This window comes from Hippoglossus hippoglossus, chromosome 11 (genome assembly GCF_009819705.1).
Source record: "Hippoglossus hippoglossus isolate fHipHip1 chromosome 11, fHipHip1.pri, whole genome shotgun sequence".
Classification (NCBI taxonomy): domain Eukaryota; kingdom Metazoa; phylum Chordata; class Actinopteri; order Pleuronectiformes; family Pleuronectidae; genus Hippoglossus; species Hippoglossus hippoglossus.
Window position 1 is genome coordinate 16,472,113 of NC_047161.1, and position 70,753 is coordinate 16,542,865.

General features: G+C 41.7%; 5 protein-coding genes across 8 annotated transcripts; 2 read left to right on the forward strand and 3 right to left on the reverse strand.

Annotated features, from left to right (window-relative positions):
• Nucleotides 1–9,661: 9,661 nt before the first annotated feature.
• marcksl1b (MARCKS-like 1b) lies at nucleotides 9,662–12,327 on the forward strand. Its single transcript, XM_034600169.1, has 2 exons — nucleotides 9,662–9,979; nucleotides 10,907–12,327. Exons 1-2 carry the CDS (start codon nucleotides 9,890–9,892, stop codon nucleotides 11,450–11,452), a joined length of 636 nt encoding a protein of 211 aa, XP_034456060.1. The 5' UTR covers nucleotides 9,662–9,889; the 3' UTR covers nucleotides 11,453–12,327.
• A 4,222-nt stretch (nucleotides 12,328–16,549) lies between these two features.
• hdac1 (histone deacetylase 1) lies at nucleotides 16,550–22,256 on the forward strand. The gene is made up of 12 exons (XM_034599869.1): nucleotides 16,550–16,688; nucleotides 17,530–17,642; nucleotides 18,459–18,576; nucleotides 18,776–18,850; nucleotides 18,961–19,099; nucleotides 19,398–19,539; nucleotides 19,622–19,714; nucleotides 19,943–20,051; nucleotides 20,137–20,517; nucleotides 20,610–20,765; nucleotides 20,852–20,897; nucleotides 21,341–22,256. Exons 1-12 carry the CDS (start codon nucleotides 16,640–16,642, stop codon nucleotides 21,366–21,368), a joined length of 1,449 nt encoding a protein of 482 aa, XP_034455760.1. The 5' UTR covers nucleotides 16,550–16,639; the 3' UTR covers nucleotides 21,369–22,256.
• A 1,065-nt stretch (nucleotides 22,257–23,321) lies between these two features.
• eif3i (eukaryotic translation initiation factor 3, subunit I) lies at nucleotides 23,322–29,049 on the reverse strand. Its single transcript, XM_034599871.1, has 11 exons — nucleotides 28,890–29,049; nucleotides 28,413–28,505; nucleotides 27,711–27,798; nucleotides 27,502–27,567; nucleotides 27,219–27,368; nucleotides 26,460–26,587; nucleotides 26,089–26,199; nucleotides 25,016–25,105; nucleotides 24,841–24,914; nucleotides 23,858–23,950; nucleotides 23,322–23,762 (listed from the first exon to the last, which is right to left on the reverse strand). The coding sequence occupies exons 1-11, from the start codon at nucleotides 28,890–28,892 to the stop codon at nucleotides 23,681–23,683; spliced, it is 978 nt and encodes a 325-aa protein (XP_034455762.1). The 5' UTR covers nucleotides 28,893–29,049; the 3' UTR covers nucleotides 23,322–23,680.
• Nucleotides 29,050–31,923: 2,874 nt separating this feature from the next.
• On the reverse strand, nucleotides 31,924–37,980 carry txlna (taxilin alpha). Of its 4 annotated transcripts, none has more exons than XM_034600278.1 (11): nucleotides 37,882–37,980; nucleotides 36,700–36,885; nucleotides 36,111–36,359; nucleotides 35,891–35,982; nucleotides 34,708–34,878; nucleotides 34,003–34,197; nucleotides 33,772–33,891; nucleotides 33,589–33,663; nucleotides 33,395–33,487; nucleotides 33,203–33,298; nucleotides 31,924–32,748 (listed from the first exon to the last, which is right to left on the reverse strand). In XM_034600278.1, exons 2-11 carry the CDS (start codon nucleotides 36,881–36,883, stop codon nucleotides 32,419–32,421), a joined length of 1,605 nt encoding a protein of 534 aa, XP_034456169.1. In that variant the 5' UTR covers nucleotides 36,884–36,885; nucleotides 37,882–37,980; the 3' UTR covers nucleotides 31,924–32,418. The 4 variants fall into 4 exon arrangements, with proteins under 4 accessions (XP_034456169.1, XP_034456171.1, XP_034456172.1 ...); XM_034600280.1 differs by having other exon boundaries at nucleotides 36,700–36,893; nucleotides 37,882–37,966; XM_034600281.1 differs by having other exon boundaries at nucleotides 37,832–37,964.
• Nucleotides 37,981–38,991: 1,011 nt separating this feature from the next.
• kpna6 (karyopherin alpha 6 (importin alpha 7)) lies at nucleotides 38,992–52,504 on the reverse strand. Its single transcript, XM_034599817.1, has 14 exons — nucleotides 52,357–52,504; nucleotides 49,809–49,942; nucleotides 49,614–49,706; nucleotides 49,341–49,440; nucleotides 48,821–48,915; nucleotides 47,894–48,025; nucleotides 47,725–47,813; nucleotides 47,518–47,617; nucleotides 46,203–46,366; nucleotides 46,034–46,112; nucleotides 45,795–45,920; nucleotides 45,247–45,374; nucleotides 44,568–44,752; nucleotides 38,992–43,974 (listed from the first exon to the last, which is right to left on the reverse strand). The coding sequence occupies exons 1-14, from the start codon at nucleotides 52,358–52,360 to the stop codon at nucleotides 43,787–43,789; spliced, it is 1,617 nt and encodes a 538-aa protein (XP_034455708.1). The 5' UTR covers nucleotides 52,361–52,504; the 3' UTR covers nucleotides 38,992–43,786.
• Between the last annotated feature and the right edge of the window lie 18,249 nt (nucleotides 52,505–70,753).

Here is a 70,753-nt window from a genome sequence, read left to right on the forward strand (position 1 = left end):
TCCACGCAGCACAGCAATGGAAATGCCCATGTTACACGAAGTACAGCTTTTTTTAAATGTTTGTCCAGAAATGCCCTTAGTGTGATGTAAGTGAGTAAAGGGGCTTATTGATTTTGACGTGCATGTATCCGTGTGTGTGTGTGTGTGTGTGTGATTGTGTGTGTGTGTGTGTGTGTGCGCGCGCGTGCTTCACCCAGCCAGGCGGAGCCACTGGCAATGCAGCTGCAACATTAGTGGGTCAGTGTGCCATCAACCCATTCATCAGCACTTCTCCCTCTCCTCACTCTGCCTCCATCTCCCCTCTGACTCACCACCCACCCATCCATCCACCCCCCACTACCTACCTCTCACTCCCTCTTCTGCTCATTTAAGTGTCCACATGCAGAGTATTTTCAATTTGTTAGTGATGTAAAGAATCCAGAAGAGATGCGTGAAGTCGGCCAATTAAGTGCAAATGCACGGAAATAAGTGTATATACACGGACATATAGCAAAATGTGTGGGTGGTGGCAAAGCGCAGCTCGAGATTTGTTTAAATTTGAGATTCTTGAAATCACTGCCAATAGAGGAGCTGTTAACCTGTAATGTAACATGAAGACATCTGGGCTCTGACTCCTGAGAAAGATACAAGGAGCAGCTGAAGAAAACAGCGGACGTCAACTCATCTTTCATTTTGATGTTACACCGATTTGAATATACAGCATTCAACATCGTCCAATATTTGATTTAGGGTTTCCTTAAATATGACAACGGTCAGCTGATCAAGGTGGCAATGCGCCCTCTTCAAGGGATAGTCCAATGATTTTACACATCAAAGCCTGTTTATAGATGTTACAACATGTGTGTGTGTGTGTGTGTGTGTGTGTGTGTGTGTGTGTGTGTGTGTGTGTGTGTGTAATCTGATTTCAGTCCATGTGGGTTGGGTCTCATGTAAAAATTAGGTGATCTGAGGCTCCAACAGGTGGATTCTTAGGCCAATCCAGGATTCATTGCGGTTCTGTGAATCACTGTTTTTCGAGACGTCCGATGGTTAAGTATCAGGCGTCAACTCAACCGATCGCTACACGATAAAAAACCAAGGAGCAATAAACTGATCACACTGATCAAGCCTCTGTCGACTTCGATTTTCGATTTGGCCTTTGTGCTCATGTGTTAAGTGTTTGGAGTGCCCCTATGATATAAATTGTATAGAGATAGGTGAATGCATCCACAAGTGCAGTCTTTCTCCTTTTATTCTCTGGTTCCATGAAGCCGCCTGCTCTCCATGCATTCATTACACAAACGCAAAAAAGATGAATTGAGCCAAACACGCTATTTTCGGTTAAAATACTGTGCAAAACCCAGATTTTCTCTCTTTCCTGGTCTTCCTATTCCCCTCGTTTCCTCTGATATTCCCTCTCCCTCTCTCTACCACCCAGGATGGACGGAGGAGAATGAAGGAGAGAGAAGAAGGCAGAAGAGGAAAGGGGAGGGGGTGGATGTGTTGTTCAGTTCTGCTGAATGTGCTCACATGTATGAAAGAAGAAGATTTATTTTAGGACTCTCGCGTGGGTGTACACAGATTTGAAACACACACACACACACACACACACACACAGAGGAAGTGAGAGCTCACAAGCCCAGAGATAGGCCTGACCTACCTTTACATCAATCTTGTTTTGAAAGCTACTGGAAGGATGATTTTCTCTTTAGCTTCAAGACTTTCCCATATACTGGAATTCTCCAAATGCATTGCACATTATCCAACACAGTCACAAACAAACAGACATACACACACACACACACACACACACACACACACACACACACACACACAGCAAGAGTAAGAGCGAGAGCGAGAGAGAAAAATAGAAATCAGGGCAAATAAGGAATAGAAACGGGAAGGAAGCAAAAAATCAAAAATGAGTCGATTGAGTCTCAGCTAGACATTGAACAATAAGTGTCTGTGTTGTTGTGTCATATTGTGTCAGCATTGCCACAGCATGATTATCCTGTAGAAACTGTTGTCATGGTAATAAGGTCACTGGCATGTTCATATGTCAAAAGGGATTTATACTGGGCTGACACCATTTCCAGTACTGCATGTGCCAGGCGTGTGTGTGTGTGTGTGTGTGTGTGTGTGTGTGTGTGTGTGTGTGCATGTGTGTGTGCATGCATGTGCGTGTGTGTGTGTGTGTGTGTGTGTGTGTGTGTGTGTACAGTAGACAAAGACAGACTGGGAGGCTGAGGAACAGCGAGTAATAGCGAGGCTGAAATTCCACATTTAGGACAAGCTCTACAAATGATTATTTCAGAATCAAGGCTTTTAACAATGACCCATAGAAAATACTGAACATTTCCACATTGCTTAATAATACCTATTATAGCATTAAAAAAAATGCTGCCAGCTTGTTTCTCTATACCGCAGTATTTACATGGATTTCCCCCTCTATGAACTTAAATCAGTGAGAGGCGGAGAAAGAAGAAGTGCACACAAAGTGAAAGTAAAGAGAAGGAGTGTGCTTGTCACTTTCTGTAAATGAGTCATAGCAGTATTTGGATTGTAAATGGGAAATCCCAGACACTTCTCTGAAACTGCCTTTTGACCGTCTGCTCAATGCTGAAACATCAGTTACCTCCAGTAAAATATGGGGAAATTAACCTTAGGTCATGTAGTGTAAAAGTTAAACCGTCTCTTTGTCACTGCAAACTACACAGTGACCTACTTTCATATTTAATAGGACTGTTGTACCACAACACTCCACCTCCCCATTTCCTTGCCCCATTGTTCTTTACCCCCCAACTCTGAACTCCCTTGACCCCCAGGCTGTACCGAAGCAGCTCAAAGCTAAAGTCATGATTATTTTTTTTCTCTGCTCCCTATTTGTCCAGCGTGGACATCTGTCAGCTCAAACACTAAGCCATATGCTATGTATTGTCCCTCTGTGAGGTCCGGGAATCAGTGCTTATACGACTGAGCGAGCACTTAAGAGATATTGACTGCAGCTAGGCTGGTTTTGATTAAAATGACTGATTATAATCCACAGCTATGCTCAATCGGAAAAATCACTCAATCATCAAAAATGGCATTTTCAAGATGAAAAAAAATCTAAAAAAAATAGTAAAAGGAAGGAGTCATTCATAAACTTTCAATACACTCCTGTCAGTGATCAGCTCAGTTTCTGGTTATTTAATACCCATAATCCTTTATCCCTCAGTCTCTTTCCTTTACTCTCTTTATCCACCCAGCACTAGCTCTTCTCTTCCCCTCAAGCCGGACTTGTGATGTTCATCCATAGGGTGATGAGGCACAGAACAATGGCGCCTTTGGGAGACAGAGCTCACCCGCAGCCCAACATCCAGGAACACATACACAAAGCTTCATTGACTACAACCAGACAATAAGAAAAGTGTGTGGGGGGTTAGTGAGGTTTGGGATCTGACGTTTCTTCAAAGATGCAGCTTGACAAGCAAATAAATTATGACTGCAAGGGGATAAAAGACACAGGGCAGGTAACAGTAACCCAAAGATAAAGTCAGCATTCCTACGAGAGCAAAGCATTCTGGTTGAGTGCAAAGCTGTATGATGAGCCTCAGGCGACGACCTCCAGTCATGCGATCAAAGGGCGGTAGTAGGCCGGGTCAAAGGGCAGGGACCACTCGAAGTAGCCCCTGAGGCTGAGCAGTTCAGCTCGACGTGACAGTGAGCTAAGGGGGGAATTAAAGGGTATGATTGGCTCAATTAGACTTCCAATGAGGTAACAAGTTCCTAATGGTTATTGTGGGCTGGTTCAGGGTGAAAAAAGAATCCAACCTCTGCCCTTTGAGGCTTCGATGGAGTTTGGGGTTGGATGATTTGTCCATGAAGTATAAATCATGCTGTGTTGTGATAATAATTACAGCTAGGGTCTTCAGAAGGGCTGTTATGACAACTGACTTGATATTGATTCAACTTTGTGAATGTGATATCATACTTTCAGTATCACCCTCTGAGGCTACTGCCTGATGGGAAAGCACCGTCCTCATACTGACACACCCTGAAGAGTTAGGGGACTTCCTATGAAAAAGGTAATATAGAGTTAACTGTTTACTTATATTTCAGGTCCTCTGACTCTATAATGCTTTTGACGGGACATATTGGGGAATTTTTTGTATTAATGCTGTTTTGCTTTCTGCTTCTAAGAAATTCCCAACACGAGTTTCTGCTTCTGTGGAACATGTCCAAGTGAGCCCATGTGAGAATACAGCAGGCAAATGGGTGGAGAATTCCCAGCAAGCAAGTGGCCGTGTTGGTGACATTTGACACGTGAAGGACGCAAAACGTGAAGGATACAAATGTCTTCGGATGTCAAGTACCATACACGTAGAAGACGCAAAGACGTTAGCTTCGAAAGACAGGGAGATTTGATAGCTTTTAGTGATAAGGGCCTAGATCAGTGTCTTCTGCTTAGTTTTCATATTTGAAAGGCAAATTCCGGAGAATGTCCTTACCCAATTTTCTGGACATTTAATATTTAAACAAACTGTTGAAGCTGATGTTAGCTTGCTAATATTTTACCTGTTTGGAGTCAAAAGTGAAAGAGGTAAAAGGATAGGTTCGACATATCTTGCAAAATATAATGTCTGATGATGATTTTAATTCAGAATATATTAAACAGAAATAATACATCATAGGCTATCTTCATTTATAAAATATTATTAAAGGGATAGTTCACCCAAAAATGTTAACTGACTCATTATCTATTCACCACTATGCCGATGGGGTGGGTGAAATGTGAGAGTCTGCAAAACACTTTCGGAGTTTCAGGGGTAAACAGCGTTGCAGCAGAATCCAATACAATTGAAGTAAATGGTGACCAATTCTTCAAATTTAAAAAACAAACACGTAAATTGCCTCCATACTGCTCCTGTGGTATCATCCAAGTGCCTGTAAGCTCTTGAACATAAAGTGGCTTCTTGTTAACAATGGTGCTGAGTAGGTAAATTGCGAGTTGGTTCAATATGATCCTGAAGCTGCTCTACAAAGAATCCTTCAACCAAGCCAATGTCATTTTTGACAATCGCATGATCCATTAAAAAAAAAAAAATCAATGAAAGCACAATAACTGATAATAATAGTAAGAGCTGTCCAAAGGTGAGAGAATTCACAGCATAGAGAAGAAGTAGGCAAACTCCTCATGAAGAAATAGCTCAAGGCCACAGAAGCATAGTGTCTTAGGAAGCATACTGTCTGGAAAAGGTTTAAAGGTCGCAGCAGAGTCAGTTGACATGACGCTTTGTTCCAGAGCCAAGAAGACAGTAATGAAAGGCTCCATCACCTTTTGTATACATTTTGTACAAAATATATCATTATATACTTACAAGTCCTTGAAACTTTATAGCTGATTTCCTCCATTACCTTACTCCATCTTACATCTTCTCCCCCTCCTGTCAGTCACAGAGTGCATCCCCTATGGAGGTTTGTATATGTGCTGGGGGGGTGTTAATAGTTTTGAATGACCTCTTAACTCACCACACCTAACGCTATCACTTGTGTTATCAACACGTCTTTCCTCTCCAGGTCACATCCAAACAACAAGGTGACCACCATCCCATACTTTCCATCTAAGGCCTCAGCTCGAACACACAGATCAGAAAGCCCCCTCCTCTTCCTCCTCCTCACTGAATTTCAACCTTCGGCACATCTAAATGAACTCTGTCACAGCTGATGTCCTCCTTGCTGTGTGTGTGTGTGTGTGTGCTTGTGTGCATGTTGTGTGTCTATGTGTGAATGATTGCGGCCTCTGTGCCTTTCACCCCCTGACGCTCCCTGGTCCCATGACAATGCTTCCCTTATATGCACATAACGCACAGACGCACATGTGCAAACACACACGGACGCACATTACGCAGAGCAAAGTGTCAAGTGCTGTGATGAGGAGACGATGAGCCGGCGCTTCATCACTGCCCTCAGCGCTGTCGTCATCACTGTCACACCGGGACCGGGGGGTTTTCATGGAAGAAAAAGAAAGGAGCACTTGATGTGGTTCCATCTGCAAAAGTTAAGCATGATGGCGTCTCTCTCTCTCTCGCCGCCTCTCCCCACAGAGTTACCTCAGGCAGGCTGAAGAAGCCCATTGACAGGAGAAGATGGCTTAAGGAGCCGGGAGGGCCTGCGTGCCAGGCATTCCACAGCACACAGTGGACACATTATTATGACATTTACAAGGCCAGCCAGATACTATATAGATACAGCGTGATACGTGTGTGAGAAAAGCTTATCCAGTCAGTGTGACTGCAATGAAATGAGCACAGCGAACGCAAAACCACAGAAGAAGAGCCTCAGATGCATATGAACAAATTCAAGACTGAACAACTGCAGAGTTTATGGGCAATATGCTCAGTTCTGCTTGTAAAATAACAGATGTGTAAATACAGCGATAAAACCACAACACTTCCCTTAATAACCCTGTTAAGATTAGTGAAACTCAGTTTTATGTCCTGTCACTTAAAAATAAGGATCATAAAATAATAATCATCATCATAACATCATACCAAGGCCATATCTTCCAAACTCAGCTCACTTCAGTCTCCACATGAGAAATGTGGACAAAATTAAAGAAACCTGTGGCTGAAGAATGGGCCCGAATACTTCTATCTACTTTTTGGGATGTTTTCTTTGGTTTGTCTTTTTCATGGAATTGTTATTCCCTCAGTGTGCTATGATATTTTAGACAACAGTGTTCTTCCAACTTTGTGTCAACACTTTGGGATAGGCCCTGTCCTGTTCCAAAATGACAGTGTCCCTGTGCGCAACTTGTGGTCCACTGAGAAATTGTTATCTACATTTTCTGTGGAAAGGCTTCTGGGAGGAAATGAAGCAGTTATGGAAGCATATTGAAAAAGTTAAATGATATTTTTTAGAAATAAAAGGTATTTGCCTGTTTTTTTTAATCAGAGAAGATTGATACTATTCACATGTCTGTCTGGTAAATCTGAAGCGTAAGCCAGAACACAGTTAGCTTAGCTTAGCCTAGCATGAAGCACAAAATCAAACAAGATCTTTTGATGGACAAATGCTCTCAACCAATTCCCTGCTTGCTACTTCGCAAGATGGTGGCGTTTGTATCCGGGGTATTTTAGCATCATTTCTGGATTGTGGGAGGAAGTGGAGACATATCGTCCATCTTTATATACAGTCTATGCCAAACCTCATAAACCATAACTTGTCATTAACAAATGAGATATGATGTATGATATTTGTGAGTTTTACAGCTGTTAACAGGCTCAATGCCAAGCTAAGCTAATCAGCTGCTGGCTATAGCTTCGAATTTAGCAAATGCATGTCAGTGGTTTAATTTAACTCTCAGTGAAGGATTCATTTAGTAGGCAAACCTTTTTTTTTCGTATGAGATGTTCAATAATCAACTGTGGGTATACTATTCAATTGTTCCCATTTGTTTTTCTTATGTCCACATACTTCTAGCCACATGCCTACACTGATGTACTGACTGAGATCACAAGACAGTAATCTGCATGTAACAGTATACGTCAGCTGATGGTGTATGACATGAACACAGTCACAGGAATATAAGGTCTGTAGTTTTATGTAATATGTTTTTTACCATATTAAAAAGGTGCTTGCAGGGGTCCTGAAATGCACACATAGTTGTCTTAACGGCGTTAGAGATGCGTTTTAAATATTACTTAATGTTGCAGCTATGAGAGTGTAACTTCTGTTTGCTTTACGTGAGAACCAGAGAGCTGAGGACTCCAGCATCAAGACGGGCGGCTGACACGCATTCCAATGTTCCCGAGTCTCGCAAAATCAATTAGGCTGATTGGCTGCAGTGAAGATCAATTTGTGACATTGAACACTGAAGTCCTTTCCTCGTGTAGCTGAGATTTGTAGCTTTAACAGCTGATGTGAAGAATGTGTGTGGGAGAAAACGATCAGGTGGAATGTGCATGATCATCACACCGACATATTTTGCTCCTGGTATGTTGTTGACAAGCGGAAGTGAACAACAAACCCAGTCATGGAGCCATTAGGAGACAGCATGACCGTCCAACGCTGATCCTGTGCTCCAGTCTGATCACCAAAAGAAAGTGTAAGCACAACATTGAACAATAGATTAAACCCTCATTCACCATTCACCAAGGCAAAAGTGGGTCCATTTTACTATTCAGCTGCATAGACAGGAAGGAATTGCCTGGAGAAAAAAGGAAAAGCAGACGCAAGAAACTCATGAATTTTAAAATCCACATCTTCTATCTCTTCCTTCTGAACTTTTCACCTGTGCCTTTTGTGACAATCTTTGCCCCGTGTCATGTCATCTGTCGCATTCTAATTTCTGGGAGACTGTGACCGTGATCTCATGACCATTTTAATTCACTTATTTTGAATAATTGCCGTGCAAAGCAGGTTAGCTACAGCTGATCAAAAAACACTAAGGTGTTCTGTTTCCAGGGAGTCCAGTGTTGCTCAAACTGAAATGAAATCGGCATGTTGGAATTTTCCGTATCTCCTAAATGAAATGGAAACCGAAATGTTACTTGGTGCTCGTATCAGTCACTACAAACTGTCTTAACCTTTCATAACATGACTCTGAATCGAGGCTGTTTTGACATCTGACACAAATCCTGGCAACGACATGTTATATTATATTTTTCAGAAACTTTGACTAAATGCTGAATCAGACATTAATTTATAGAAGTAAGTGTCTTTACTGAAACCAAAAGAGACACACTCAGAAATGTCCTTGGTTGCTTAACTAATCCTCAAAAGTGAAACTATTGCAACGGAGTGCATTACTTCATACCGCAACCGTAAGTTAGTGAAAAAATTAAACTTAAAGCACTAATTATTATTTTTAACCAACAAGAAATTCATGTGCAACGAGCAATTTGTCGTTTTCAAGAGAATACAAGTTGAAAACTCTCTGATTCCAGCATCTAAGGTGTAAATGTTTGCTGATGCTCTTTGTTTTCTGTGATACTGAACATGTTTGGTTCAGGGCTGTTGATCGGACTAAAGAAGTAGTGTGAACACGTTAGACCAAATGGGTTAATATGTCAACTAACCCATCAGTTGAAATATATAATGAAAACTACTCTGAAGGTAAAGTAGGTCAACAAGTGTGTGTAAGTGTAAACAGATTACTACAAAGAATACAGTTACGAGTGTTAAAACTGTAGTTTTAAAACAAAGGTATTCTTATTACAGCTTTATCATACTTACATTAACTTCTATTCGTATTAATACTCAGGTTGTTGGGTGATGGAGGGATAGATAGATAGATAGATAGATAGATAGATAGATAGATAGATAGATAGATAGATAGATAGATAGATAGATAGATAGATGCAGGGATTTAGTTTTATTCTATCTATCTATTCTATCTATATATTTGTTCTAACTTTTATTCTATTTGTTCTATTTATTCTAACTTTGATTCCTCATGTTCATCTGAACATTCCTTAGAGTAGAACTAAATAAACACAAATACAGTAACTATAAACACTGAATTCTGTTGAGCTGAATTGATTTCCTCGCAGGGGGTCTTCTAGATGGGCGGAGACAATTAGGGTGTCGGGGATGATTGGCCGGCGCTGGGCAGACGTGCCCTTGGGCTCGACGCTGATTGGCCAGAGCCGGGCCGGGTCCCTCCTGGGGGCGGGGCCTCGGACCTGCTGTATGTTGAAGCGTCGCGTTGAACCAGTGTAGAGTTTAGAGGGTCTCCGTCTGCCAGGGTGACGAGTCGGGACGTGTGAACACTGATCAAGCTAAACTCTTCCCACCGCTTGGATACTTAACTCTGCCCGGAGGTTTGGATTAACTTCGACAGAAAGAAAACACACACACACACTTTTTTACATTTTTCTTTTTTTTTTGCTTTGAATTTGCTTTGGAAGAAACGCAGTCGAAGACAATGGGATCCCAGGCATCCAAGGGAGAGGTGGTCGCTGAGGGGGCCGCCGCCGCCGCTGCTGATGCTGCGGCTGTCAAGACCAACGGACAGGTAACTCCTCCAGCCCCTCTCCTCCCAACTCCAGATCCTCCATTAGCTGCATCCGTCTGCACCATCAAGTGACTCCACTTGAGCGTGGGGACGCGCGGGGCTCGTCAGGTGGGAGCATCTCCGGCTCCTGCTCGTGCACGGGTCACCCCCCTGCCCTACCCCCACCCCCACCCAAATTGAATAAATTGTAGTATTCCATATTTATTTATTTTTTGAGTTGAATCCAAGTTCAAAGTGTGTGTGTGTGTGTGTGTGTGTTTTATTTGAGGTCTCAACCCAAAACTGCACAACGTGTGTGATAGTGTGAGGCGGAGAGGGGGGAGGAAGGATGGGGAGGAGGGGGAGGCAGCGCCAGCACGTAGGCAGTCTACTACTCCTCCCTTGTTAAATACGAGCCTGTCGTCTGATACTTTATTTTTATATGAGCTGCCACTTCACGGAATTACATCCTGCCATGTTTTGTGTGTTTTTCACGTAGATGAGTCACAATTAAGTCGTTGATTTCACATTTCACATGATTATTGGATCATTATGAATGGAAATGACCCCCCCACTCTTATTTAGTGACACAAACCCTGACTTCATTTGAGAAGCATATTAAATGAGATAATAAAAAGAAAAAATCGCATGAGTTGACTTCTTATAATTCTTCCATCGATGAGCTCCAGTCTGCTCTTTGTTGAGCCGCTGTCTGTCTGGTGCCTTAAGCCGTCTGTGAGGCGCTACCGCCGCCTATCGCCTGATTAGAGTACTGCAAGGCGTCGCCTCTGAGCCGGGCGACACGGTGGTTAATTGATGAGCACGACGATGCGCTGGAAATAAATGAGAAATCCACATAAGAAACAGATCCTCTTTGTGTTTCATGCATGTGCAGGGGGTTAAGTGTCAGAAACAGATGGCTTATTGTATTTTCCATTCCTCTTCCAGGAGAATGGACATGTGAAAACCAATGGCGACGTCTCCACAAAGCCTGATGGGGATGCTGCTGCCACCAATGGCTCAGCTGAGGCAGCCAAGGAGCCTGAAGCCGGCGCAGGAGGCGACGCCATCGAGCCAGCGCCTGCTGCAGATGGAGATGCTGCCAAACCGGAGGGCGAGGCTGCAGCCAAGGAAACCCCCAAGAAGAAGAAGAAGAAGTTCTCCCTGAAGAAATCTTTCAACTTCAAGCTGAACCTGAAGAAGACCAAGAAAACCGAGGCTGTCAAAGAGGAGGCGGCCGCCGCCGCTGCCACCCCCTCTGAGGAGAAGCCTGCAGAGAACGGAGCCGCTGCTCCGGCTGAGGAGGAGAAGAAGGAGGAGGTGAAGGAGGAGGCTGCTGCTGCTGCAGCTGAGGCCCCCAAGGTGGAGGAGACCCCGGCAAAGGAGGAGGCCCCCAAGGAGGAGGCCAAGGAGGCAGCTGCTCCAGCCCCTGAGGCCACAAAACCCACAGAGGAGAGCAGCTCGACCCCCGCTCCTTCTGAAAAGAAAGAGTGATTGTACCTTGAGCTCACAATGAACTGGGTGAACTGTTTTGCAAGAGAGAGCGAGAGAGAGAAAATTTAGAGTATATATATATATTTATATATATATGTGTATATGTATACATATGTATATGGATATATGTATATGTAAATATATACACATGTATGTGAGAGACTCCTTCGACGTGCCACTTTTCGTCATGATAACAAGATGACAGACTAGATTCACTAGATCACTTCCCTGGTTTCTGCTTGACATCTGGACCCGGACTGAGTTTTAGGCTGTGGGTTGGTCACGATGTGGAAAATGGATTTTAGTGGCTAGAACGCGAGCTGTCGACACCATGAAGTAAAGACGGATGACGAATGGCTGGAGGAGGATGGAGCGGAAGCATCTTTTACCCTAAAATCTGCAGAAGAAGATGCCTCCCTGCTGAAGGATGAAGCTAGATGATATACTAGGACACCACCACCACTTGAAATGACTGTTAATAGAAAAAAAAAAAATGAAATCAGAAAATTAAAGAGACTTGCCAACTTTTTACATTCCTATATTTTAACCCAAATTTGAAGTATTTTGTGGTGTATTATAGAGAACCATCTTAAAGATTCAGAGAAGCTATGTCTTGTTTGTTTAAAGAAAAAAAAAAAATAGACGATTTTGATTTTTACCTTACTATGAAAAAAAGAACACTTAAGCTTGCTATGTTCACTGTTGCGGTTTGATATGAAGCAGAGTTGTTTTATCTGTCGTGTGTGAGCCTGAATCTGCTTTGTCTCTGTAAATACATTGGATTGATTTCTGTTCTTTATTTTGCTAATGTTGACAGATGTTACTGGTTTTATTGTAAAGTTGATAATGGTAAATAAATGTTGGTTACCTTACCTGCATGTGTCTTGACAGTTATTTGCATCATGCCTTAGCTTAAGGAGCATGTTTAGCATGTTTCAGATTTTTTTGTAGCCACAGAAAAGCCACATATATGGAGACCAACAGCAGCACGGTGAGGAGGAGGGATCCAGAAATGAAATTCCTCTAATTTTGACATTTTAAATTGTTTTGGTATCTTCATATTAAACAAATTGAAGCACATAGAAAATTGGAGCAGCTGCACCCTTCCATGTTTATTTAACCCGAGAAACTGATTAAAAGCTACATATTGCCATTTTGAAAGGTGAAATTACACCACCAATATTTTTTTTCACAGCTGAATTCATAAAACAGAAAATATAAACCTAATATGGTCAGTTTTCACCTTGTGCTCCTGTTCCACTACATTTTAGGATAAGGATCATCCTTTATTAGTCCCACTATGAGGACGTTTGCCATGTTACAGCAGCAAAGGAGATGGTAAAAATAGACACACATTAAAGAAAGAAATAAGTAAACATACAATATAAACCCAAGGAAAATTGAAAATTACCTATACAGTGTTTGATTTTACATTGAGCATGGCTATAATGGCTGTAATTCCAATGGCAGTAGAGTAAAGTAAAAGGTCAGTACAGTGGTTTTTCAAGAATTGTTACATTAGCAAACTCTGTTCATGGTAACAAACTGTTTAATTACAGTCAGGCCAGTGATATGGTTGATTAGCACCATATTTCTATCAGTTACAACCCAGAAAAATCTGGATTAGGCCCCAAAATTTGACATCAATTACATTTTTTGGACTCATTCATGTAATTATTCGCCATTATTGGATTAGCAGCCCGGCGTTAAACCGACAACACCACCGACTGTGAAACCAAAAGCACATTGTTTTTAATTCATATGGGATTAGGTATCAAATGACTGCACACGTCACTTCGTCAACATGTCACATCGGTCACGATCTGTGATCATCAATGAGACAGTGAACGCCCACATGCTTTGAGCTGATTGGAGCTAATTGAACACACCAACACACACAGGGTTGGCTGTAGTTACCCCTCGCCCTCTATTAGTCTTGTGGCTCTGAGGTAATCACCATTACCTTCCCTTTCTACTACTTCTTCTTCTTCTTCTGCACGTGTACAGTATTCTGCCCATTCAGAGGCGAACATGAACATGGCTAACTGAGCACAGCAGCCCTGTTCTGGGGGAACTGACCTAGTTCACATGCTGATATGATGAGCTGAGATCTGAGCTTCATTTGGACCCAAGCTCCAAACAATTCTGAATTATTTAAACGGGCCAACAGCTCCCGGTCGATGCGACCCTTCGTCTCTTGTTGCAGAGGAACTTGTTAACCATTTGTACTATTATTTCCATTAAAATGTTTCATAAAAACATGAAAAATCATCAGAAGTCCAACCTCTATTGTGTAAATCCGTCTTAAAACCTGACAGTGTACATTAGAAAGTAGGTACAGGCAACTATAATTGTTTCCCTGCTGCTCCACAAGTGTTTTTTTCATCTATTCTATTCACTGATTTGTTTGTTCTGCACACTATACGTGAGGTTGTGTGACTGATCACTTCAGAGACACTGCATTTCTCATTTAGCAGTGACATGGTCTGCAGAGATGTGGACGATGCATTCAAAACACAAGTGAGCTCACGCTGACACCTGGTGGCTGTTACAGGCAGTGCCACAAAGATGATCACCTATTGTTTCCTCTGATCTTTTGTGCTACTTTTTAAGAATCTGTGATGGTTGCAAAACCAGTACACTGCAGTATGAAATTGAATATGAGCAAATAACGGGAAAACGTGTAACGCATTTGATGAGTATAGCAACTGTTAAGGAAAACATTTGAATGAATAAACTTAGACAAAATACAGAAACCAATGCATGTCACTGTCCAAATAAAACTTCAAACAAATAAATAATGTACAGAGTTTGGTAGGTTTAAAAAAACACAGATGCCTAGTTAAAGGTTTACAGCAGCCATGTCAACTTAAATGAATCTGTGGCAATAGACGATGCCACCGGGGTCTCCCACACACAGCCAGAGACAAAGGTGTTGCTTTTCAGTATACATTTTATTAACGCCGAAATAAACTCAACAGTCAACTGAAATACTCCAGCATTTCCTGCTGGAGGTTAGCTGAGCAGCTCAGCAGCGTCTCTTCCCATGTGTCTGTCCCTCTGGCAGCTCCACGGCTGCCTTTTGAATCCAGGGAGAGGTGATTGGCCAACTAGTCTCAGCTGTATACCAATCCCCTCTCCCTGGTTCACCTGGAGCTGCTCACTGAGCCACCTCCACAGAATCTAAATCACTGAACCATCAATAAATGACAAATAGCAACTTCTTAAAAAGCTCACACACACACACACACACACTGATATTTGCACGTCAAAATCAATAATCCTTTCACTCACTAACATCACACCAAAGACCTTTCTGATATGTGTTTGTGTGTGTGCGTGTGTGTGTGTGTGTGGGCATGTCTTTCTATAAGGGACAATTTTGGTTCAATACCATCATTGTGAGGACATTTTGGCTGGTCCTCACAAATTTAATGGACTGTTTGAGGGTTAAGACTTGGTTTTATGGTTAGGGTAAGGTTTAGGTTAGGGTTAGGGTTAGGCATTTATTTATGATGGTTAGGGTATGGGACATTAAATCATGGATGAACTTATACTTCATCAAACTAAATGAAACAAGACTGAGTTCATTGTGTTTGGACACCCTGAACGGCTGGATGTGGCCACCTTCTAGCCCCTGATATTCACTCGTCTGTGAAGAGTCTTGATGTTATTTTGACAGTGTTTTTAAATTTGAAAAGCAGATTTCCTCGGTTGTATAACTTCTTTCAGTTGACACTTATAGCTGATATAGGGGATCTATATCCTGCAGCTCGTCCAAAATGCTGCTGCTCGCCTCCTGTCAGGGAAGAAAAAGAGGGAACATATAACACCTGTGTCCCTCCACTGGCTTCCTGTTTGTTGCAGGATCGAATCTAAAATGTTGTTTTTAACTTTTAAAACTCTTAATGGACTGGCACCGCCTTACCTAGTTGAGCTCCTTCATATTCACACTCCAGTTAGAGAGCTGAGGTCAGCCACTCAGCTGCTCCTGGATTTGCCTAAAACGAGGCTCATAACCAGAGGGGATTGAGCCTTTGCAGTAGCCGCCCCAAACTTGTGGAACAGCTTACCACTCCACATTAGATCTGCCCGCTCTCTCGCACGCTTCAAATCATTGTTTAAAACAAATCTCTTTTCTTTAGCCTTCTTTTCCAGTTGAAAGTTTTTATGCCTGCAGGTTTTTTTTTATAACAACCAAGTTGTTTTAAATGTGCAATAAAAATAAAGATGACATTCACATTAAATACCTTGATTGTGTCCTTAAATACTTCTATATCATGTCCTTAACAAGGTATTTAATATCTCAATCATATCCATAAATACCTCGATCATACCCTTAAATACGTCTATATTATGTCCTTAAATTCCTTTATATCATACCTCAATCATATCATTAAATACCTCAATCATATCCTTAGATACCTCTATCATATCCCTAATTACCTCTATATCATATCCTTAATACCACTATATCATATCCTTAATACCTCGATCATGTCCTTAAATACCCCTTCATCATATTCTTAAATAACCTGTATCATATCCTTGAATACCATTATCATATCCTTAAATACCTCAATTATGTCCTTAAATACCCCTTCATCATATCCTTAAATAACCTTTATCATATCCTTGAATACCATTATCATATCCTTACATACGTCTATATCGAATCCTTAAAAACCTCAATCATGTCCTTAAATACCCCTACATCATATCCTTAAATACTTTTCTCATATCCTTAAATAACCTTTATCATATCCTTAAATACCTTGATCATATCCTTAAATACCTCGATCATATTCATTAAAAACCTCTATCATATCCTTAAATACCACTATATCATAATACTTATATACCTGTATCATGTCCTTAAATACCTCGATCATATCCTTAAATACCTCTATATCATATACTTAAATACTTATATATCATATCCTTAAAAACGTCGATCATATACTTAAAAACCTCTACATCAATATACCTGTATATAGGTCCAGATGTGCACAGTCTAGACTTCACTGTCTGGTTGGGGCTGCAGCCTTTAGAGCTGCTCGCTCTGTCACACCGGCGCCTCCCGGTCGGGCGGGGAGCGCCTGTGATTGGTCGACTGGAGCTCAGCGCGAGCTCCCCGGTGCAGCAGCGGAGCCGGTGGGTGCGAGTCGGGGGGCTAATTGGTGTAAAATGGCGCTGTCTCAAGGAACAAAGAAAAAAGTTTGCTATTACTATGACGGTAAATATCCAGCTTGTTCACCTCAGACTCTCCCGCGGCCGAAGCGGATTCTGCGGCGCCTGCACGTTCAGGGCAATTAACGCGTTTTTTCCTCTTTTAAAAAAAAAACCCGAGTGTGCAGCACAACCCGGCTGAGCTAGCCGGTGTAGCAAGCTAACGTTAGCTTCCTCGATTGGCTAAGTAGCGCATCCCTAGCTGCATGAGCATGTTCGCTAGCAGATGGCCTGAAGCTGCACGCAGGGTTTCATCCGGTGGTCCCCTCACTTCCACGTTCTCCACTGACCGGAATCCATCCTTTTATTTTGTAAAGCGTCGCGTTGCACTGTGAAATGTGTATGCGAGCTAATTCCGGCGCTGATCACATCAGTCTGTCTAACAACTTCCAAGAATTGGGGAAGTCGTCGTGCACAATAATCACATCCACTGAAGCAATGTCACGTGTGACTCTTTGGTTTTGTTTAATACTATTTAAGAAAAGGGGCACATTATTGCCCCTTTATGTTGAAAAACCTCTGGGTCAGAAAGCGTGTGAATGATCAATAAGCAGCAGTCCTGTCAAATCGATCGTACTCTCGTATTTATAACTGTGTAATATCAGGTCCACAGGGTTTTGTACAGCATCATACTGTGAACATGTCAGAACAATCCATCAGCCGTGATGTGGATGTAGGTCAAACTCAGGACTTGTTCGTTTCCATCACGTTTAATTGATATTCAAAGGACATTTTTGAATGAAGTTTGGTATCGAGTCCACTCTAACTTAAGGGATATAAAATGTACCATACAATTTTGTAGTTTTATTTGCTATATAAACTTGTCTGCGTCCCTTTTTCTCTCCAAGGTGATGTGGGGAACTACTACTATGGCCAGGGCCATCCCATGAAACCCCACAGGATCCGCATGACACACAACCTCCTTCTCAACTATGGACTCTACAGGAAAATGGAGATTTATGTGAGTTGGATCACTCGACACAATCGTTAAGTTTCACCGTGGCATTTTAAGCCTTAACCATGTGAAATGACACCATATTCTCAAAAGTAGGGTTTTTTAAAAATCCATCAACTTGATTGTGATTGGTGTGCTTAGCCACGTACCTGAGATGAATAACTTTCAAAGAGATCAAAGGATTTCTCCATTGGTGCTTTTTATCACACAAGCCTTAATGAGTGTGTTTAAGTTGGCACCGATTAAAAAATTCCAGCGTTCACTGGTAAATCAAAGTTTCTTAAATCCCCATTTCAATAAGTTATCTGATCGGTAAGGTGATGATTGCTGCATAAAAAAGAATGTAGAGCTCCAGATGAACTTTTCCGACCAAACTCTTCATCGCACTGACCAGTCCATCCCTCCACAATGTCAGCATGAAAATCCCCTGGTCATCAACCTGGGTATTGATGACCAGCTTTCCGTCATTCTTGTCACCAGTTAGTAGATTCCTGAATTCAAAATGCTGCTGACAGAGGTGCTACAATTCCATCAGAACATCTGTCCCTGTAGTGTTAAAGCCTCATGCAATAGTTTTCATGTTTAGAGTTTGTGCTTGTGCAAAAAATGGTTTGGTATTTAAGTTTTCCTGCAAGTGTTGAGTCACACAGACAGCAGTGCACACAACACACAGAGTTTCTCTTTTTGTAACATGACCGCTACAAAGTGGGCAAGCTATTCTATTTGTCAGACACAGCAGGTCTTTGCGAGACCCCCTGCTGGCCAAGTATTACTGACAAGTGGAGAAAAGGCATCCTCACTACCTTTTGCTTCTGTTTCCAGCGGCCACACAAAGCCAGTGGTGAAGAGATGACAAAATACCACAGCGATGACTACATCAAGTTCCTGCGGTCCATCCGACCAGACAACATGTCTGAGTACAGCAAACAGATGCAGAGATGTGAGTGTCCACTTTTCCTCCAACAGATGCTGAGGTATTCTTCCTGCAGGGCTCACGTTCTCCGACGCTGTGCCAGAATTATGGTGCAGGGCCACGTATGCATACAGCCATGAGGAACTGTATTGTGTTCAGTTTGATCTTTAAACCTTGTTGCTGTCCACATATGTTAAATCTTTCTGTCCTGGTCTCTTCCTCACAGTCAATGTTGGAGAGGACTGTCCAGTGTTTGATGGTCTGTTTGAGTTTTGCCAGCTGTCAACAGGAGGCTCTGTCGGTACGTTGTCCCAACCACGCATACGATAATAATAGTGACACCATCTTCACAAAGGACTGACAACATTTTAATTAACGTCATATTTTGACTCTGTTCCTTCCTTCTTGTAGCTGGATCAGTGAAGCTGAACAAGCAGCAGACAGATATCGCCATTAACTGGGCAGGTGGACTCCATCACGCCAAGAAGTCTGAGGCTTCTGGTTTCTGCTACGTCAACGACATCGTCCTGGCCATCCTCGAGCTGCTCAAGTAAGTTGAGCCTCGCTGCTGCTCGGTTTCTACACCCATCTGACAGGGTTTGTTCATTTGGACCAAAAACAGAATCTGGCATGTATTGATAATAGTTTTGCTGGATTACATCCATACCTGCCATGGAGCTTTATGTGTGACGCACACAATCAAATCATTCTTATATGCCAAACACCAGACTGCTGCCTTTGACTTTTTCTTCTTTCTCGGCTGGTGCAAGTTCTGAATGCAGTTATTTATCTGTCCCAGAACTTGAGTCTCTTAGGATGTCATTAACAGAATTGTCTGTACTGTGTAGGTACCATCAGAGAGTGTTATACATCGACATTGACATTCACCACGGTGATGGGGTGGAGGAGGCCTTCTACACCACCGACCGAGTCATGACTGTCTCCTTCCACAAGTATGGGGAGTACTTCCCTGGCACCGGAGACCTGAGGGTTAGTTGTTTGTTCTCACTTTTTTTGTAGAAATCAGTTGTTACTTCTGCAGATGTGGACAGTAACTCAGTGATATGTGCAGGACATTGGAGCTGGGAAGGGAAAGTACTATGCAGTAAACTACCCACTTAGAGACGGCATCGATGATGAGTCCTATGAAGCCATCTTTAAACCAGTAAGTCTGATTTCATGAAGTATCTATGTAAATATACATCCTCCCTCTGCCTGCTGCGCCACCCCTCGAATGAACACTCCGGGGATATTTTTGTTGTTGTGAACACCGGAGAATCTTGTTCATAAGTGAAAGGCAAACTCCAGAGAAAGTCCGGACCTCATTGTGCGGACATTCTGTGGAGTTCATGCCTGAAAAGGACATTTCTGAGTTCTTCTGCATCTGTTTTAGATCATGGCTAAAGTCATGGAGATGTACCAGCCAAGTGCTGTGGTTCTCCAGTGTGGAGCTGATTCTCTTTCTGGAGACAGACTGGGCTGCTTCAACCTTACCATCAAAGGTATAAACACACATGTCACGCTCCAAAAAGCGATATCTTATAAACGTACTGGGAATTAAACATGAGTACGTGTCGACTCTTTTAGGCCACGCCAAATGTGTTGAGTACATCAAAAGCTTCAACCTGCCGCTGCTGATGCTGGGCGGTGGCGGCTACACCATTCGTAACGTGGCTCGATGCTGGACCTATGAAACGGCTGTTGCCCTGGACTGCTCCATCCCCAACGAGCTGCCCTACAACGATTACTTTGAGTACTTTGGGCCCGACTTCAAGCTGCACATCAGCCCGTCCAACATGACCAACCAGAACACCAACGAGTACCTGGAGAAGATCAAGCAGCGTCTGTTTGAAAACCTGCGCATGCTGCCTCACGCCCCCGGTGTCCAGATGCAGGCGATCCCAGAGGACGCCCCGCACCCAGACAGCGGAGACGAGGACGAGGAGGACCCCGACAAACGCGTCTCTAGTAAGAGACATCCATAGATGCAGAACTTTGGTTAAGTCTGTGTTCGCTTTTGAAGGTATATTAAAGAACTATGCCTGTTGTTCTGTTTCCAGTTCGGGCCCATGACAAGAGGATAGCATGTGAGGAGGACTTTTCTGACTCTGAGGACGAGGCAGAGGGGCAAGGAGGAGGCCGCAGGAACGCAGCCAACCACAAGAAGCCGAAACGAGTAAAGAAGGAGGAAGAGAAGGAAGGAGAGGAAAAGAAAGGTAACTGTCGTTCCCAAGACAACCTTGTATTTGGAGTTAAATTAAATATGATTATTATTTTATTCATCTGTCTTGTTGCTTCCCAGAAGTGAAAGAGGAGGAGAAGGAGGAAGAGAAGATGGACACGTCAGGGTAAGAGATGCACATTCAAAGTACAGTAGTACAACAGATTGGCAAAGTAACCAATTTTGAGAACCATCTTCATTGTGTCTTATTTGATGTTTTAAAAGAAGGAAAATATTTGCTTTCACTTCTGAAGTGCAGAAAATAATGCTACCTTTTGTGCACGGTGGGTTTTGTCTATCAAAAACCATTCTGCTCCTGTCTCGTTGCCCCAACCCTCATTGCTGGTGACATTTTCAGGTTGTGAGGATAAAACACCAAGCTTCTCATCTAATTACATAAATGAAGATGGTACTTTTCAGCAACAGAAATTACATTTGACTGCTAGGAACAGTCAAGTGTCAGTATCATAGTTGTTTCCTGATCAAAGCCGTTTTGGTAAAATCTAAGTTACCCTGCTGACAGTTTGTTGCCAGATATGTTGGTGCTTAAAAACATTGTTTGTGTTCCAGACCAAAGGAGGAGGTGAAGACAACTTGAAGCCCGGCACGGAAGAGAATGACAGTCGTACTATTTTCCTCGAGCCCCACTGATTCCTCCACTCTCCTCCTACGATGACAGGACCTTCCTGTATTCCACTTTTATCCTGTGTTACTATTGGCCGACCTGGTTTACATTTTGCCACACCTGTTTCCAAGCTCAGTGAAGCACCAGTTGTGTGGGTGTTGACCAGAACGTTTACACAGTATTTGATGAATGATAAAACATGTGTTGCCCTTTTCTCTTCTGAGTGTTAACCCCACCCACCTGGAGCTCCATGGAGTGAAAAACAAACGCCATAAATCCTTTCCAGCCATTGTGTGAACCAGGTCTGCTGTAATGTGAAGATCTACAGCGTTACTCTTCCTCTCATGCCAATTCAGATTTAACATATATGTGGGGCCCATGAAAAGTTACCTGCAGAGACGTAGATGATTTATAAGTCTAGTGCTCACATGCAAAAATGTCTATTTATGGTACTGTTAGAATAACCAGCATTCACCAAACTGAAAGTCTGGCTTTGCTGTGTTTATTTATCAGTGAATGCATGTTTAGAATGATGTCGCCTTTTACTGTGTACATAATACTCTCCCTTTTACCCAGTCAGTCCCTGTTCTATGCTCAGTGTTAATTTTATTATTTTTTTTACTTTTAACGTCTGTCCCTTCATCCCGTCTTATGAAGACAGTGTTTTTCAGTGTTTCTCCTCCTGAATTGTTTGTGTGTGAATGGGTATGAACATTGTGTTGGGGAGTGAGTGACCTGTTTTAGATATTTTGTACCATTATAAAGGTGGAGTGAGCTGCTCCAACGCTCTACATGTGGCTGTTTGGAGTTCTATCCTTGTGAAATGTGTATTATCATGACTTTGTAATAAAAAATTAAGAAAACCGATGGGTCACGTCTTGATATAATTTACAGTGCACTCTAAGTTTATTCCAGTTGTGTATTTTTATGGTTCAATACTTCAGCAGGTATTTGTAGTTTAGATGTCACTTAGCAATGAACCACTACTGTCGGCTGCGTTCAGCTTGAACAAAAGGATTGAAACGTTACATTTAAATGTAAACGATGGTGTGGAATACACAAACATTGCAGCTGTGGCAGCAGGGAAGGCCATCCTTGGCATCGAAGAAAATCTCGGTCAATGTTTCACACTTTAAAATACGCTTGGTGTTTCTGTCTGCTTTTGCCAACTGGAATAGCTGCTTCCAACAGCTTGATGTGCACCAAGTAGCTGCCACATTTGTAGGCAACTTTAGAATCTATAGAGTGCAACACCTTTTAACCCATTATGGCCGGGTGCAACATATGCCACCATTTAAGAATGGGTGTGACGTTTGTGTACTTTCCCTAGAGTCGGATGTGTTGTCATAGACTGATGAAATGCATCGTGATTCGCATCAGGAATACTAAATATAGATGGAAAAGTTATTTACTTGTTGACAAATGGTCTTATTTCCTGTCATATCCAGTTTCAAAGGCAAAGCAAATCTTTTAAAGTTTCAGCTTTTTAATGTTTTTCTTTTCACATTTCCATCTGCTGAAAACCAAAACTTTGAGCAGTTTCTCAGAATAGCTTAAAGTTTACGGCAGGGTTTATACCCACAGCTGTTGATTGGATGTCACCTTTTAAACACCCACTAAGCGGGAGAAAACATAACTCCATGAACGTAACTGCTGCACATAAACATGTCATTCAACCAGGAATCTAACAAAACTACATAACGTTTGTGATTGAACGTGCCTCAACACAAACCCTACCGCTGCTTTTTGTTTTCAATTCCAGCAGGTTGTTAATATTTTATTTAGTACCTCCGCCAGAGATGTTATGTTTTCATCTGCGTACTACACAAAAACTACTTCACACAGATAACCTTGGGGTGGACTTGGTAGTTCTGGTATTGGGAGTTTATAGTTTAAGGACTAAGAGATCCACAGATCACAAAGACATGACTTCAATAGGTAATTTTTATGGTGATTCATGGTGGAATGGCTTACAACAGTGTTAATAAGTCAAATTCTACTCGGTTGTAGAAGCAGATTAAACAAAGTTCGGAATCAGGGGGTGTGGCTTAAAGTCCAGTCACGCTAAACGTTGCAGATCAAGGATACAAAAGTTTTTACTCTTATGCTTCTGATATCACCGAGACAGTTTCCAAGTGTTATTACAAAAAACAGCCTTTTAAAAACACACCACACTCTTAACTGAGAAGCAGTCAAATAGCTCTTGTGACCGGCGACCTCCCTCTTCCTGACTGGGCCGAGTGTTGCGGTGGTTGGAGCTGTGGAGTCGAGGAGCCTGATTCTTCTTATGCCTCCAGTTCAAAGTCAAAGTACTGTGGGTCAAAGTAATGAATCCTTACGTATCCGTCCTCTCCTCCACTGCTGTAACTGTAGACGACAAGCACAGGAGCACAAACACATTATTACAGAGACTACTTTGTGTTTGACACCTGTGTTCTTTGAGAAGCGTATCTGTCTCCTACCTCTTGCCATCGGGGTGGAACGCCACACAGTTGATGGGGCCGAAATGTCCTTTGACTCTGCCAAACTCCTCCTCATAGGCAGCGTGGAAGAACCTGGGGATAGGAAAGAAGTCATGTTATCACACTGGTATTATACCATGTGATTAGTGAACAAAGAATTACATTGTTGCATGGTATAAATCTATAAACTACAAAACAGTATTAGGGCCACTTGAAGGGGGGAATTCTTGACATTTAGAGAAATGAAGTCTTAATATTACAAGAATAAAGTCATAATTTTATGAGAACAAGTTGTATTATTGAGAGAATTAAGTCAGAATTTTATGAGAGCAAAGTTGTTAATTTTCAAGAATAAAGTCATAATACAAGAATAAATTCAGAATTTTAGGCTGCGTAAGAGGGTGACTATCAGAAGATCAGTCTGTCGCCTGTGTTAAGATGAGGAATGTGTAGCATCTTAAGTTATACTTTAGTTGAACAATAAAATGTTTAATCTTTTGGCTTATCAGCACCACATTATCATAAGTATCAGGACTTTGGAAAGATTGTTTTCTATTCTGAAAACAAAACAGACTTGTGAGGCTGGCGGTGGCAACATCTGTGTGATGCTCAGTAGTTTCATAGTTTCTCAGGAATCAATGACATCAGTTCAATATTTTTGATCCAACTAATAAGCGGCAAGGAGAAACTGCTAGCTGGAATTTAACTCCTTCAAACTCCAGCTAGCAGTTTCTCCTTGCTGCTAATTTCCATAAAAATGTTTCTTTATTCTCATGATATTGTGACTTTGTTCTCCTTAAATTACATCTTTATGGTCGTAATATTACCACTTCATTCTTGTAATACTACAACTTTATCTCACAATCTTCAATATGGTCCTACTAATCCGTCATAATGAACTGTGCCCAGTATAGTGGAAATAAAAAAGCATCTGGTGTTAAACATTAGGTTTAAAGCAGAGAGGTTATCTTTCTCGACCTCACCTGGCCTCAAACTTGCCAATCCTGGTGGAGGTCGTGGTGACCTCCATGGCTTCCTGCCCACCTCCCATCACCACCTGATTCAAACACACACACCGAACACAAGTGTTACAGGTCAATGGGGCTAGACAGTTTTTTGTGGCAGTAGGACACATGTACTGTCAAAGTTTTCTCTTACATGATCCATAATGGGGGAGATGGCAGCAGAGTTGACATTTCTCTCTGTCTTGAACGTCTTGATGTGGTCGAGAGTAGCGGAGTCAAAGAGCTGAGAGGAAACAGAAGACACCACATGCTCAGTGGTATATCAGACAGAGGGTGATGGTGATACACTAACAACAACTAACTATGAACAGGCACAGCAATAATGCTCAGTGAATACATCAATATGATACACTGAAATGGTTAAACAGTCTTATGCTTAGCAGTGTTGCACCAAGTTCCCCTTCTTGCTCTTGTCAAAGTTCAGAGCGCAAGGGTAATAGATTCAACCAGGAAATGGTGATACTAGATCTAGATAATCAAAAAGAAACTGGAACCAGTAGCCTCACGTGTTAATCCATTAGTTTGGACTGCAAATGGTGGTTTAGACTGTCGTCAAATAGCGCTACATATGGCGTTAGTTGGGACCCTTCATCCAGTACGAGCCGCTTAAAATACAGAGCAAGCCCAAATGTGGAGACATACGCTCACTTTCTCTCACTGCAGGCAAATCTGGCTGCAATCTGGCTCGGGTACTCGGATGACTTTAGAAGAGTAGTGCGAATTCATTATTTTTAACACCCACAGCATCTCCGCTTTGAGGACTTTGTTTTTATGTTGAAATGTCCAACGCTGCCAAATGGCTTTTACTTAATGGTATTACTTATGTTTCGTTAATCCCTCATCATTCAGTCTTTAATTTAAATTGCTGTTGAATTATTTTGCTTGTCTTTGATGTTTTGTTTTCTGGTTTTTATTTGTCCTCATGGTAAAGCACTTTGCAACAGCTGTTTTGAAAGGTAGTCATTATTATTAACTAGTCGGTTTGTTCCACCAGCAGTTGTAAACACTGTAATAAACACTGGGTGTAGTGTCTTGTCCAACTCACACAAAATGACTGAAATGCTGGTAAATGACACAGGACAATTTTCAAGTATAACTAACATTGCTTGTGGAATTATATTTGGTCATTATATGCAACTTTAAACCACAAACAGAACTGTGTGATTACATTGGCATTAGTAAGCCTGGAGAGTTGACAGTTCTTACCTTGGCGCTGTTGTCTTTTGAGGCACTGACGAACATCGTGAGGTCCACAGATGTCTGGATGTCATTGATCTGTTTGGTGTGCTCCTTGGCCTTCTTCAGGATCTCTCCAGACTGTGCACAAATAACAGGCATCAGGACATGCTAGTGGAAACTTTGCTTCAAAATGGCTCTCTCCCGACTTCCTGGTTACCTGTGCCTGTACACTTATATGTATATATGCTTTACATCCTTACTCAATGAAATATGCTAATACATATTTTCTGGCAAATTAAGTACTTATTCTCCATCTGAATAATTTATAGCTCTGGTGTCCATAACCACTTTCAGATTTTTTGCAGTCACTTTATTACATTCCCATATGTGACCAGTACCTTGGCGCTGAACTGGTTGAACTCTCCGTTCTCGTGACCAGCGATGACGAACTCTCCCAGAGGCCCCCACACTGCACTGGTGATCTTGTGATCGTTGCAGGGTAGCGACAGGTACGGCTGGTTGTCCTCTGCAGAGACGGAGGGATTCGCTTGTTATTCCACTGAGAAGGTCCTGCTGATCAATGTATTCTCCAGCAGTGTTACTGGGTCATTCCATGTCAAATCATCACACTTTGGAGACTCACTATCACAGATCTTAATGAAATGATGGTTTGGTCACACGAGAAACTTAGAGAACTGAAATCTCATGTGTCATGGATCCTAGTTAGTGAGCTGACTGACGGGTTATTTGTCTTTTAATATAGGTCACAGAGAAATGGTTCACAAATAGTTTAAAAGCTCTTTTCAAGCTCAATCTTTATCAGTTTAACAGTTTGGATACCCCCCCCCCCCCAATATAAAAAATAACAGCATTGTGAGTGATTATAACAGTTAATTACAAAAACATATCTTAAAATTGGTTAAATTTTCCTCACAGACAAACATCTAACAATCTCCCTTAATGTTACAAAATAGCCATATATTAGCTTACACCAAATAGCAGTGCAATTATGACTTGTTAATACAAATTTGATAAAATCCATGTATAAAGTAACCCAAGACAAACGCTAATAAGAGCTGGTCTGATCTATATTTAAGGTAAAATAATTGAAGTCACTGCTGAGTGAGAACTGTTTAAGTGCAGTGTGTGACATGTACCGATCTGCTGTGGATCCCTCAGGTCGAAGAAGTTCAGGAAACACTGGTAACCCATCTGCTTGTCTGTGGAGAACATGATGATGTTGCCGCTGAAGTCGAAGCCGCACGTCCTGACAGCAGAGTTGGTCTGGAGCAGAGCCAGCTGTTTACCTGTGCAGCACAGTGGGACGGAGGAGCAGCAGGTTAAGTGGTTGCAGGATCTCAAACTACAGCTGCAACGTTGAAATCTGTAGAAAGTGAAATCTAACTCAGCTGAGACAGTCTGCAGCTAGATTTGACCTACCGGTCTGGCAGTCCCACAGTCGACAGCTGTTGTCGGCTGATCCTGTCAAAACGTTTTTAGTGTCCCCTGAGAGACGTCATGTTAAGGAACCAAACATGTACGACAGCAGCTATTAGAGCTAGAGACACTGCATCACTGGAATATGAGCTCAAACATTATATACTGTATATGATTGTGATAAAACAAAGTAAAGTTGTTGAAAAGGATACAGTCACAGTCGACACACCACACAGCTCCTGTGTGTCCATTGTAGGTGCCCAGCCTCTCGCCATTGACAGAGTACCACACGTTGGTAACCTGTGGAGAGCGACATTGGAGAAGATGCAGTGGATAAGTTGCAAAATACACTTGCACCGTGATAACAACAGGAAACAGAACATGACCTGATATCAACCAGGGTTTCTGCTGGGCGTTAAAGTCGAAAATTCAATCATTTGAACTAAAGGCCTTAAAAAAAAGACTTTATAAAATATATTAAAATGTAATGTACTAGGTCTGAAATATGTTGAGGTAGATCTGAGATAAAGATACATTTGCATGTTAAATTTTGTTTGTTTTTAAAAGAAATGTTTTGACAGCAAGTTGTAGTACTTTCGCAATTATACAATTATTAGCGGTAACAAAAATACAAATAAGATCAGCGTGGAAGTGATAACTGAGTCTACAAACGCCCGGTCAGAATCGATCTCAGGAAACCAACAGTCTCTGCCTGTAGTTTGAGAGATAACTTGACATTCTGAGAAATATTCTGTCCTAGGCTACTTCACCTCATCATTTACTATGGGGATGTGTCAGTGATTCTCAGGCTCTGATATTCCAGCGTGTCTGTCGTCCTTGACATCGGTCTTATATGTATATGTATTATGGTCTTGAATTGCAGATGTTCTTGCTGAAAGGAGCAGTCAACTCACCGTGTCTTTAGCTACTGAGAACAGCAGGTCTCCCTCCCTGTTGTACTTGATTTGGGTGATGGACCTCTCGTGGCCCTGCAGCAGGATGGGTCTCTGTGGGGAGGGATGGACGTTGAAACAGATGCGGAGAACAACAGCTGTAAACTACAGGGGCAGGAGCCGCTTGGATCTGGTCAGGTGCTCGCACGAAGACGCATGGATGCTGTCGTCTGTGCTCACTCACACCGACGCATCAGTCACTGGTTTGTTTTTATATAAAAGTTACAGACACTGAATCCCTCCGCATCACCTCCATCGAGCAGCTAACACCAACCAGCTCACGTTCAGCTCAACGTTGACTCATTCAGAAGCTAAGCTAACGTTAGCCGGGACAGACATGCTAGCTACACCGAAGCTAACGCTGCGGGTTAGACAGAGAGCGCAGTTCTGGGCAGAATCAAACTCGCTGGGTTTTATTAAAAGAAGAAACACACTAACCATTGTTACCGGCTGTGAGCTGCCACTCTGTCCGGTTTGTTCTCTGCGTCGCCTCAAAGAGAGAAAAGATGAACACTCGTGTTACAGGCGCCGGAGCTGTGGCGGAAAAGGAAGTAGCTTTCTTCTTCTACTTCTTGTTTGAGGTGCCGCTTGCGTCCGTGGTGCACTTACTGCCACCTGCTGGAGTCATTGAACTCACTCTGAAAGATATTCACTGTTCGTACAGTAAATAACATTTAACCATCAGCTCATCACAGTAACAGCAAAAGAGATTTAATAGAAAATAACAAAATAAATGGGACTGAAATGTCAAATAGAGTAAGATGAGTCATTAAAACAATTGAATTGTATATAAAATGTCTGTCATGGTGCTTTTTTATTATTTAAAAAAATCCTTAAGAGGTGATAAGGGATTTTTTAAATGATATTTAATAGGAGCAAGGTGTGAGTGCTATAGTGAAAGTTTTGCTGATTTTTCTCCCTTTCATTTTCTCTAACTTTCTCCAGTAAAATCTTCTGAAATCTGACATTCAGTTAGTGAGGGTCACCATAAATAAGATTGAGGTGAAAATTCTTTGCCACCTGTTAAGGATTTTTTTCATAAGCACAAGTTATGAATGTTAGAAGAGCTGAGGACTCTGAACCACCCCTGCCTAATTTTCGACAAGGAAAACCCCTGTATAATGGGCCACCTCTTCTTATCCATTTACTCCTGTTTCTCTTAATTCTACTTTGTATTGTGTGTAGATTTCTTCCTCTCACTAACAGACTGTTCTGTGGATGTTCACATTTTGTCAAACGCTTTCACGATCTTTGTTACAGGTGTGAATGTGTTTTGCAACATAATTGCTGCAGCAACTGTGGAGTTTCTCAGTTTGTGATTGGTAACATAGGATTTGTGCAGCTGTAATGAAGAGTTAGAGATGTTGTAACTGTTGTGTTGTATTTGCAGGACAAAAAAAAAAATCTACAAGTTTGCAACTCCTAAAGCATTTTTCTCTGTGACTCCAAACTTACTCCTACACACCTGACTATTTTCATAAACTACAAATTCCATTTCCACAGGAGCTCGGTTGTTTTCACAGCTCAGTCGGAGCAAACGAAATCTTCCAGCAGCGATAAGCATTTTTCAGACTTAAAAAAAAGCAGAAGTAAGTCACTTCAGCTGGTTACATTTCGTTTACAGATCTTTTTTAAATGAGTCAACAAGTCCTATACACTATTACATCTTTTATTTAACAAGGAACAAAATATACACAGCCAGATAAAAGTACTGCAAAAGACAAAAAGAGGGAAGCATCTTTGGTTCCTTCACATGTTCAATGAGCCTTCATCTCCAACACAGGACTGGAGATACAATGATAATCCAATGGGATAATGGAAGAAATCAGGTTTGTTGTTTCTATTTCAATTGGAAATGACAGATTCTATCAGTGATCACTTTGTTATCAACGCTACATGTTAAATATTACACGAGAAAAATTGGAAAAGTTTGAGAGTGAAAACTATAATTCAGAAATTCTTTCCTCCTTATTCCCCGGCTTCGAAATTAGAAACAAAGATAACGTGAGATTCTGTTGTCTGTTTATACAGTACATCCATGCAGGACAGTGGATATCATGAATATACATTCTTAGCTAAGTGCTCGTCAGTTCAAACTGCCATAGAATAAAACCAAAAGGCAATCATTGCATAGAGGTCCTTGAACATTCACTGGTTAAAACCTGATAACAAGCTACTGCAATTACCGGGGCTGGGAGGAGACAATCTTAGCCACGTAGCCACATAACCCACCCAACCACCCACAATGACATAAAGACGGGAGTTAAACAAGTCTGAAGTGGTCGTGTTTACAAGGTCTTTAAGAGTGAAAAAACATCTCAAACTAAATAGAGGGGAAATGAACCCGGAGAGGTTCGGAATGAAACATTGAAAATAAAATACAGTTTTTATAAACTTGTCTAAATGAATAGAAAATAAACCAATTTCTATTTTAAAATGGTGCTCTGTAAGAATAACATACATTTCAATATCTTATTATGCTTGAAACAATAAATACAGATCACAAAAATCAAACACCGTAAATGGAGCAGTGTGACAAAAACAGAAAAAACACAAAAGAACTGTTCCCTAAAATGGTTTACCAGCAAGAAAGGAAAACTCAAAAGTTTTAAGCGCCGTACAGACATTATTTGTTACTATAAGTTACTCTAGTTGGCTTCAAGGAAATTGTCACTCATGATGCAAATGAGACAGTGAATGGACACGCACGCACAGGGACACACACGCATCATTTAACCGTTGATGGCTGTTCTTGCTGTGAACCTGTTAGGCTTGCGTCATCCGAAGCAGCACTGTTATTAATCTTGTGAAGCAGTTCAATGTGTGATGTGAGTCAAAAAAGGGGAATGTGTCGTAAAACAGCACAACGCAGAGGAGTCAGTACATTTACACACACACACCAATAATCTATCCCGTGAAGGGTGGTCTTTAGAGACAAAGGTGAAAATAGGACGCGCATTATAGAGCTGAATAAGTACATTTCCTGAATGACTGATATGTATCCATCATATGTATAATTTGTTGGGGAGACATTTGGTTGCTAAGATGTTTCCTTTCACTGGGCTCAGGCACTCCTGCCCTTTACGGCTCGCATTGTTGTGCTTGAAGAAAAACAACACCACCTTCATTCTTTAAGTGTTTCCGTTACAGGAACAGTGTTTCTAGCAACGATAAAACACAAATAGACACCGCCCTGTCTCCCCCCCCTGTAATCATGAGAACGGCAGCAACTGCTGATGTCACCAAAATGAGGGTGGGGCAATTTCATCAGTCGTCACAACACCTGCCATTCTATTGGATGTGGACTCTTGACAGACTAGTTGCACAAAAAAATCTGAGCACAGAGGAGAAATCTGAGAGCAGAGGAGAAATCTGAGATGTTTCACCTGCAAACAGAAGCAGCGTGAGCACGAGAAGAGCTGAAGCTCTGGAAATCCAAGCACAAGCAGAGTGTGTTTGAGTGCGAGCGCAGGGTTTTGAGTGAGAGACAAAATCTAAATATGAAATCAATAATTGTCCCAAAAATTATCAAAGTCCTGCTCTCAAACTGAAAGACAATTTACTTGATTAGAGATAGGAAATGAACCTGACCAATGATTGAACCATTAGAAATCTCATACTGGGAAATCGACTTTTTGCAAAGCATGAAATTGCTACAATGATACTATTATCTTCGTCGAGCTATTCACAGTAACTGATTTATAATGTGCATGTAAATGTGCTGACAGATGAGGCACAATCTTCTCATCGCTCTGTAAAGCCTGAACAGGACACAGGGAGTTAACGTGTGAATCCTTCTTTTAAATGTTGATCAGATTTTCTGCCTAAATTACATAAAGCTGCGAGTTTCTGATCACTGGCCCACGGACCAGATTTGATCAGTTTCTTTCAGCGGAGGAGTATCGGCTTGGAGGCTGGTGGCTTGTTGCAGGGAAGGGGAGAGGGGAGACGTGTGAGCAGCTTTGCCTCATTCCTGCGTGCTGACGGGCTGAGCGGTCGCCTCCTCCAGTCGCGGGTGTGTGTCCAGTTCTGGATCACAATGGCATAAGTGGGAGCAGGGGGCGGTTTCTGGGACAGGACAGGCGCTGGGCTCCAGCAGAGAGTCTGTGGGTGGTGGAGAAGGGGAGTCGGTCCCTGGGTCAGAGGTGGGGGTTCCTGTCGTGCCCTCTTGCTGACTGCTCAGGTTCTGGACCTTCTTGTTGAGGTCGTTCCGTTCGACTTTGAGTGCCCGCCGCAGCTTCTCCAGCCGCTGGACTTTACCCTGAAGAGCATCGAACTCCCGGTCCCGCACAGATTTCTGTAGACAAACACAAAATATGTATTTTTATGCTTTTTGTTATAAATTAATTTGCACTGACACTATTTTCAAAACTTCTATAATAATAGTCCCTGTCACATTCAAATCTATTAAGCCAATAAAACATTCACAGACTTGAGGAAGTTCTCAAAACACTTTCTGCAAAACACATCAATATCTGTACAACTAATATTCAAACTAAGAGAGGAGCAGAAAAGTATTTTAACAGCACGATGGAAAAGCTGATTTTATTTCTCTTGAAATCTATCTACTAATTCAACGTTTCTGTCCGTCTGTGGTATAGAACCGTTCATCTTATCAGCTTGACACCCACGAAGGTGCAGTGTCGAATTTAGACGTGTGAAATGTTGAATATCAATAAACTTGGGATAGACAGGCGACAAGAGCTCTGTAGTAGCGGCAGTAAAAAGCAATAAAAGCAAAGCTGCCTTACCTCCTCTGACATCTCCACAAGAGCCTTGTTGCTGCTCTCCCACCTGGAGCGATACATGGCCGTCTCCTTCTCCAGTTTCTTGATCTTTTTAGTCATCTGTAACACCAAGGAAACAAGACCATCACATTCTGGAAAACAAAACAAAAACACAATCCTTCCGTCTCACTTCTCCCCGTCTCTGTGGCACCTCACCTTCTCCATCTCCTGTTTGAATGTGGTGAAGACCTCGTTGCTTTTGGACAAAGTTGTCTGGAACTCTTCAAACTTCTCCGTGTACAGTGACAGCTGGAAAACAAAACAACTTGGATTCATATAAAAGAAACAAACACTTTCAACGTGAGGTCAATCACAGTGGAGCTATAAAAGAATAAGGACTTGTGGGAAACCTGCTGTTTGAGGTGCACTTCCTGCTGCTTCATCAGCTCACACATCCTCTGAGACTCCACGGCCTCTTTCAGCAGCTGCGGATGAGGCACCAGATACGACAGTTACATTTGGGTATAAAATCAGGACAGGTCCTTGTAAGTATGTTTTGTTGATGCATGTGCGCCTGTGAAGTGGATCATTACAAAGTCTTTCTCTCTGTCGTGGCGCTCCTCTGACTCCTTCAGCAGCTCCTGAGCCTGGTGCAGTTTGGCGTCCACCAGCTGCTGCTGCAGGTCTTTGTGCTTCACCACTTTGTCTATGTGCTGATGAGGGTAACACAAGGAGAGAGATTAGAATGCCTGCTTCACATGTGTGTCAGAACACATTCAACAGGCAGGCTGAAAATAAAGCTAGCTCACACACTGCACACTCACCTCCTCCCGCAGTTTGTACTGTTCATACAGCTTCTTCAGTTTCTCAGCGAGCTCAGTGTTCTCCTGTCGCAGGCTGGCATTTCTTTCGTTGTGCTGCTCCATCTGAGACTGGATGTCGTTCAGCGTCACCTGGAAGTGAGAGGTCACTTCCTTCCTTTTCTCCTCCTCCACGCGCGTCCTTTGCACCCCTTCCTCCTGCAGAGGTAGTGACCAATCAACCAATAGAAATGCAGCCAGAAGTGATGATCAATGCACAAATAGTTGCACAGATGGGTGACGCACTCTTATGACACTATGGTATACTGACCTGTTGTAGCAAGAGGACATGGTGGCTTTTGTTATTTTTTCAATACAGATGCTAAATAGATATATTTAAAATGGTTTTGGTGCCTAAACTGTACCAGAAATTATATTTTTTTCCATTTAAAAAGCACAAAACGGTGATCAATGATAAAAACAGCTTTTCATTATTGCTAAGGCAAATTAGAATTGAAATTTAACATGAACTGTTTCCGTTTTAAGTATAACCAACTTAAATATACGATTTAATATGATTCAGCAAGTGTTCTTTTCAAAGTCTACATAAACAAACTGATGAATATAAAAAAGACGGACTGCAGAGATACTGTGGCAGCAGGAAGTCATTTACAAAATCAATGCGGAAGTTAAGAGTCTATATTCACCACACTGGTGTGTATTGTGTACCTTCAGTGTGCGGTTGTGTCTCTGCAGCTCCCTGCACAGACTCTCCAGTTTGCTGCGAGCCAGGATGGCCTTGCTGTGCTCGTTCCTCAGGTTGTCTTTGTCCTGGACCACCTGGTTCTGCTTCTTCTGCAGCACTCTCATCTGTTTCTGGGTGTTGCGGTGCTCTTCCAGCTGTCAGACACAAAACACACATTATACAGTGATCCACAGTCAAACTAACATTAGACCTGTGTTTACATTTACTCATCTGGCAGACGCATTGGTCCAAAGCAACAACTGGCCTTTCTAAATGGGACATCTTCTGAACATAGACTCTCTGTTTTAAGGTCAAAATATACTGATCTGTTTGAATTCTCATCAATCCAGCCCAATATTTATGTTTTGCCGTTTTGTTTCTGTCTTAACGTCACATACTTACAAACAAACTGTCTCTCTTGCAAACCTACATTCACAAATAAAGTCAATAAAAAGCTTCCTACAGAACACACAGACCTGGTAGAACCATCAATGGTGCTACGTAGCACATTCACTCCCAGGTAAAATGACTCTGCAGTAGATGCAGTTTTTTTTTAATTTTTTTAAATCGGCTCCGGCTTTGATTGGCAGCGATGGAAACACGACATCCGAGTGAACACGCTAACTTCCTCCACTTTCATTTGGCAGTCTACACGCGGACACCGCACCTTTTCCAGCGCAACATTATGATGCCCATTGAAATTCCAGGCCTTGGCATTTACACAGAAAATGTGTGTACTTTTTGTTTGTCACATCTCGTGCAACAGTGATTTTTTTTCTCTTTGTATCGTGCAAAATGCAACACTGGCAGGACAGAGAGGTCAGAGCTTCTCAGTTTCCGGCGTGTATTTATTACATGAATATAAAGTAATGAAATGGACAACCTTGCTATTTAATGATTGCAGTGACAGTATCCAAAAGATCTGTTCTTTTGGAAAGATTATTCAATATTAAATTAATTGTCCCAAGCAATGATTTAAATGAAAAGAAAACCTGATTTCTCAAGAGTAATTTTTAGTCATACACTCATAGACTGGATTTACAAGCTGATGAATATTATAGATTTGCACACAATTTTTAGTCCATAAAAAAAAAAGAAGAAGCTTAAACTCAAGTATAGTGTAGTACAATTATTTTTGTATTAATTCCATTTGTAGACTGCACTCACCAGTTCCGCATACTTCTTACAGAGGCCTGTAAGCTTTTCCTCGGGTGTGCTCAGTGTGTTCAGGGTCTGCATCAGGAGGGTGATCTCTTTACCTACACAGACAAACGCAGAGATGACAGAGTCTACATCTGCACAACTACACAGTGTGGCTGTATCACAAATCCATAAAAGTATGCAAACACTCAAGAGTTCGGAATGTAAACTGTGAGCTTTTCCTTACCCAGACCCTTCACTTTCTTCTTCTCCTGTGTCTTCTTCGGCTCCTTCTCCACCCCACTGTGACCTCCATTGACTTTGCCCTTCTCTGCCTTGTCGCCTTCCCTCTCGCCAGTCAGACCGTTGAGCTCCGGACTGTGTGATTGGCCATTAGGTAGAGCGCTGGCATCTCTGCAGTAGGTACTGAGGATGTCTTCTAGCTGCCGGCTCAGCTGCTCGGCCATGTCACTCCGAGACAGTGTTGCTTCTGGAACTAGACACAATGGAGGGAAAAAACCAAAATAAAAAAAAAAATCTTGACTTGTTCCTCGTTAACAATACACACCAGCTTCACTATTATGACTTTTTAAAGTTTGTCTAAGCATCTTAACCAAAAGGTTATTATTGGCACTAATACACAGCTTATTAAAATGTCCATTGGTTGGACGTCTTCAATGTGTAATAAGGCAATACAGATGGTGTCCCATTACAAAATAACAACAATATACCCTTTCTGGATTTGACCACAGCAGTGACCGACAGGCAGTTACGTGTTTCTGAGACACTGAGAAAGTTGTGTCAACAACCCATATTGAGAAGAAGAAGAACTTTACCTTCACTTGCAGCCTCTTCACCTTGTGGAGGCGTGTCTGTCTGTGGCGTCTGTGGTTCCGACTCTTTGGGGCTGTTGCTGTCCGAGCTGTCTTTTGCAGCCACGGGTGACTCCGTCCCTCCCGCTGTGGGTGGAGAATCCTCAACCCCCTGGACGGCGGCCTCATCACTGTCTTGTTTTTTCATCTCTGGTTTACTGCGGAAAACAGGTTTTTAAAAAAAATGTGATAGTAGGCACATCAAGTTACTAGTTATTCTCAAAAACACACATAGTGGGACTTGAAGTAGCTGTTTCAGTGCATTTGAAATCCCTGCAAATTATGAAACATAACTAGGGCTGGATGAAATGGCCAAAGATTATATCAAGATAAAAAATGTCATCAGCTGCTATCACCATCCACATACTGCTCCCTTCATCTCTGTCATACATTTATTTCCTTTTGTATAAATACATTCAATATTGATACACCTCTCAATTTATACTAGACACTGTCTTTTCTCATTATTGTGAGATGTGTATTGAACCTTTGTTATATTGCTATTGATGGAAATTATTGTAATCAGTATTGATTAATGATTGTTTAATTCTCATTACAGGGTCAGCTGAAAAGTGACAGCCTGACATTGGAACGCATTTGAACCTCAAGCTGCAAACAGTCATGTGTAACTTTGGTGTAACGAGCCACAGACCGACTGAGATTCAACTGAAGGTTCTCCATGGTTCTTCTAGTAACTGTGTGTGTGTTTGATCCTTTGCACAGAAATCCTCAACTGCCACGATTAAAGCCAACTTCAAGGACATTCTCTCACAGCCCTCCTCCCTTGAACTGGGTTAGTTTATTAGCTGGTTGGTCCGTTTTCCTCCTCGTTGCAAAAAAACACACCCCGCACATGCGAAAACATGAATAGTTTTGGATGTGGTCTCACACATCTCATCACATAGTTCAGCTACATCCAGTCCAGCCTCTTCTAGCTTTCGTTTTCCCCTCGCTACCATCATGTTAGCTAGCACATGCTAACGCTAGCTTGCCGCCAGATGCAGCTGGAATAGCTCGCACGACTAGCAGTTAGCCTGTGTTAGCTCACACGTACGTGACATAATTATCTGCAACCATGGATGGACAGTGTACGTACTTGTCGCTGAATGATATCCCGCCTCCACAGATTCTGAGAGAGTTGTTTACCTGCAGACTCCAGGAGGAAGCAGCTAATGTGTCTGTGATCTGCGGGTTTCCTCAACAGCGTGAGACAGAAAAACACTTCCGGTCATAACTTTGGGTACTTCTTCTTCTGCAGTTAACATCCCAGCTCGGTGTTGTGCTGCCACCTGCAGGATTCATAAATTATGTGTTTTCTTTTGCAATATAAAAAAATGTAAAGCTTTATAGCAGCCATTATTGCAGCATGTACGTATATTTATAAAATAAAATTTAAATTTGTCTTACAATAAATTAACTGTACTGCTCTGTCCCACACAATTTCATGTGATTGTGTCTTTCTACATATGAGCGTATTCTGATATATGAATTTACTACCACGAGTTACTCTTGTTTTTCCACTTCCTCTCACTTAGTCTTATGTGAAACAACAAGAAATACGTATTTCAACCACATGCCGCTGAAATTTATTATGAGGTGGAAGTTCGAAAAAACTCCATTAGAACATCCAGAAAAACATGTGCATTGACAGACTGACCTTTAATGGACAGTGATTGTCCAATATTTCCTATTTTTGTAAACTAATAAAAATTGTTTCCCCATGAAATAAACAACTGAATCAATACAAATAGTCAGGAACTGTCCGATTAAATATTAGGGCTACATATTGTTTCTAGTTGAACCTTACATTAAGAAAAATATATTTTTTTTTACATTCTAAAAGTAGAACAAGTATAACAAAAAACAAAGTTAATTTCTCCATGTCCAAAACGTCTTCTATTGTTGATAGCCATGAAGTAAGTTTTGGTGGGTTTGGCTGTTTCCATGTCCTTGTCACTCTCAGCATATTGAAAACATGCAGGTCTGCTGATTCCATCTTACCAAGCAGGTTCATGCCCCCAAAAACCTTCTAATTTTAAAGGTTCCTTTAAATTGAATATATACCTTAAAGGTTTTCTCCACCTCTTTCCATAAAGGATTCAGACTTGGACATGTAAAGAATGAATGTGTATATTCAGCCACAAGCTAAATCTACATTTATATATGAAAGTATTTTCCTCTCCAGAGTGAGGCTGTTTTAACCCTAAGGTTCACACAAAATCACAACCATGTCTGTAATGAAAGAGGAAACATGTATTAAAGGGTTGAAACATAACTTTATTTGTTTTGCACAGTATTTCCACTGAACAATTTTAAATTCAATATATTTTCTTTACATTTTTTTTTATATTGTTGCCGTTTCCTGTATGTATTCTTTTTTCCATGTTCATGTTTGTGTGTCATGTTAAGCTGAAGTGTATTAGTTTCTCGTCACTCATTCATACCGTCGGTAAAGTCAAGTCAAGTCACAGTATAAGATGGGTAATTTTGAGCAAAATGAAAAATCATAAACAAGAAAAGAGAAAATAAATACATGTAAAAGAAATGAGAGGACCAGAGCCGAGGCTACACCAGGACTGGTCAGTGATGGCATATGAAAAGTATTTTTTTCTTCTTTTTTTTTTTAAACAAACATGCAGCATTGTAAACATTTGTAGCGTAGACATTACTTGAACAAGCCAAGCATGGCTTTAGATTTTAATGTAGACATGAACACCTTCTAGGACGGAAGACAAGTCAGGTTTGAGATATTTAGTGATGTCTGTTCAATCCCCCATAGACAACAAGGTTCCTGATCATGCAGCCCGACAAGGACAAAACTTTTACTCTAAACACAATTATTCAAAAATATAGCCCAGAATATCCTGATCAAGAAAAAGATCAAGTAACGCAGAAAGGCTTGTATCCTCACTTCCTATTTTTTTCTCTCCTGTGAAATGTTCTAATGAGACTTTTTTTTGTCCTCCACTTCTCAGAAGTGATTAGAATTGCATCTGAATCCCTGTCAATGTATCAGAACATACATATAGTTTAACTTATAATACTTTTTAATGTAAATCACTGCACAATTTCTGAATCCCAGATTTTATCTTAGAAAAATGTCAAGTAGTCACCTCTTTTAGCTCCACCCAATGGAAGGAGTGTCACCTGTGTGAGCAGTTTGTAGGTGGATCTTTGCCTCTGGGGCGCCGGATTCGCAGACAATAATTATTGCAGTCGTCTGGATTATTTGTTGCAGAATTTTCTGGCTCCCTAAACAGTACTTGAACTTGAGAGAAAAAGAAAAGCGAGAAAAGTGGGACTGAGCTCATGCGGCTTCTAATGAAAAGAAGCACGTTTTCAATGGCCTGGAGCAATCTCTCAGTCAGACTGACTGGGTCAACACAAGCCAATCACATCAACTACTGAAAACAAAAACAGCAAGTCAATAATTTAAACCAGCCTTCAGGGGGACAAGACTTTGTTAAACTAAGTTTGACAATGAGGGCAGTACCTGCATTTGTCTGCTGTGATAGTCGCTTTTGTTTTCATAATTTGTATCATGGGCCACATTGAAGTTCTACAATATTTCTGTCAGCGCAGACTTTGAGCACAAAGAGGGACTGGCTGCAGGCGGCCACCTAAAGATGAGCTAAACATTATTCTCTGCTGATTCCACCACAGGAAATTAATGAATCAATTCCAAAAACATTTGCAGCGTCGCTTTGCACAGTGAAAATCTTTTAAAGACGTTTAGCATGGGAACCATCACACCAACGGACAAGTCGCTGGAAAGACCAGTGTTATGCAGTTTCTCAAGTCCTCGCCCCCCCTCGCCTTGACATTTACACTTCCTTTATTCCTTTTTTTTTGTTTTTTTAGGTGCCCACAGTAAAGAATGCCACCTTTCCAAAGAAACAATGGCTAATAATGTAACTTTAAAGATAAGGAAAAATAGAGCAGCAATGTTTTGCACAAAACGTGTGCACATTCAAGTAAATAAAAGATATAAAGGAAAATAAATCTATAAGTCAAAGACAGATACATAAGAACCTCCAGTCTTTGTTGGTCAGGTTGGCACTTTTGTGAATAGGAGTGCATTTTCATTTTTCAGAAATATATAATATTTTTCCTGATTGATGCACTGATTTTTTTTAAACATCTCGATTCTGGCGTTATTCGTAAGAGGAGCACAAAATTGTCCATTAAATCGAAGACTTCAGTTATCAATGCTGCTCCACATATCCTTCATGTAGAGGTATGTTCTTGATGCTCAATTTTACATGATTTGACCTCTTCTGTCTGCTGGGAGCTCACATGTTCTGTGGACCACATTTTCACTCACAGAGCCAAAACGGACACTCAAATGTATGATCGTCTGTCAATGAACCACTGTGGGTAACAGCAGCACTATGACACTATGATAATCTGCATTGACAAGGGAAATTGTAAAAATGTAATACCGAAACAAACTAAGGGGAAAAGATAAGTCGGTGCATCTAAAAAAAGAGGCTCTACCAAGGAAGTGGAACATCCTTTGGAACAGAAGAGATCATTAAGTAAGTGTGTAGATAGCTCCATGATAAAGTTTCTCCTGTGATCCACAGAACAGAGGCTCCCAGACTCTGATGGGGACATAGTCAAAGAGTTAATCTACCTCTTCCTCACACAGTGCCTGTCAGTCAAACATCACACAATCACAGTTCTGCTCCATCCACAAAGCCTAAAACTCTGACCCGAGATCGGCTTCTGTCAGAGGCAGCGCTGATCTCAGGTCAGAGTTTACAGGACTGATTTAAACCATCATTAGTCGTGTGGCTAGAAACAACTCAAGAGTTTCCATGAGGCTTCACAGCGTGTGTGCACCGAAACCTGTCTCTTCGTTGTCTCGATTAAAACTGAAAACAATCTCAAATTTAAATTAAAACGGAAACCAACGGAAACTTCTTTTTACACATAAAGAAAATGCTGTGTGCTCTGAAACAAAAAAAAGCCAAAATGGCAGATCTCACACTTTGGAGAAAATTCAACATAAAAGAAAAAAAAAAATCCTTATGGAAACAATTTTCCTTGCTCCTAGCCACTCATCTGTGTGAGATGTGTGTACAGTGTCTGCTGGTGTTGTATGCAAGTGTACATGAAGTGTGCGCAAATATATATGTATATATATAATGCAAATACATCAAAATTCAAATATATAGATATACTTGAATTCGTTTTTTGTTGCAGTTAGGCTCGTCACTGATCTGAGATATATCCCCAGCCAAACTTTGCTTGTTGTTACACCCATGATGGGACAAAGAAGCGGCATAGACTTTCCTAGCCAGGCAGAGGATAGGCTATTTACATCAACACCGTATACATATCACAAAGGACCCATGCAAAAATCATTATCTTATCAGTTGTCATTCCTATTCCTCAAAAATATGGTGATATAGAATGCCATAGGTTACATATCGACTCTACCGCTATGAGAAACTCCACCACCTTCACTACACTATCACTATTAACACCACCAAACCAATTAGTTGTGGACCAGTTCCCACTTTTTAGTTGCAAACGCCGTCGACGAGGAACGCTAAGCAGTGTACAGCAATGTCTCACAGTGTTTGTTCTCACTGTTCTTCAACTCTCTGTGCCAACTGTCGGTGTTTGGCCAGGGATACTCAGTGACTGTAGGCAGGGTAATATAACACCATGCAAAAACCCTACCACATACGACTGGGAAGGGAGGGGGAGCACGGAGCCAAGCCGACGAGCAGCCGCCACTTCACGCTGGGGCTTCAACAGAGTCAGAGAGTAAAGACTAAATACATATCCTCTTAAATTTCTGTGACATCTCTGTCACTCTACTTCAAACATCTGCAATCCGTTGAATTTTTTAAATATAAAAATAAGTTTGTTTTGCTGCTGCTGTTGTTGCCGCTGGCTCGTCCCCCTGACACCCCAGCTATGCCTTGATTAATAGTTAAATCACTTCATAATTCAAATGTATTGTTATTAATAACACAGCACACAACGAACATCGGATCTCTAACTATACCACCCTCGAAACCTGGATTTTCTTTTTTTAAACATATCATCTTAAGAAATAACCCGATTCCAAATCCAATATCTTCTTCAGAGCCCTCCCTAGAGATAGATATTTCTAAATTCTTAATTTTTTTCCCCCCACCTCAAACCAAAACCCCCAGAAATTTGTCCCATTTGAAGAAAAGTTGATAAATGAGTGAGGAACCCCCACCCCCACACATCTTTTAGCTTGGGCATCAGTCTCAGGGCAGTAGACAGCCCTTAATTTGGGGTGGACAAACCCCACCTCCCATAAAAAGAAAAAAACCCACCCACTCCCATACAGATATGATTCCTTTTCCCATTTGCAGATATGCAGAGACCAGTCTAAGGAAAAAGAATCACAAGCACTAATAAGGAGCACATAAATAAGGGTTGGGGAAAAAATAATGAATCATTAAACTGAAAAGGGATAATGTTACAAGTACTTTTTTTGGAATTGCACTAAGTCAGACTGACATCATTAGCTGGGCGTATTTCACCTCATGCACCCCCAGTTTGCAGACTTTGCATGAGGATACATGGGTCGTCCTGAAAATAGTAATGTCCCATTGATTTTTTTTTATTTTTATTGTATATAAAGATATGAATCAACAAGCCATTGTTGCTGCCAATGAGATAATCTAAGAGCTATCAGATGGCAGGAAGATTTCTGCGTGTGCGCTTTAAGCCAGGGCAGACTCACACTTTAGGCAATGAGGTGATCGCTTCCTCATCTAAGTGTAATGGAGCTTGAATGGTGTGCTTCGGGAAACAAGCGAGTCTACCCTGCGAGAAGAAGTCAGTCCGCTGCTTGATGAGTGGGGGACATTTCTAGGCTGGCGAGCGAGACGGTATTAGTTTTCCTCCAAGGGGCAGGGGTGTGTGTGTAAGGGGACAGTGGAGGTGGAGGCGGGTAGTGACAGATCAGGGAAGGAGGCTTGGAGGTAAAACTCAATCTATGGGTCCTCAATGAGACAGAGAGGCATGGAGGGGGTATAAGGTGTATTTTAGAGGAGATTTATAGCTGAAAGCCCTCCATGGGGGCCTCCTGCTGGGGGAAAAGGAACTGCTGGTTGGCCTCGTCCACCTGAGGGGCAAGACTGCTGTCCTCGTCCTCCACCCCGAAATAGTGCTCAATCAGGTCAAAGGCCTTCTGGTAGATCTCCTGGTTGTCGTGACTCTGAAGGAACTCGATCTTGTCCAGACCTGCGAAGTTGAATAATGTTAATTCAAATGTATGATTGCAAAGTTATCATGAAAAACGTAATTCTTAATCAACAAACAAAAATATCAGCTCTAGAACAGGCAAATATATCAAAATGTCTCAATCAAAAGCTAATTTAGCACAATTGCAAGTAAGAACTAATAAGTAAAATAAAATTTGAAATAGTTTGTGACTGAAAGGCAATTCTGAAACTATAAAATATCTTCAATCATTAGTAATTCTTGAACCATTTTAGCAATTGCATGTTATTACAGGTGAAAATGGCTGCGACATGTATAGTAAAACCAGGCAGCCGATGTAGGTTAGAGTTATATCATGTCAATAAGTTTAAGTAAAACAGAAGGTGAAGGGCTGTAGTTTTCTAGTTATCTCTCTCTTGCTTAATCCTCACTGCTCAAGGTGGCCATTCACGCTGCAGGCCAAAACAACCCTCAGGCACCAGGAAATATCATATGATCTCTATGAACAGCTGCTTTATTTCCAATTCTGTTGTACTATAAACAGTATACATAATCCATCCATATCGTATGAATTTCCCCTGTACATGTGTTTGGATGTGATTTGTGGACAATACCGTAGGCTTCTTCAATGAGGCTGCAGTAAGGGTTGACTCCAGTGCCGCTGCTCTCCTGCTTGGCTTCTTGCTCTCCCAGCCTCAGGATGTTCTCCAGCCCATTGAGAGCCACCTGAACGATCTTGGAGTCCATCACTGTCAGCAGATCACACAGCGGCTTAATGCAGCCCAGGTTCACCAGGTACCTGAATGTGAACAGATGCATTAACGACTTAAGTGTTGACAATGGTGTGACAATTTCACTGTCATCATAATGTTCTGCAAAAGACACATCTGGCCATTATTCAAGAGCATAACTGAGGGTCTGTCAAGAACTGTCTGGACGAGGAAGACAAACACAAGGAGGTTAATTCTACTAGCTCCTGCTTTACAACCAGCCAAAATATGTTGTAGCTGTGGGTGAAAGATGTGTGCTAATATAGGGATAGATATAAAAACACAGGTCAAATGTGAGATCAGGTTTAGGATTATACATGTTCTTTAAAAGCCTTTGTCAACGTACACACGATATCTTGACCATGAAACACCTTCTCCTGACTAGGTCATGGAGTTAATCCAACAGATCTGGTACTGACATATTAATTTAGCAAAGACATGAGCTAGAAACTGTGTTGTCCAAATCAACACTGTCATTAGGAGATACTGTCATGCACAGTTGTGTATTTACTGTAAAGCTGACCTGATCTGCTCTGGTGTTCCTCCAGAGGTGGCGTTGGTGATGGCCCATGCCGCCTCTTTCCTGGTTCTGAACTCGGCTTTCTGTAGAATGTCGATAAGCACTGGGAAGATGTTGGCATCAATTACCGTCTGTGAGGCAGAACAAGATAAGAAGTGAGGGGGAAGTAGCAGAAAGCATACTTTAACATTTCTCCCTTTTCGAGCTTCACACAAGGAAATTGGGATCGGATGGGGCCATGATGAATGGATAGATGGCCCCATCAGTCTCTATAAACTGTATCTATCTAAAACAAATCTCAAATCCAATTATTATTTGTATTTTGTCTTTAGAGATATGTTAATAATTGAACAGAATAAAAGACTGTCTTTTCTTCACAAATATAATCACATAGGTTACCTGGTCGACTAACAATAGAGTTCAAATGTCTGAGACCACTTGCAATTTTATGATGTGGAATAATATCAAGATTTCCGATTGGACTCGTGATCAGGATTTCTTACTTGCAGGTTGTTCCCATTTCAGTTCTAAGCTTTGTGTTAATGCATCACCTGTATCTGCGCTCTGTTTCCTGCGGTAATGTTCGAGATGGTCCAGCATGCCTCTTTGCGAATAGACTCCTTTGCACTGCTGAGAAGGTGCAGCAGACAGGGCAGGGCTGAGCAGTTCAACACCACCTACACAGAGGGTAAAAACATTACAAACTATTTATGAAAATGCATTGTTCATGTGTTAAATTGTTTTTGTCTTCAGACGATGTGAGCCATGTCTCTGCTTACTATACTCCCACCTGTGTTTGGATATCATCTCCAGTGACAATGTTTCCTACAGCTCTCAAGGCAGGGGAGGCCACCTTATAGTCAGTGTGCCTGCAGAAAGAGGGGATTATTAAAGAATTGTAAGTATTTACAGGCCTTATTCCTGGTGACAGAGATACCAGAGAGCACAGCAGGACTTACATGAGTAGTTCTACAAGACGCCTGCAGACGCCGGAGTCGATGACAGCCTGGATCTTATCATTGGGGCCGTCTGAGAGGTAGGAAAGTGCCCAGCAGGCATCTGCCAGCAAGTCTGGGTCACTGCTAAATAAAAGCCTGGACAGTACTGGCAGACAGGGTGACACCTATACAGCACAGACATAGTCAGGCAGAATTATTAGTGATAAGAAGCAACATGAATTCATCAACACCTACGAATCACATATGCTTTTCAATAGATTGGTAGTTGAGAGGAAAAGCAGTTTGGTTGGGCAACATCTGATTTCTTCAAGGTCACAAAAATATGAACTGGGAGGAAGGCGTTTCACAGCGTGACAATGATAAACTGACAATTATTCTAGTCCTGTCATACATGTAACCATAATTAATTGATTATATAAACTAAATAGATTCAACTTAAGTTTCAAGCAGACATTCAGACAAGAAAATCCCAGCAAAATGTCAACATGCACATCATTTTTTGGAAACTTTTTTAGTTATTAAAAAAAGAAACTCATTCACATTGCAGTGGTTTGATGTATAAAAACAGTCAACCTGACTGGCTGTGCGACAGTAGGAGTATATAGCAGTCACCTCTGTATCTGTCAACCAGAGTTAACCAGCCTATTTTAAGACTTTAATACCAGATGTAACACGACTGTTTCTCCCTTTAAGACCGAGTGCAACGTCTGTGTGCTTCTCACTTACAAGCCAGACAGGACGTACATAGATGCATTCTATTTGATATTTTACTTGACTGATTCGCTGAAATTTACAGCAGGAAGGGGAAATGCATTATGGGAATAGGATTCTGACACGTAAAGCCAGTGTTAGAGCAACAGTTTGACCGGCCGGATGATGCAACACTGTAACAAGGGCATGTAAGACTTCATTTTCTCAACCACTGAAGCAGCTAGAAACATGAACTATAAATCATTTAAGAGCTTAATCTCCCTGCTTCAGAGGGAGAAATAAAGGTTTTATTGAATGTCAGGTAGCAGGTTGTTTTCAATCTATGTTGAGGTTTTAGAATAATTCCTTAGATGCCATAGGTCTTAATGGGTTAACAGATTGATGGTGTTTAAATTGCGTTTTATCAAAGAAGAAAACTTCGGAAAATAAATATTATGCAGTCACAATACTTTTCCTGCACTAACTGTGTCATCAATCTCAGGCTCCAATGTAAATATTGTCAGAGACTCAGCTGAATTGAGAGTTGAAAACTGATTTAAACTTTAAATGGTTTAACAATGTTAACTATCACACTTCATGGTTACGTCGTGGGGTGAAATGGTACCTTTTCAAAAGCAGGGGGAGGGTTTTTTCCTCTGCAGAGATTAGAAAGAGCCCAGACCGCATTCCTAGTCATTGTCAATCTTGTGGATTTGGTCAGAAGCCTGAAATGACAAAGAAAAGCAAATCTCAGTACAAGTGATCATATCAGAAATTTATTATTGGTAGAAAAGCTGAAAGAAGAAATAAGGCAAGAGAAGTCTGAACTCACATTAACAGGGGTGGAAGGATATTACAGTTCAGCACATAGTCCCTGCAAACTGCACTGTCCCCGGCAATATTACCTAAGGCCCACACAGCCTGAAGAAAACGAAACATTGGAACAATGCAGGACAAAACAGGCACACAATGTAACTCACCATTCCAGTCACACCATTTACCTGTTCTTGGACGTCCTCAAAATCTGAGTTGAGTAGTTCTATGAAGATTGGCACTGCTCCGGCCTCAATCACCGTCTTCGTCTGTAAGGATGTGCCTGATGCGATGTTGGTAAGTGCCCAGGCCGCTTCAAACTGCAGTGGCACCAAATATTATTAAGAAACATGGAGTGTTAGCATGCGTTTATTAGACAAAAATAACCTTTCACATGTGAATCATTTTACATTAATGAGTCATGAAGGCACTGGATGATAAGAGTTTACTCCTTTTGTGCAGCGTGACAAAAATGCCGAGTCAATCAGGAACCTATTTAATGCAGAGGAAAGGCATTGCTTTGACTTGTTTACAGATGTGGTGGCATGCAGTAGCACAATCTTAGCTCAGTATCACCAAGTGGAATGAATATGATATTGAATATAATGAATGTTTGAGAAGGACAGCACCTCATGTAGCAGGTTACACTTCCAGTTGCTTAGTTTACATCAATATTGCAAAAATAATCCAATTGAATAAGACATTGCCAAGTAAACAGCATTTTCTCATTACTTTAAACTAAATAGGGTGAAACTCGCAATAATCTAAAATCGACATAAGACGTGGAGTATTTAGATCTTTGTCGCATTATGTCGACATGTATATATCTTAATCACATTATAACGCCCTATTGGAGTTTTCACAGCATTTTGCGACATCAACATACAACTTATGGCCTGGGTATAAACAAGATGGAAAAAGAGAGAGTTGTAGCTTTTACAAAAAGAAAACACCCAAAAAGGTACTGTATATGTTAGCAATGGACATTAAACTATTTAAGGTTGGGGTTTTAATACATACAACATTTTTACTTCACGTCTATTTAGTTCAGTTTGAACAAATCCTATACACAGAAGGTGTTCACACTGTTTCAGTGAGTGTTTGTACAAACTGACCTGTAATGTGCAGTTGACACTCTTCTTTAGGAACTCCACAAACTTCTCAACTACTCCAGGTGTGTTTATAACTTCATCAATTGGTGGATTTGGCTCTGAAATGAACAAAAATCAAACTGGATGTAAGCATTTTGATCTGTGGTGCTGGTTTAATAGACCTAATATTGGCCTATCACAGATGTATCGATACTGGCGCATATGTTGTCCAGTAAGTGTCAATACGAAAAAATATACAGAACATAATGTGGGAAAAAATGTGCTTTTACAACACTGTTTACAATTAGCAGAGTTCACATCAGAGCAGTGTCTTCACCGCAAGTTGTAAACTAGTTTGTGAAATTCATAGCTGAAAAGTAAACCATTTTTCCCCCATTTCAACACATGTATGAATAGTATCAGAGAGATCGATATCTGAATTATTGAATCCCTGAATCAATATCGTCCTCAGCCCCAAAGGTGCAGTAGTGGCGAAGCTCTGGTCACCAGTGGTATAGAGCTAATGTAATTGCAAAGTATGTACCTTTGGAAAGTAGTTTTCTGAACTTCTGTGTTGTGGCGAGCTGAAGCTCTGGGTCCTCTGAGAAAAGCATCTCAACCATTTCTCTGGTAATTACTCCTTCCTGGAACACACACACACACACACACTCTCTCTCAACACTTGAACCCACTCACTGCAGACTCATTGGCAAAGCTGAAATCCAATGTAAAATAAACCTTTGACTGGTCCTGCGTGGGCCTCTCTTTGTCTAGGTCGTGAGTCAATGAGACTGGTATTAGGACAATAGACACTCACTGTTACTGGAGAGCTGAGGTAGGAGTCCACCAGTGGACTCTCAAACATGGCCTCCTCTTCATTGAGAATGTCCACGTTCCTCCTCTTGAAAATCTGTTAGAGCCGACAAAGACACTGTCAGCCCAGACTATTTCTATTCCATTCTGATATAATCAAACAGAGAGATAAATGGGATATACAGGTTTGATGTTCTACCTGTTGTTCTCGTTTCTGTTTTCTGAGTTGGATGCCCTCTTCCTCTCTCCGGCGCCTCATCTCCTCTGGGTTCAGTGCTTTGTTCTTGTAGCGGTTCATCCTGTAGTTATCCTTGGCCGGACTAGCTGACGGCTCTGATGGGCACAGACACAGGTAAACATCATAATTAAGACACAAGAAGGAAACTAAGTTGTTAAGAATGTCTTTCAGGCTGAAGTTAAGAAGACCATAAATTAGGAAGAGCTGGTGAACTTGTCATTTGTTTTCTTTGACATCTGTAATAATAAGTCATGATGATAAAACAGCATGTACACAGGTCTATATATAAAATGGCCTTGTATAAACAAGCTCACAGAAACTAGACAACACAGCCTAAAAATACACACATGCGCACAAACACACAGAGCTAAGCTATTCATCAACCAGTCAGCTGGCAGAGAGAACAAATGTATTTATTCAGTGGAGTTAAATTGCAGAGTTAGCATAAAGCGGTGCCCACACAGGACAAAATGCCCATTCTCAGTATTTGTGCAGTCATGCCACCAGAACAGGGCACTGGGCAGATCCCTGAGTCACCCGGGGGCTACGAGAGAGAGAAAGAGAGGTGGGAACATAATTTAAAAAACTGCCACCAGCACAGAACGGTGCCAACCATCTGTGCCAAGAGCCGCAATTGCAACAGCGGTGGTTTCCGAGGTTAAATATCGGAACAAGTGGCGCAAATTGAGGGCATGCTACGGCTTGAGGGCATTAGCGAAACCAACCTTATAATAAAGCTTATGCATGTGTGTAATGTGTCCAGATGGTAAAGCCACAGGGCGTGGATGGTCACACGAGCACAGGTTGCAGTTGGATACTGCTGTTACTGTAAAGTGTTAGCTAGATTAGCTGCTGCACTGACTCTTTGGGCATAGAAATAGCCCTGCTGAAGGCCCGTGTCTACGCTGGCACTTCCGACGAGACCCTAACGGCATTGACCTAGGAATATTTGAACTTTTGCTCCTTTACAGCAGAGATGTTACACAGTGTTGAAGTTGCATGGATGTGTTGAGTCCGGCTGCTGGGTGAAAAGGACGGCTAAAATAAAACACAGCACCAGGGATAATAAAGTTGCCAAACAATAGACGGAGTCCTGTCTGTTTAAGGGAGCAACAGTATCTACTCACACAGACGTTTCAGTCACGGATGTTGGCTGCAACATCATGAATGGAATTAAATCCCCTTTGCTGTAGAGTGGTGGCAGAAAACACAAAAGCTATGCCTGCATGTGCGAATAAATCTGAAAGTGAATGTCTAAGTTCTTGTGTTTGAGTGTGTCGAACCAACCCAAAGCTTTGATTTAGTGATCCGATGACAAGATGACCACCAAACAGTAGTTCACCTCTAACACACTTTACCGGTATTAAAGCAACTAGAGGAGGCTGGAGGAGGAGGAACATGACTCCTGCTACGAAAATAAATTAGAATGATCAGAGGTTTGTGATGCAGCTCTGTTTTATAAACATGACATATTTCCATTTGACATGTATATTTAAGCAGGAGGGTTTTTGACACTTGTGGAAAAAATGACGAGCTTAATCATGTGAGGGAATAGTCTGGAAAACGCCGGCACCCCTGGTGTCACATGTACACGCAGGCTTCTATAGGGCTGTCAGATGCTTCTGTTATTGCACACGCATAAAAGCGAGCGAGTGTTTAATTCATCCGTTGGTGTGGAATGTACTGGCTCGGTTATTTCCACTTGACGGTTAAAATATCCCAAACAGCAATAATAAAGAACACAGGCATGATTTTGTTAACTTTGTATTGTACTTCTACGGGTGTGGAGGAGGCTAAATGACAGAGCTAACGCAGCTAGGCTACCGTTAGCACTAGCCGCCATGCGCACTTAAATCTGTGTCCGGTCCATACAATTATAACAGTGTCATCTTATAAGTGTTGGTTTAAAGCACTTTAAACCATGATTTTATGTCGTGTAGGTCATCGGAGGGCAAACAGCCTCGCAACGTTGGAAATAACTAGCGGAGCATTAGCACTAGCTAACTAGCAAGCCAACGTTACCAACATCCACACCTATGTTGTAAAGACATGAAGTGGCAGGTGAATATAAGGCTGCAGTTGCTGATACGCAAGCTAATATTATGACATAGAAGACAACAACTTTAAACCTAAGCTATCGGGTGTCTCCCCGTATGTCTCACCATGAATAGATTGTGGTGTAGCGTCGTGCTAACGCTAGCTGTTAGCCAAGTTTCCCTCAAGTTAGCTAACAAATAGCACTGGCTCTCTCGGGTTTGAATTAGGACAGTATACCTCAATTTCCACCTGATACAAACACTGCTCTGGTGATAGTTTATACAAAAAAGGACACTAAAGTGAAACAGAGACACATGATGCTACTACTACGTAGCAACGACCTGCCCAGCTAACGAGTTAGCTACCTAGCTAAACAACAGTGAGAGGATGATTTCATAATCTCTCCTCCCGACGACACGGCTCCATCTCACAACAGCGTGGGTCTGTACCCTCGAGTCGTCGGACATCTTACCCATCGTATCCTGTGTAGTTCGCTTAGGTCGAGTCGTGGAAATTTGAATCAATTTTAAATCCTTTCCACTCTTCAGGCTTTTCCAGAATTTGCTCCTGTAAGCAATATGTCTGCCGGAGACGGAAACCCTGAATATAACGACAACTTCCTGCCGCAAGAGGGCGCAGCCGCCCCACGAAACATTATCCCCACGTTCACTAATCTTCACCGAAGCGTCTGATCTCCCTCACGTGCGCAACTATATGTCCATGGACGATCAGGTTAGGCCTGGATCTATTTAGTCCTCACATAGATACATTGATCAAAGCCCATTCATTAATGGAATACAGTGACAGATATCAGAGGAGTGCAGGAGGACACGTGTCCTCTCTCCAGTGTGGTACCCTCTGGTTCAGGTTCCTGTCCGTCTCGGTCCTCCACATCTCCCTGTGGTTCTGAGACTCTGCCTACACCAACGGCCGAGGATCCCCCAGTGTTTTCCCTCGAATGGAACAGGGTACCATGGCTTATACAGGTGAGGTGCATCTGTGGTCAATTTGCTGGGAGCATTAAGTGGAAAATTACTCCATATATACTAATATATATATAAATATATAGTAATATATATATATAGCGATGCAGCATTGTCCTCTGACTTGGACCCCCCCCAAAGCACCCATCAAGGGGGACCTGGGGAGATACACCAGAAACTAACTATAGGGGGCAATGTTGTACAAACAAAGTGGAAGTGATGGGGGCTGCTTTCAGGGCAGCTCTTTGCCTTATTAGACAGAGCGGAGGTCAAGTCAACCGTGGCACGACTGAGATACTTCGCCATGATTATAATTTCTCCGCAGACAAGAATAAATGTTGTTCATGGCTCCGTCGTGCCCTCACAGCGCATCCAGAGGCCCTGGGTCGAGCTTCACTCGGGCAACATGCAGTGGCAGGTGTGCTGGTGCACAGATGGATCAGGAGATGCTGCCTGCTGGTTAGCCTCTCTCTAAAAGGTATCAAGTAACACAAACACAGGGAGCAGATTTTGTGCTACAGTCAACACGAGCATTCCAATGCTCTCAGATTCAGTCCGCGGGGCTGTAGCTGGGACTCGTCCTGTCTGATTTCACACGGCCTCCTTTGTGAGTTCTTCACCTTTCTCATTTTTAGGCCTGCTGAAGCACATCATGCAAGCAGCCTACACTTTGCAGAGCAGCAGAGGCTATCCATTAGTCAATGCCACAGAGTAAAGGCTGCCTCTACGATGGAATCATAAGAGCAGAGCAGGGCTCATAACCGAAAGGGCGGTTTTAAACAGTGCACCGGGAAGGGCCACTTCTTCTGCTGTGGTCTCGAGTGGTGGGATGAAACAAAGTGCATTTACTTCATTACTGGACTTAAGTTCATTTTACTTGCATCTGTACTTAACTTAAGTCGATTTTTTTTGTTGTACTTTTCACATTTACTCCGCTACACGTATCAGCAAATATCTGTACTTTCTACTCCCCAATGGAAATTGTAACATATTTATATTTGTAAAAGTAATGAATAAATAAACTGGAATTGATTAATTGATTCAATCAGAGGGGACGGTAGGGGTAACATAAGACCCCATCTCCTGCAGCAGCTACAGGAAGCAAATGATTCATTTGCCACCTCGCTCATACAGCTCGGAAGTGAACGGGAGGCGAAGCTTCGAATGTTTAAAAGCAGCTACTTATTAACTTTTTCTCAAGATGAAAGTTAATGTGGTACTTTTACTTTTACGTCTATTTATTTGTAATTTTGTCCAAGTAAAATGTTTGAATGATTACCACTCGTCTCCCACTGGCCATCAGCTTCCCTGTGTACATACAAAAGACCCTGCACTACATGTCCTCCTTTTTTCCGACTAAATCCAAGCTGCTGTAATGCAAAGAGAAAGGGGATCCAAATTAACAAACAGGAAGACCCCTCCTGATGACCTCATTAGTGGCCGGTGCCTGTCTGTGCTGAGCCAGCAATACTGAGCGGCCACACTGCGTTTTCAACAAGCAAATTAACAATGCTCCTGCAGCACGACGAGAGCAAAAAACTGGATGTTGATTAAGTGCAATTTCATCAAAATTAGTTGTTCAGTTGAGTCTGAAAAGAAGATACAGCGTTTGTTGATTGTGTTTTCGTCCACACAGGCTGTGTTTGGGGACTGGATATCGAAGCAATTAAAAGATCTCTGTCTGAGGATCTACACATTTCTACGCTGGATGCTTTTTGTGACTGTTGATCATTTTCATTCGTGGGAAGATTATATTTTATCCAGCTTGGCATTGGCAAGTGCCTGCCCCGCTTGTATCATGTCCCTGACTATCCTGTGTATTTATGATTAAACATCGAGTGGTGCTCAGCTCTCTGCAGGTAGAACACGCAATATGTCCACTTTTGCACATGAAGACAAAGATACATAATCACTGAGCGTGTTTGCAGAGTAAAAACTCAGTGATGAAGTGTCAAATGCAGTTTGGATTTGATTATATACCCAGTTTAAACTGCTCCTTAATTCAATTACAGCAAAGTATGTTAATAGCGCCAGTTTGTTGAAATGTGAGGATGTGTTCGGGCCGCCTGTGGGAGAGAGAACATCTGCACGGCTCTGCGCTGAACGCTTTGTGTGCGAGTTATAAAGAGGGAGGCAGATAACGCCATGGGGAGGATAGTGTGCGGAGAGAGCATGTGTGTCAGTGCATGTGGGGCGTGAATGGAGAAGAGGAGATATGTCTTCATAATATAGTGTTAAAAATCCATTCAGCACAGTCCATCCCTACTTTTTTTATCTGATGACTGCCCCCCCCCCCCTCCTTCCTTTCTCTCTCCGTCTCACTGTCTCCCTTTCGCTTCCTGACATCTACCAGGTGGCAGGGCCGATATGTGAGATGCTGAGTAGGTGATTTTAGAATATTCGTCGAGGATCATTCGATCATCCCCGCCCCGTGTGTGAGGGAGATTTGTGGGAACCATTTGAATACTAATGTGTGATTTTCACCTCACGGGATAAAAGAGGAGTCTGTGGCTGTGGATTGTGGAAGCAAGAGACAAAAAGTGACATTGTCACCGAGCATATATGGCAGCCAATTTTCATTTGAGATGAGTGGGATCTCACTTTAAATCTAACTCTATATCCCGGTTTGATAATCCCCCTTACTCTACAGACCACTCAGGGTATTACCTGGTGGTTACAATGCTTCAATCATGGTGAAAAATACCTCTCTGGAGAAATGGCTGTGTCTGCTAATTTCTGAAAATGGCAATTTGACAAGCAAGGCCATTTCAAAGAAGCCACTGACAAAGCGTATGGACTAGACAAAACAAGTTCTATTTTTACCTCTGCCATGGAGGTGATGTTTTCATTTCTGACTGCTTGCTTGTCTGTCTGTCTATTAGTTTGTTTCTAAGCGGCATTACAAAAAAAACTACTGCACAGATTGCCATGAAATTTAGTGGAAGGATATGTCAGGAATGAACCTATTACATTTCGAGTGCAGTTTCTGGTCAGGGAGCGGATCCAGGAAGGTTTTTTCACATTAACATTGTGACACAGGGCATTTTTCAACTCAGAGTACAATTCATGGATCTTGATAAAAAAACTATCTGACATGTTTAGGGGAATGATATTTATGAGTGTGTGCAATTTAGTGTAGATCCAAATAAAAATCTGGATATAGTGGATTTAAATGTGGTTTCATAAGGGGACTGTTAGGGCTTGGCAAAGGCGTGCTCTCTTCTGAATGAAATTTTCATTTTCCCCTCAACTGCTTCCACTGCCTTTCGTTCCCAGTGAAATAGTAAAAATGCCTTTATGTCCCCATTTTGTTATGATTCACTGTGTCTCAGCCTTCTTGCCCCAACTCTGATTGTTGTAGCCATGTGGAAAATTCAATAAAACTTTTCTCTCGTCATTTTTACAAACACTTTGTACAAACCAGTTTGTCTCAAACGTACCGAATGCATTACTGCACATAAAAAATTTAAGTGACTAAAAGTAAAAGTAAACTACTTCCATTCTCTGAAATTGATTTCTTGCATTTTTCTCCGCATTAGCCTACTTCATGACTTTTGATTTAATGTGATGAGATGTGTTATGTAAATGACACTGTCGTCACATAGGCAGAATTTAAATCAGTACATTTTACAAGTATTTTCTACACAGTTCAGTTCAGTTTCATAATATGCAGCTTAAATGGAACAATGAAATGTAATGGAGGAGAAAACAGGTCAGCAATAACAGAGCACTAGCTGATGTGAATACTTGAGTATTCCCTTTTCTAAATAGTAGATACATTGTATTTAAATTAGACCTTTACCATAACTAGTTATTTTACAGATCATGGTTTTACATGTGAAATCATCTCCTACTATAATTGTTCAAAATAACCCAACATTAGTACAACCAATTGTAGCAGTGATAATCCAATCGTGTCATGAATGTTTATATATAATAGTTTAATTTGATTTTCCGATGTGAGTGTTTTTGAATGTAGTTAGGTAACTACTGATCTTGCCGATTTATATTTTGATGACATTGATTTTGTTGCTTGAGCTGAATTCTTCTTTATATGAATGTTCCCACCTATATCTGACCTCCATATTTGGTGGCTGGATGTCTCACCAGCCAAACGGCACAGCGATGGCGCAGTGTGGGCTGAGGTGGCAATGACAGGCTAATGCCAAAGCATTTGAGAGAGAGGTAGACACAGAGGGAGGGGGGTAAGAGAAAGTCTTGCATCAGAAAACACTTAGGGATGCCAACAGAGTAGATGAAGCAGAGATCAATAAGGTACAATTATTGTACACACACTGTAATTGATGAACACGTGGTTTGGGAGGACTTCCTCGCGACCCTGTAAACCTTACAAGCCAATTTCAACCCAATCGATGTGGCTCAATAAGGCCAATTAACTCAAAGTGCCTTTATTTACCAGATATACTGGTCGCCATACTGCAGGGCGTCTGTATCTTTATTTTTGGACCTTCTATAAATAACACACACAGCAGGAGCAGCAGCAGCAGCAGAGTGCTTTAAAGTCCTTGACTATCAAGGGAGGCACCGTGTCTATTTCTTTTCTATTTGCAATACAGCACATTCAGCTCTTTCAGATTAACATTAGACTCCAGTGCCGTGTGTAATCCTTGAAGAACCAGCTCTCGCAGCTGGACTCCATGTCATGCTTCCTCCGCAGAAAATGTAACTCAGAAATATAAATAGTCCTCAAATTATTCATCTCCAACTCCGGCTGGGAGACTTTAATTAAAGCTGTTGGATCTCGAGCATTTCCAGGCCCACTCTGGCTGGCTCTGATGTGAGAATAGGACAGCACTGACCATAAAGGTGATGTGTCTGGCTGTGGGTGTGCTGGAGCACCTAACTACCTCACTATGGGGCTTTCACAGCATCTCTGCGGTGACCATAAATCCACCCTGTGATTGGGAAGAGGAGGTAATGAAGGGCCTGGAGCGCGATGCGGCCAGGCACACACACACACACACACACACACGCACACACACACACGCACACACTCCCAGGCGTCTGAATGCACACACTTTTCTTCCGTAAATAACACCATGGCTGACCCTGACAGCGGTCTGATCATCTTCGTCTGCCACAATCAACCTTCCTCCAGTAAATCTCATCTAATTAACTCTGCAGCTGAAAGCAAAGAGTCTCTCGTCCGCTCGGTCTGAGGATTCTGCAGCGTAATAGTTTCTGACAGGACACAAAATTAACTGAATAAAATGAAAAGTCTGTTCACTTGCTCCTTTTGTTTTACACTGCAGAATTAATTGATGTTTTCAGAAGTGCCGGACATGTGGAATTGGCGGCTGCGGACGACAATTTAGTTCAAGGCGGACAAATGGCTTTTAAGTTACCTTCAAAATAAAAAGCGCTGAATTTTCTTTGACAGCGTGTCACTTAACTGAATAAATTCCTGTGCTCCGCATATCACCACGTTGCCTTGGCTTGTTTTTCAAACGCTCTATTATTGATGTCACAGGCAGATTGAGTGGAAAATGGGGGGGGGGGGGGGGCAACACCACGGCGTGTTAAGTGGATTAACAAAGTGTCTGCCCGTCCTTTCACAGGCCTGAAAAGTGCCTTTCCTTTTCTGTACTCTTGACTCCTACAGAACCGAGCCCAACCTCTGCTGACCTTTCGCATCTAACACCCGAGTAATTGAATGAGAACCTGGATGAAGTTAATTGGCTGTTTCCATACAGTCTTAAAAGCTACTGATAATTAATCAGAGAGAACAAAAGCCACTACATCACCACCTAATTATGGGTGAGCTCTTGGCAGGCTCGACACACAGGATCCTCACCGGTGTGTGTTTTCTTTTCCTTTTATCTGCAGCATGCGTCTGTTTGTGTGTCTCAGGCGAGCATTTGTAAAATGCGGTTCTGCCTCATTACATTCCTGACAATGGGTTTTAAATGCAGCACGCACAACATTCATGTAGCATATTTCAGATATTTGCAATTGTTTATCAAAACCTAATTAGGTAATAATTACAGAGTGTCGGCAACATGCGTGAGTGGGAGCAGTTTTTTGTAGATTTGAAACCCAGGCGCAGACTTTACATATCAGTTATCAGGAAACGCAGATGAGTTAAAGGTCAGTAAATACCTCTTCACACATGCTGTTTGTCAGGATTGTTAAACACTGCAAATGTAACAGTGGAGTTTAGTATTGTGTGAATTATTCTATTATGAAAAGGGGGCAAAGGATCTTTCCTGTTTTTTCTACTAACAGAGGCAAATAACAAAATCCTCCAGAACATTTGTTCATAAGTTGAGCCGCCACATACATTAAACAGGACAAATAACTTTAAGCTGGCAAGTAAACGTACAAATGCAATAACAGAGGAAAAAACACGTACATTTGTATGATTGCAATGTCACATACCTCTCCCATGAAGTAAAAATGTAAAACATATACAAATATACATTCATGATATGTTGTATCTGTGTAAATATCTGACATGCCTTGGCCTCCATAGATGTGGAAGATTTAAGACCAAGTTTTTTCTACCCCTGTGTTCATTTTCCGTGAACTCCAAAGTCTCAGCCATTCCACATACAGTATTTATATGGAGACCTGACATGTCAGGTAATATCTATTTACACAGAACATGACATATTACAAATATATACTGTATATATGACTCTGTTACATATATTATATAAACAATTGGCAGTGTTACAGAAAGGTATAAAATATTCTTTGCTAACTATTATTGAAAAAAACATGTTTGGCTATATGTCGATATTAATTTCAGCCTTTCCGATACACATGCTCAGCCAATTGTGAGTCAGTCTCAGCCGTTAATCATGATGTTTCTACTCATTTCATACCATAAAATAATTCAAACCAAAAAATGTATACTTATACCTACATGCGTGTGGACTACATAACAGAGCAACATTTTATTTAACTTTTTGTTTTGGCCCATGTGCCATATATTAACATGGATAGCCAGGAATGATGACCTATACAACAGCCAGCCAATAGGTGGTGATCAAGATACTTTGGCTTCACTTTTTGGGAATAAACACATAAAACAAGACTAAGGCGAGGTTCAGAATGAGACTGTCTATATAAAGTGCAGCAGCAATGTGTCGGCCAATGACACACAGGCAAGCACATGTTCCTCTGTGACGTGATGGTCACTGTCATGATGCATTTATCAAGACTAAAGATAAAATGAGAGCTATCATCATATGAGTTGCAAAATTTGAAGTCTGCTCTCTGAGGCCCCTTAGCTCCTTCTGAGGCTGTGCTGTGAGCCAAATCCGAATTGCAGCATTGCAGCCAATTGAAGCACCTTGATGTTTACAAGGCACGGTAACCATGATCAACATCTTAGGCTAACATGAAAATTTGATCTGATAGCAGCTAATTTCTGCAGTTACATGCACATGTGATTTAACAAGGCCTGGTGTTTACATGTGCCGACACATGGAATCAGGATATAAAGGCTCCCTGTGCATTTTTCTGTCAAATGACTAGAGCAGCTTTTAACCCGAATCAACCAGAAAAGATAAACATGTGAATTGTCGAATGGAATATTCATCTGTGTGGAGTGACTGTCTGATGTTTTTGTGTTTGTAGTCTTTGCAGAGACAATTATAACCACACGTGCTAATGATCAAACATGCTCTGTTCCATTCGGCTTTTTGCAGAAATACAACCTTCCTTAAGTTCATACCTAAAATATGAATTCCTTTCAACATTTCCTGTAATTTTACATCTTTCCTGGCTCTCTGCAAAAAAAACAAAAACGCAGGCTTTTCTTTAGTTGTTACGTTGTTGTCATTTGATTTGAAAAAACTGATCAAACACCAGCATTGAAGTGGCTCTGTGTGTTCCACTAAAGTCAAATGTCTCTACCCAAATGAAAACACTTTGTCTCAGAAGTCCTTGTGCTCTGGTTTACAATAATGGCTGTGTCAATGCAAAAGAGGACATCAACACTTCCAGTCCAAAGTCGGCAGTGAGTCAGGGCCGCAGCACCATTTCATCTGCAAGATTATTGAATTCATTATCTAAACTTGTCAGTCAGTATGATTCTAAAGATAAAAATCCTCTTTTATTTGCCCCTTGGTGGGATAAATAACAGCATTACTTTTTTAAAACCCCACTGTCTTATCTTTGCACTGGTTTGTTCCACAATCAATTAATTAATCATTCTTCCATCAAAGGTTTCAGTCCGATGTCTGATGTTGTCACCAGCTTTTATTTAATTGTTTTTCCAGGCAGGTCCGTCTTCCAGACAGCAGACAAAGTCATCTTAAAAGTGAAGAATACTTTCCTCTCTTTCCATTTTTTTCTGCCAAGCCCCATGTGTGCCTGTGGCATCCACCTTTTATTAAGGGATGTAATATCCACCATACCATAGGCCCAATATTCTTCAGCCCCCCACTCCCACTTTCTTTTTTTCTCTTTCTCTCACACACACACACACACACGCAGCATGGCAGGAGCTCCATCTTAAAGAAATGAGAGGAGCTGGGGAGCAATTAGATTCAGCTGGAGACTTTTTTAATGTGAATTCCTCCCCAACGCGGAGCTGTTTCCCTCTAGAGAAATCTCAAAGTCAAGTATAGGATCTTTGATCATTTACAGCCATATGGTACGCCGAAGCATGGACCCAAAACGGTGTGTGAGTGTGTATATACGCATGTGTTCCGACGATGTCTGCAAGGTCAAATAATGCTAAACTAATTCAAATGGCATATACTTCCCTTGATACAGATTCAACCGAGAGCAGGAAATGAGGTGTTATTCCAAGGTGGTTTTATAAAGTATTAGCGAAAATGAACTCAGGTGGAAGTTATCAGACTGAATAGGCCAACGCTGATGTGACCTTTGAGATGAGTAGTGAAGTAGGATTAGGCCACACAGATTGTGACTCGCTGTTACAGAGAGGGTCTCAGTGAGTGCTGGCAGCACCACTGCACCAGAGCACATTACTCGGCACCAGTCAACCAGAGACTCTGCTCCTCTGCTCTTTTCTACTAACTCACATGTAGAACTGGTCTTTATAAATTACAGGAGTGTGTGTGTGTGTGTGTGTGTGTGTGTGTGTGTGTGTGTGTGTGTGTGTGTGTGTGTGTGTGTGTGTGTGTGTGTGTGTGTGTGTGTGTGTGTGTGTGTGTGTGTGTGTGTGTGTGTGTGTGTGTGTGTGTGTGTGTGTGTCGGCCGTCACTATCGATCTTCACACAAACAAAAACGATCACATTTCGGTATAGTTATTAATCAATGGTTTCTGGTCACGTTACACGTCTGGTGTTGCGTGTGAACTGCATGTGTGCAAAGTTTTTGACTTTAAAAAAAAAAAATACGTGTCTCAATCAAACAAACACAAATTAAATTCAGTACTGTTCAGGTCCTATTAACTTCTGATTAGTGATGGTGTTTATTGCTAATGTGTAAAGTGAGTGCAGTTCAGCGGGGGAGTAAAGAGGGAGGACATGCAGCAGGGTAATACAGCACGGTAAAATGATACAGGATTCATAATGTGCATCTGCAGTGATCCTGAAGCAGTGGATTTGGCATTCTTGGATGGTATGCCTTAACGCAAAGTTTAGTTTTCCTGTGTGTGCGTGTGTGTGTGCGTGTGTGTGTGTGTCTGTGTGCGTGTGAAGAAAAAAGAACATTGCTTTGTCTTCTTCCTGACAATGTTTCTCATTTCCATATTTTGCCACTATGTAGTGTGGCGCCATAGAGCCTTTAGGGATTCTAGTTCTGTAGTCCTGGTATGGATGACGGCTCAAATTACTCCAGTACCAATGAGCCTCAGTTGCTGTTGCTATGAGGAAAAAATTGCAATGAGAGGCGCAAATTAGAGCAGCAGCAAATTAGACAGCGATTTGACGTGACATGTCAAAACATGGCGGCAGAGTTACTGAATCATCAAAAACTGATCCTGACAAGAAAATTGATTCAAGTTGCAAATTGCATTTTCAGTTTCAATTCAGCAATTAGGATAAATTAATCAATTCAAAGCTTGAGCGGTCTTAACCACCCTATTTCTAATTGCACTGAGCTGTTACATATTGTTACACCTAATGAGCATGGTAGCCCGTTGTCTGAGCTCTCAAATCTCGTTGTCTTCCCATTATTTTTTTTTTTTTTCCAGTTATGCATCTGTTGCATGTTAGAAACGACATCAACAAGCCCAATCATAAGCTTTTCCTGCTGTTTATCACATGGGCCCATTCAAGAGTTTTTTTAGGGAGCTGGCAGGAAAAAGTCTGGAAAATGTCCAGAGCAAATGACTCAGACATTTGTGTTCTCACATACATCTCCTCGGGATAGTTACAGGAGATTATCTTGAGTCTTGCATGTCTGAAATCAGCTTATGGTTCTATGTTAACTACAAAGCATTGCCGTATATATACTTGTAGATGTGAAAAGAATGTTAAGAGATGTTAAAAAGTTCTCATGCACTGCAAACCAGTGGGATGATTTCTAGTGTTTCGTACCATATTTATCCCCAGTTTAAAAGTTCATCAATAAATGACTTGTCAAGTTAAAGCTGCAATGCAAATAAGAGCAATATGAGAGTCATTCTTGAGAGGGAGACGATATTTATAAAAACAGCTTGAAAATAATGGCAAAGATCTATTAAAATTTCCATTTTCAAACATTTCTTTGCAATGGACTCCCCCGTCTTTACCTGTCACTGTCAGAACACTGAAAACAACTCTCTCCACAGATGTCGTCTTCATATTGTATATAGATGAGATTAAAATAAAGACGCACGTCTTTTCATCTCTTGTTATGGAACCACAAGACATGCTTGCTCATTTTACTGTCGGCAAAGATAGAAATAACAAACAGAAATTACTGTCATTCCAAACTAATGTACTTTTCCTTTTGTTTAAAGGAGTGCTCAGGCAGCTCAGTACTGCACTTCCACAAGGTTGCTTACAATATATCATGTACAATGGTTTTAAAGAATGACAATTGATGAAACAGAGGCTGAGGTATTCTGTATATTATTCTATGAAAAACTCTGGCCATTCCTCTTAAATTTCCATTTCTTTGAAAGAAATGGAAATCATTCATCATCCATCCATCCATCCATCCATTATCTACACCACTTATCCTTAGAGGGTCATTGGAGGGCTGGTGTTTACTCTCTCAGAGTTGAAAAGAGGCCCTACAGAGTGAGAGCCGCCCTGTAAAGCGGATTCCCTCTTTTTTTCCCAGTTTACTAAGCTAACTGTCTCCTGCCTCAAGCTCTACATTTAAAGGAGACATATTATGCTCATATTCTGGTTGATCATTTTAATTTGGGTTATCACTTGAAAAGGTTTTCTTGCTCTAATGGTTAGAAAAGACATTGTTTTCCTGGTTCTGTCCATTGCTACTGCTCCTCTTTTCAGCTTCTGTCTGAAACACTTGGTTTTACCTCCTGTCTCTTTAAAGAGATAGTTCACCCGGAAATGAAAATCCACTCATTATCAACTGCAAGATATCAGTGGACATTTAGTCTAAAAAAACGTGTAAATTACCAGTATGGAGGCATTTTATGTTTTTTTTTTATTACGTCTGAAGAAGGACTCACCATTGACTTCAATTGTATTGGATCTGCTCTAACAAAGTTTACCCCTGAGACTCCAGAAGTGTTCTGTGGACTCAAACACTTCACCCACTCCTCCATCGGCATAGGGGTGTGTAAACAATGAGTGAATTTTCATTTTTGGATGAACTATCCCCTTTAAGGTGTCCTCCGATAAAGCCAAGTCTGCTCTGATTGGCCAACTGGCACATTCTGTTGTGATAGGTCAACTACTTCCATCATATGTAGGAAATCTCAGCATCTCACTCTGGCCTTACCTGGTTTTGTTAGTGGTCGTACCATAGTGGCTTGGGGGGAATTATGCAAATGTCGGGCATTGTGATGTCACATGACTTCACAATAGTGCACAGGTATTGGCCGGACAACTGACAATGCGTTTCAGGACCTTCAGAAGCAGTGTTTTCTGTGGGGGGGAGGGGATCCCTGTACTGCCGACTTTGGGCTATTTAACTTTGCGCAATTCCTACTTAAAAAAAAGAAAACCAAAAGGACAGATAAGCCAAAAAAGCATAATATGTCTCATTTAATTGGGAGATATGACAGTGGTATCAATCCTCTCGTCTAAAGATTAATAATCATAGAATAATAATGTCCCTAAATTATTTTGTTTACTGATTTTTTAACTTAGATTCTGTCCTATATTTCAAAATGCAGCCATAACAAGCTAAAAATAAATAACTCCAGGAGAAATGAAAAACCGGAAATATAATGTTGATCAAATATCAAATCAGATAAGATTAATATTTGAATCATTTATACATTAAAAAAGCTCTGATTCATATAGGAGTGGATGTGATTGAGGGAAAAAGAGGAAACAAATGTCACAATCTGTCCCAGTCAGTTTGAATTACATAGGAAAGATCATGCGGTACAATGTGTTCTCTTTAAACTAACTGAACTTGAATGTTCTCAGTGTTCTCACCCACTTCTTCCTTCAATTGCTTCTAAACTAGATCAAACTTTCTCTTGTCTGCTTGTTCCTGAGCTTCACTGAAGTCGTGTACGCAGTAAAAGGGATACAGCTTTTCTTCTGCTGCCCCATTAAATCCAGAGAGGACATTTCTCATCTAATGTGCTTCTTTTTCATGGCATTTTGATTGGATCCAGCATTTCATTTTTCGAATCATTATGAACATCCTTAACATTTTTTAATTCCTGTGGGTTTGAACAAAGCTTGGCCACATAATATACTTTATATGTGCAATGGTAAATGATGCTTGCAGCTAATTTTAAATCAGCTATTTGGATTAAGAAATCTCCATAATTATGTTATGTAGTAATGTTACACAAAGAAAATACCTGAACAGGACTTATAATTTTTGTTCAGGAGAAACCTGGTCCTTTTACTTCTATTTCCATCGCCTTGAAATACTCGAGGTCTCCCTCAAAGCTGAAGTGTTCTCATTCCAGGACGGTTTCACCGAGGCCTGCTGTTGAGTATTTATACAATTGCTGACTTGGCGTGTTTTTGAGCAGAGAGAAAGGTAGCGAGGTATTAGAAAAATACTATCTCTTCACTCTGTGGAGACTTACACTAAATTTACCATCCGCCGTGCCTCAGAGCTACGTCTGCCCCCCGCCCCACCCGCAAGAGTCGAGGGGGGGAAGAAAGAGAAAAGCGGGATGAGACACAGAACCAACTTTTTACCTTCACTGTGTGTGTGTGTGTGTGTGTGTGTGTGTGTGTGTGTGTGTGTGTGTGTGTGTGTGTGTGTGTGTGTGTGTGTGTGTGTGTGTGTGTGTGTGTGTGTGTGCGTGTGTGTGCGTGTGTGTGCGTGTGTGTGCGCTATTCACTCTGCCCTCTTCAGTTGAGACTGTCAGCCTCAGACTGCATACGCTTCCTGGACAAACTAGCTCAGGAAGAGTTCTCACCTCCAGTTAGTCTCAGCAGGACAGAGTCGAGCAGTTGGTGCTGCTTCCCGCTCAGTGCAAAGATATGGTCTCTTAGCGTGGTGGTGCTCTTGGTCTGCACATGCGCCAACTGAGGCGTCACAACAGGGTGGGCAAAGCAGGCGAGAGCCAAGAGAAGGCCCCAGAATTGTACGTAAGTACAATTTTGTGAGAACGCCCTCAGAGGTAGAGCTGGTGAGTTGTTTCTGAAAATGTTTATCTCATTTGTTGAAATCCCTTTCAAGTCCTAATATGCATCATTAAATAAAGAAACAAAGCCGGTGTCTGTGGCCCTCGTAGCACTGGTTGGTATTGATTGGCGTGCCTGCCCCCCTGCAAGCACCCTGCCAATGCTCTCACTGCGCATGACCAGAGTCTTCACAAGTCGAAGAGACATACAACCCTGAAGCAGAGACATTAGCCAGAAGTTAGTTAGCGAGTCAGAAGTGAGCAACTTGGCTTCTAGCTGTTCCTATGGGTGTAGCTTTGATGAGAGCGCCAGTGGGAGGGGGTATGATGTATCGGTTACATCTTTTTAAAGTGTTGGCGGCTCTTTCTAGCTTCTCCACAACCCCAGCTTTGTATTCTATGATCGGTTATGTACAGGAAACTGCAACGACACCGTGGTTGGAGTCCCTCAAACGAGACCCCCTTTCTACTAGCTTTCTTCCAAAAGCTTTGTAATTGTAGAGGTTTGGTTGAAGACTCAAATGTCTAAATGTGTGTGTATGATTGGTGGTAGTGGGTTTGCTCTTAAATTTAACATTAACACAGTTATTAACATTATTTATATGTATACACAGTATGGACATTGCTTATAATTTTGATGATCAAAGTATCGTTTGAAGATTAGTATCATGTGTTTCTAAATTTGTTTGTTGCGTATGGGTTGATGTCAGGCCACCAGGTCTCTTTTGCTTGGGGACCTCAAAGTTCCTGGAAACGCATCTGTGTGCCAGAGGGAGTCTAACAAATGCATACATACACTCCTGTGGACAGTAAAGACAGTAACTAGTAACAGTGATCTGAGTACAGTAGTAACTATGGAGTAAATCAGTTCTGTGACAGTAAGCCATTCAGTGCGGGAAACTGATATGGAATTTGTTTATAGGGCAGGGGCTGGAGGTGTGGGGAGCCTCACCGTGTGCCGAGGACCTCTGGAGAGCTGTCTGCAGACATTTAGATTAACATTAAGTTAAATCTCTTGTTTGTGCTTTTCAAAAATGACTGTTATCATCACTATTTGAGTCATTGAGCTCTGCATCTGATTTACGAAAACAAACTTTGAAAACCCTAAGGGTTGTGTAACACTTACTGTTCTGTTGCATGAAATGACAGACGGTTGGTAACCTGTTCCTCAATTTACAACAAGTTTTTTTTCTTTTTTCTTTTTTTGCATGATTACATCCTGATGGTTCTTTGAGGATTCTCAAAATACACTGTAAAGTTGTAAAACTTATTTCTACAGTAGCTCTCTTGAATGTAATGGTAATACATGAGAGACACAGACTGAGGCTACGGTTAAGCAAGCTATTGATGTCGGTAAATGCTTCCTAGACTGACTGTCTGTTCAACCCACAGACTGTATATAAAGATGGACGACATGACAACTCCTCGAAATACACGTGAAATACTTTTTTCTCCAGGATAGTTTCTGTCGTTTTACTTAAGTTTCCATTGCCTCAGTAAATTTTGATTTAATTCGTTTTTTGATGCCCTAAAAATGGGATTAAAACGTCATGATTGACAGCTGAGGCTGACTGTCGAGCTTGTGTACCGGTGGGGACTCTCGCTCAAAATGACGCCAAGATGGTAGCGTCTGTATCCGATATATTGAAGCTCAATTTTTTTAAGTGAAGAAACATCGTCTAACTTTATATGATGTCTATGGTTCATGCACAATGTGTAAGTGTTAAATACAGAAGATGTGGCATGAGTATGGTGGATTTTGTTTAAAGGCATCTTTGGTACAGTTGTGTTAGTCCAACACTGTCTGTAGACACCACACATTGCCAGCCACACACAAACAGCAGCAGAGTATCTCTAAACAGCAGGGCAAAGTAGTGAAGAAGTCAAAACACAGGGCAGCAGAGAGAAAATAATAAACAAAAGCCAAAGCCATTTTCCTGGAACCTCCACTGTTATAGCCTCTTCTTTACGGAAACAGCAATTTGTGTGGGGGCTGACCATACGGGAGGGATGGAGGAGCCCACCCCTTAAAGCTTAAAAGGCCCCGTTCGGTAAATCAGGCAATCACAGAGGCCACACTCTCCGGCTTCAGCACCACACACACAGTTAGACACATACACACAATACTAACAGATATAGACTGCCAAGAAATGCCTCCATGCATGAACACAGTTCCTTTTCTCACCTCTCACAGTAAAAGAATGTCGGCTATCCCCCAGAGGGAAATAATCAGCTTTCTGGCTTTTATCACCCCAGCGGGGCTCTTCGTTTTACAGAGCCAGACGAGATGGCTAAGATACAGCCAGTGTTTCTCACACCAAGATAAAGACACACACTCTAATTAGTCTGTAGCATGATATGAATGAATTGACTTACTTGGCCAATTTCATTGCAGACATATTTAAGTGCGTAACCTTTCCTCCCTGGCTTTCACCCTTTGCCACCTCCTCATCCATCCCCTCGCATTATTTTATCAACTCTGCTCACCCTCTAACCCGTCCTCCCCTTTGGTCTTCTCCACCTCGAAACAAACTCACACTTTCACATCTTCTTCATATCACCTCCTCTGACTCTGTAATCCCACTATCCGACCCAACACCTCTCCCCGCCTCTGATTCCACCCTCTCCTCCGTTCCCCACGACCCCCGATGGCCACCTTCTGCATCTTTCCCCCGTCTGCCGCTATCCTCATCTTATTTCTCTAAATCTCTTCCCATCCCACTTTGTCCCTGTGCGTCCCTGCCATGATCCATGTGACATTTGAACAGTCACGCCTGTCACGTCACACAGAGGGGGGCATCGCCCTCCGTGCACGACCCAGGGAACAGAGGTCCCATGAATGTGTGAGTGAAACGCTCCTACTAATGGGGAGCAGGCTTTTCATTAATGTACAGACTTATTTGAAAATGCAGATTTATATGGTGGCGGTGGTGTGTGGATGTGTGTGTGTGTGTGTGTGGGGGGGTCTGTGTTTCATTGAGTATGCAAGAGAAGAAAATAAAAGATGAGACAGAGGGAAGCGAGAATGAAAGACCATCAAATTACATGACAGCCTTAGCCTCTGGATCTCTGTGATTGAATAGGGCACCATTCCCTGATATTAGTCCACAAAGCTTTCATGATATCCTCGCTCTGTCTCTCATGCCTGTCATATTTTCCTCCACTGCTGGTGAAGCCTTTACAGCACTGTGTGTGTGTGTGTTTGTGTTTGTGTGTGTTTGTGTTTGTGTGTGTTTGTGTGTGTGTTCAGCCACTTTGGCCCACCAGGACGACCAATTCTGGGACATCCTTCTCGCTCTTGTCCCCAGCTGTCCCCGGGCTGTCTGCCTGGGTTATATTACCCCCCCCCGATATACTGACCCAGCGGATGAGATGAGGCTGGGGTTATGTTCTGTGTCTCCCCTTGTGCGAGTCCTCAGAGGGATATCTGGATGCGACTTGCCTGCTGCTGCTGCTGCGGTGGTGCAGCAGATCTTCTCTTTCTCGGCCATCGGATAACAAGGTTGACTCTGCCGGAGGAACTCGCAGCTTTCTGCTCCGTCTGGCTAAACAGACAGCGCCTCTGCTCCAGCAGACTCTGTGGGCGTTCAGCTGCACTCTGCTGCTTTCTCTCCAGAGAGATTCTTCAGTGTGTCAGCGGATGGTCTGGTGGGTGTGCGCACTGAAAAGGCCTCTGCATGCATGTGTGAGTTCTTGGCCCCTGAGGAGGTACAGATCACAATTATTACAGAATTAGAGCCCGAGGGAAACAGGTACTTTGAAATGTTAAATATTTTCTTACATAAGTGCATTATATATTCCAGAAGCAAAGTTTTATTCCTTGACAGATGGATTATATCCTCAGAAAATGGATTTGCCTGCAAATAATTGACAGTTTCCCAGTTTGATCATATTCCTTCCTTTCCCCTGGTGCATCGCATCAAAACATCTGGCGTGCTTGGAAATTGGGACGCCAAGTGTTGAATCTATACTCCGACACTTAACTGGGTCAATTCGGGGCACTTGCAGAATTTTAATTTGTAAATCCTAAGCATGAACTTCAGCAGGCAGTCTTGGCCGTACAACAAGTCAGATTTCGCTACAGACATCAGTACAAGTAAATCCAAAGCTTTTGCACACTGACATTTGACAGATGAGATTTTAACACTGTTTTATCTTCGATTCCCCATATTCGCTATCTGATCCCATCCCTCCCTGACATCTTGTGCTGTTTTTTTTATGGA

Coding starts and splice junctions, on each gene's coding strand:
- marcksl1b (XM_034600169.1), top strand. CDS start 9,890: ATGGGATCCCAGGCATCCAAGGGAGAGGTGGTCGCTGAGGGGGCCGCC. Junction 9,980..10,906: donor CTGTCAAGACCAACGGACAG/GTAACTCCTCCA, acceptor TTCCTCTTCCAG/GAGAATGGACATGTGAAAAC.
- hdac1 (XM_034599869.1), top strand. CDS start 16,640: ATGGCGCTGTCTCAAGGAACAAAGAAAAAAGTTTGCTATTACTATGAC. Junction 19,540..19,621: donor CTGGCACCGGAGACCTGAGG/GTTAGTTGTTTG, acceptor TGATATGTGCAG/GACATTGGAGCTGGGAAGGG. Junction 19,715..19,942: donor ATGAAGCCATCTTTAAACCA/GTAAGTCTGATT, acceptor CATCTGTTTTAG/ATCATGGCTAAAGTCATGGA.
- eif3i (XM_034599871.1), bottom strand. Junction 27,568..27,710: donor GTGGTGTGTCGACTGTGACT/GTATCCTTTTCA, acceptor GACGTCTCTCAG/GGGACACTAAAAACGTTTTG. Junction 24,915..25,015: donor TCTCCCCCATTATGGATCAT/GTAAGAGAAAAC, acceptor TGTTTGAATCAG/GTGGTGATGGGAGGTGGGCA.
- txlna (XM_034600278.1), bottom strand. CDS start 36,883: ATGAAAAAACAAGACAGTGATGAGGCCGCCGTCCAGGGGGTTGAGGAT. Junction 33,892..34,002: donor AGTACAAACTGCGGGAGGAG/GTGAGTGTGCAG, acceptor TACCCTCATCAG/CACATAGACAAAGTGGTGAA. Junction 33,488..33,588: donor AAGTGCACCTCAAACAGCAG/GTTTCCCACAAG, acceptor TTTGTTTTCCAG/CTGTCACTGTACACGGAGAA.
- kpna6 (XM_034599817.1), bottom strand. Junction 49,707..49,808: donor AACAGAAACGAGAACAACAG/GTAGAACATCAA, acceptor CGGCTCTAACAG/ATTTTCAAGAGGAGGAACGT. Junction 45,921..46,033: donor GAGATGATATCCAAACACAG/GTGGGAGTATAG, acceptor CCCTCTGTGTAG/GTGGTGTTGAACTGCTCAGC.